The sequence below is a fragment of the Nothobranchius furzeri genome, chromosome 11, assembly GCF_043380555.1.
Source record: "Nothobranchius furzeri strain GRZ-AD chromosome 11, NfurGRZ-RIMD1, whole genome shotgun sequence".
Lineage (NCBI taxonomy): Eukaryota > Metazoa > Chordata > Actinopteri > Cyprinodontiformes > Nothobranchiidae > Nothobranchius > Nothobranchius furzeri.
Genome location: NC_091751.1, coordinates 6,432,742 through 6,504,830, shown reverse-complemented (window position 1 = coordinate 6,504,830; position 72,089 = coordinate 6,432,742).

The window sequence follows — 72,089 nt, the reverse complement described above, 5'->3', positions numbered from 1 at the left end:
CCCTACATCCACAAAAAGGAATGGAGTCATTAGCACTTATGGTTTGTAAATGGCACCCAGAATTATGTTGCACGAAGCACAATTTCACATCATTCTGGGTTCATTTGTGTGAAAACAAGGTCCAATCAGGCTGAAACTTTACAAGAAGGTAGAATCTATTGAGTTGTAAGTGATCTGAACGTTTCATGATGATCGCACATTCCTATAGGGGGTCAAACCATGTCCCAAAGGTCACCGGGCCTGGTGTCACTTTAAAGAAGTAGTCCAGTTACACATTTGTGGGCTTATAACTTGGCTTCTGAATGTCCTAGAGAGATCAGGTTTGTTTTAGTGTACTCCAATCAACAGCCCCTACAACCACAAAAAGGAATGGAGTCATTAGCACCTATGGTTTGTAAATGGCACCCAGAATTATGTTGCACGAAGCACAATTTCACATCATTCTGGGTCCATTTGTGTGAAAACAAGGTCCAATCAGGCTGAAACGTTACAGGAAGGTAGAATCTATTGAGTTGTAAGTGATCTGAACCTTTCATGATGATCGCACATTCCTATAGGGGGTCAAACCATGTCCCAAAGGTCACCGGGCCTGGTGTCACTTTAAAGAAGTAGTCCAGTTACACATTTGTGGGCTTATAACTTGGCTTCTGAATGTCCTAGAGAGATCAGGTTTGTTTTAGTGTACTCATATCAACAGCCCCTACAACCACAAAAAGGAATGGAGTCATTAGCACTTATGGTTTGTAAATGGCACCCAGAATTATGTTGCACGAAGCACAATTTCACATCATTCTGGGTCCATTTGTGTGAAAACAAGGTCCAATCAGGCTGAAACGTTACAGGAAGGTAGAATCTATTGAGTTGTAAGTGATCTGAACGTTTCATGATGATAGCACTTTCCTAAGGGGGCCAAACCATGTCCCAAAGTTCACCGGATCTGGTGTCAATTTAAAGAAGTAGTTCAGTTACACATTTGTGGGCTTATAACTTGGCTTCTGAATGTCCTAGAGAGATCAGGTTTGTTTTAATGTACTCCAATCAACATCCCCTACAACCACAAAAAGGAATGGAGTCATTAGCACTTAAGGTTTGTAAATGGCACCCAGAATTATGTTGCACGAAGCACAATTTCACATCATTCTGGGTTCATTTGTGTGAAAACAAGGTCCAATCAGGCTGAAACGCTACAAGAAGGTAGAATCTATTGAGTTGTAAGTGATCTGAACGTTTCAAGATGATCGCACATTCCTATAGGGGGTCAAACCATGTCCCAAAGGTCACCGGGCCTGGTGTCACTTTAAAGAAGTAGTCCAGTTACACCTTTGTGGGCTTATAACTTGGCTTCTGAATGTCCTAGAGCAATTAGGTTTGTTTTAGTGTACTCCAATCAACAGCCCCTACAACCACAAAAAGGAATGGAGTCATTAGCACTTATGGTTTGTAAATGGTACCCAGAATTATGTTGCACGAAGCACAATTTCACATCATTCTGGGTTCATTTGTGTGAAAACAAGGTCCAATCAGGCTGAAACGTTACAGGAAGGTAGAATCTATTGAGTTGTAAGTGATCTGAACGTTTCATGATGATAGCACTTTCCTAAGGGGGTCAAACCATGTCCTAAATTTCAACGGGCCTGGTGTCACTTTAAAGAAGTAGTCCAGTTAAACCTTTGTGGGCTTTTAACTTGGCTTCTGAATGTCCTAGAGCAATTAGGTTTGTTTTGGTGTACTCCAATCAACAGCCCCTACAACCACAAAAAGGAATGGAGTCATTAGCACTTATGGTTTGTAAATGGTACCCAGAATTATGTTGCATGAAGCACAATTTCACATCATTCTGGGTTCATTTGTGTGAAAACAAGGTCCAATCAGGCTGAAACGTTACAGGAAGGTAGAATCTATTGAGTTGTAAGTGATCTGAACGTTTCAAGATGATCGCACATTCCTATAGGGGGTCAAACCATGTCCCAAAGGTCACCGGGCCTGGTGTCACTTTAAAGAAGCAGTCCAGTTACACCTTTGTGGGCTTATAACTTGGCTTCTGAATGTCCTAGAGAGGTTAGGTTTGTTTTAGTGTTCTCCAATCAACAGCCCCTACATCCACAAAAAGGAATGGAGTCATTAGCACTTATGGTTTGTAAATGGCACCCAGAATTATGTTGCACGAAGCACAATTTCACATCATTCTGGGTTCATTTGTGTGAAAACAAGGTCCAATCAGGCTGAAACTTTACAAGAAGGTAGAATCTATTGAGTTGTAAGTGATCTGAACGTTTCATGATGATCGCACATTCCTATAGGGGGTCAAACCATGTCCCAAAGGTCACCGGGCCTGGTGTCACTTTAAAGAAGTAGTCCAGTTACACATTTGTGGGCTTATAACTTGGCTTCTGAATGTCCTAGAGAGATCAGGTTTGTTTTAGTGTACTCCAATCAACAGCCCCTACAACCAAAAAAAGGAATGGAGTCATTAGCACCTATGGTTTGTAAATGGCACCCAGAATTATGTTGCACGAAGCACAATTTCACATCATTCTGGGTCCATTTGTGTGAAAACAAGGTCCAATCAGGCTGAAACGTTACAGGAAGGTAGAATCTATTGAGTTGTAAGTGATCTGAACGTTTCATGATGATCGCACATTCCTATAGGGGGTCAAACCATGTCCCAAAGGTCACCGGGCCTGGTGTCACTTTAAAGAAGTAGTCCAGTTACACATTTGTGGGCTTATAACTTGGCTTCTGAATGTCCTAGAGAGATCAGGTTTGTTTTAGTGTACTCATATCAACAGCCCCTACAACCACAAAAAGGAATGGAGTCATTAGCACTTATGGTTTGTAAATGGCACCCAGAATTATGTTGCACGAAGCACAATTTCACATCATTCTGGGTCCATTTGTGTGAAAACAAGGTCCAATCAGGCTGAAACGTTACAGGAAGGTAGAATCTATTGAGTTGTAAGTGATCTGAACGTTTCATGATGATAGCACTTTCCTAAGGGGGCCAAACCATGTCCCAAAGTTCACCGGATCTGGTGTCAATTTAAAGAAGTAGTTCAGTTACACATTTGTGGGCTTATAACTTGGCTTCTGAATGTCCTAGAGAGATCAGGTTTGTTTCAATGTACTCCAATCAACATCCCCTACAACCACAAAAAGGAATGGAGTCATTAGCACTTAAGGTTTGTAAATGGCACCCAGAATTATGTTGCACGAAGCACAATTTCACATCATTCTGGGTTCATTTGTGTGAAAACAAGGTCCAATCAGGCTGAAACGCTACAAGAAGGTAGAATCTATTGAGTTGTAAGTGATCTGAACGTTTCAAGATGATCGCACATTCCTATAGGGGGTCAAACCATGTCCCAAAGGTCACCGGGCCTGGTGTCACTTTAAAGAAGTAGTCCAGTTACACCTTTGTGGGCTTATAACTTGGCTTCTGAATGTCCTAGAGCAATTAGGTTTGTTTTAGTGTACTCCAATCAACAGCCCCTACAACCACAAAAAGGAATGGAGTCATTAGCACTTATGGTTTGTAAATGGTACCCAGAATTATGTTGCACGAAGCACAATTTCACATCATTCTGGGTTCATTTGTGTGAAAACAAGGTCCAATCAGGCTGAAACGTTACAGGAAGGTAGAATCTATTGAGTTGTAAGTGATCTGAACGTTTCATGATGATAGCACTTTCCTAAGGGGGTCAAACCATGTCCTAAAGGTCAACGGGCCTGGTGTCACTTTAAAGAAGTAGTCCAGTTAAACCTTTGTGGGCTTTTAACTTGGCTTCTGAATGTCCTAGAGCAATTAGGTTTGTTTTGGTGTACTCCAATCAACAGCCCCTACAACCACAAAAAGGAATGGAGTCATTAGCACTTATGGTTTGTAAATGGTACCCAGAATTATGTTGCACGAAGCACAATTTCACATCATTCTGGGTTCATTTGTGTGAAAACAAGGTCCAATCAGGCTGAAACGTTACAGGAAGGTAGAATCTATTGAGTTGTAAGTGATCTGAACGTTTCAAGATGATCGCACATTCCTATAGGGGGTCAAACCATGTCCCAAAGGTCACCGGGCCTGTTGTCACTTTAAAGAAGCAGTCCAGTTACACCTTTGTGGGCTTATAACTTGGCTTCTGAATGTCCTAGAGAGGTTAGGTTTGTTTTAGTGTTCTCCAATCAACAGCCCCTACATCCACAAAAAGGAATGGAGTCATTAGCACTTATGGTTTGTAAATGGCACCCAGAATTATGTTGCACGAAGCACAATTTCACATCATTCTGGGTTCATTTGTGTGAAAACAAGGTCCAATCAGGCTGAAACTTTACAAGAAGGTAGAATCTATTGAGTTGTAAGTGATCTGAACGTTTCATGATGATCGCACATTCCTATAGGGGGTCAAACCATGTCCCAAAGGTCACCGGGCCTGGTGTCACTTTAAAGAAGTAGTCCAGTTACACATTTGTGGGCTTATAACTTGGCTTCTGAATGTCCTAGAGAGATCAGGTTTGTTTTAGTGTACTCCAATCAACAGCCCCTACAACCAAAAAAAGGAATGGAGTCATTAGCACCTATGGTTTGTAAATGGCACCCAGAATTATGTTGCACGAAGCACAATTTCACATCATTCTGGGTCCATTTGTGTGAAAACAAGGTCCAATCAGGCTGAAACGTTACAGGAAGGTAGAATCTATTGAGTTGTAAGTGATCTGAACGTTTCATGATGATCGCACATTCCTATAGGGGGTCAAACCATGTCCCAAAGGTCACCGGGCCTGGTGTCACTTTAAAGAAGTAGTCCAGTTACACATTTGTGGGCTTATAACTTGGCTTCTGAATGTCCTAGAGAGATCAGGTTTGTTTTAGTGTACTCATATCAACAGCCCCTACAACCACAAAAAGGAATGGAGTCATTAGCACTTATGGTTTGTAAATGGCACCCAGAATTATGTTGCACGAAGCACAATTTCACATCATTCTGGGTCCATTTGTGTGAAAACAAGGTCCAATCAGGCTGAAACGTTACAGGAAGGTAGAATCTATTGAGTTGTAAGTGATCTGAACGTTTCATGATGATAGCACTTTCCTAAGGGGGCCAAACCATGTCCCAAAGTTCACCGGATCTGGTGTCAATTTAAAGAAGTAGTTCAGTTACACATTTGTGGGCTTATAACTTGGCTTCTGAATGTCCTAGAGAGATCAGGTTTGTTTTAATGTACTCCAATCAACATCCCCTACAACCACAAAAAGGAATGGAGTCATTAGCACTTAAGGTTTGTAAATGGCACCCAGAATTATGTTGCACGAAGCACAATTTCACATCATTCTGGGTTCATTTGTGTGAAAACAAGGTCCAATCAGGCTGAAACGCTACAAGAAGGTAGAATCTATTGAGTTGTAAGTGATCTGAACGTTTCAAGATGATCGCACATTCCTATAGGGGGTCAAACCATGTCCCAAAGGTCACCGGGCCTGGTGTCACTTTAAAGAAGTAGTCCAGTTACACCTTTGTGGGCTTATAACTTGGCTTCTGAATGTCCTAGAGCAATTAGGTTTGTTTTAGTGTACTCCAATCAACAGCCCCTACAACCACAAAAAGGAATGGAGTCATTAGCACTTATGGTTTGTAAATGGTACCCAGAATTATGTTGCACGAAGCACAATTTCACATCATTCTGGGTTCATTTGTGTGAAAACAAGGTCCAATCAGGCTGAAACGTTACAGGAAGGTAGAATCTATTGAGTTGTAAGTGATCTGAACGTTTCAAGATGATCGCACATTCCTATAGGGGGTCAAACCATGTCCCAAAGGTCACCGGGCCTGGTGTCACTTTAAAGAAGCAGTCCAGTTACACCTTTGTGGGCTTATAACTTGGCTTCTGAATGTCCTAGAGAGGTTAGGTTTGTTTTAGTGTTCTCCAATCAACAGCCCCTACATCCACAAAAAGGAATGGAGTCATTAGCACTTATGGTTTGTAAATGGCACCCAGAATTATGTTGCACGAAGCACAATTTCACATCATTCTGGGTTCATTTGTGTGAAAACAAGGTCCAATCAGGCTGAAACTTTACAAGAAGGTAGAATCTATTGAGTTGTAAGTGATCTGAACGTTTCATGATGATCGCACATTCCTATAGGGGGTCAAACCATGTCCCAAAGGTCACCGGGCCTGGTGTCACTTTAAAGAAGTAGTCCAGTTACACATTTGTGGGCTTATAACTTGGCTTCTGAATGTCCTAGAGAGATCAGGTTTGTTTTAGTGTACTCCAATCAACAGCCCCTACAACCACAAAAAGGAATGGAGTCATTAGCACCTATGGTTTGTAAATGGCACCCAGAATTATGTTGCACGAAGCACAATTTCACATCATTCTGGGTCCATTTGTGTGAAAACAAGGTCCAATCAGGCTGAAACGTTACAGGAAGGTAGAATCTATTGAGTTGTAAGTGATCTGAACGTTTCATGATGATCGCACATTCCTATAGGGGGTCAAACCATGTCCCAAAGGTCACCGGGCCTGGTGTCACTTTAAAGAAGTAGTCCAGTTACACATTTGTGGGCTTATAACTTGGCTTCTGAATGTCCTAGAGAGATCAGGTTTGTTTTAGTGTACTCATATCAACAGCCCCTACAACCACAAAAAGGAATGGAGTCATTAGCACTTATGGTTTGTAAATGGCACCCAGAATTATGTTGCACGAAGCACAATTTCACATCATTCTGGGTCCATTTGTGTGAAAACAAGGTCCAATCAGGCTGAAACGTTACAGGAAGGTAGAATCTAATGAGTTGTAAGTGATCTGAACGTTTCATGATGATAGCACTTTCCTAAGGGGGCCAAACCATGTCCCAAAGTTCACCGGATCTGGTGTCAATTTAAAGAAGTAGTTCAGTTACACATTTGTGGGCTTATAACTTGGCTTCTGAATGTCCTAGAGAGATCAGGTTTGTTTCAATGTACTCCAATCAACATCCCCTACAACCACAAAAAGGAATGGAGTCATTAGCACTTAAGGTTTGTAAATGGCACCCAGAATTATGTTGCACGAAGCACAATTTCACATCATTCTGGGTTCATTTGTGTGAAAACAAGGTCCAATCAGGCTGAAACGCTACAAGAAGGTAGAATCTATTGAGTTGTAAGTGATCTGAACGTTTCAAGATGATCGCACATTCCTATAGGGGGTCAAACCATGTCCCAAAGGTCACCGGGCCTGGTGTCACTTTAAAGAAGTAGTCCAGTTACACCTTTGTGGGCTTATAACTTGGCTTCTGAATGTCCTAGAGCAATTAGGTTTGTTTTAGTGTACTCCAATCAACAGCCCCTACAACCACAAAAAGGAATGGAGTCATTAGCACTTATGGTTTGTAAATGGTACCCAGAATTATGTTGCACGAAGCACAATTTCACATCATTCTGGGTTCATTTGTGTGAAAACAAGGTCCAATCAGGCTGAAACGTTACAGGAAGGTAGAATCTATTGAGTTGTAAGTGATCTGAACGTTTCATGATGATAGCACTTTCCTAAGGGGGTCAAACCATGTCCTAAAGGTCAACGGGCCTGGTGTCACTTTAAAGAAGTAGTCCAGTTAAACCTTTGTGGGCTTTTAACTTGGCTTCTGAATGTCCTAGAGCAATTAGATTTGTTTTGGTGTACTCCAATCAACAGCCCCTACAACCACAAAAAGGAATGGAGTCATTAGCACTTATGGTTTGTAAATGGTACCCAGAATTATGTTGCACGAAGCACAATTTCACATCATTCTGGGTTCATTTGTGTGAAAACAAGGTCCAATCAGGCTGAAACGTTACAGGAAGGTAGAATCTATTGAGTTGTAAGTGATCTGAACGTTTCAAGATGATCGCACATTCCTATAGGGGGTCAAACCATGTCCCAAAGGTCACCGGGCCTGGTGTCACTTTAAAGAAGCAGTCCAGTTACACCTTTGTGGGCTTATAACTTGGCTTCTGAATGTCCTAGAGAGGTTAGGTTTGTTTTAGTGTTCTCCAATCAACAGCCCCTACATCCACAAAAAGGAATGGAGTCATTAGCACTTATGGTTTGTAAATGGCACCCAGAATTATGTTGCACGAAGCACAATTTCACATCATTCTGGGTTCATTTGTGTGAAAACAAGGTCCAATCAGGCTGAAACTTTACAAGAAGGTAGAATCTATTGAGTTGTAAGTGATCTGAACGTTTCATGATGATCGCACATTCCTATAGGGGGTCAAACCATGTCCCAAAGGTCACCGGGCCTGGTGTCACTTTAAAGAAGTAGTCCAGTTACACATTTGTGGGCTTATAACTTGGCTTCTGAATGTCCTAGAGAGATCAGGTTTGTTTTAGTGTACTCCAATCAACAGCCCCTACAACCAAAAAAAGGAATGGAGTCATTAGCACCTATGGTTTGTAAATGGCACCCAGAATTATGTTGCACGAAGCACAATTTCACATCATTCTGGGTCCATTTGTGTGAAAACAAGGTCCAATCAGGCTGAAACGTTACAGGAAGGTAGAATCTATTGAGTTGTAAGTGATCTGAACGTTTCATGATGATCGCACATTCCTATAGGGGGTCAAACCATGTCCCAAAGGTCACCGGGCCTGGTGTCACTTTAAAGAAGTAGTCCAGTTACACATTTGTGGGCTTATAACTTGGCTTCTGAATGTCCTAGAGAGATCAGGTTTGTTTTAGTGTACTCATATCAACAGCCCCTACAACCACAAAAAGGAATGGAGTCATTAGCACTTATGGTTTGTAAATGGCACCCAGAATTATGTTGCACGAAGCACAATTTCACATCATTCTGGGTCCATTTGTGTGAAAACAAGGTCCAATCAGGCTGAAACGTTACAGGAAGGTAGAATCTATTGAGTTGTAAGTGATCTGAACGTTTCATGATGATAGCACTTTCCTAAGGGGGCCAAACCATGTCCCAAAGTTCACCGGATCTGGTGTCAATTTAAAGAAGTAGTTCAGTTACACATTTGTGGGCTTATAACTTGGCTTCTGAATGTCCTAGAGAGATCAGGTTTGTTTTAATGTACTCCAATCAACATCCCCTACAACCACAAAAAGGAATGGATTCATTAGCACTTAAGGTTTGTAAATGGCACCCAGAATTATGTTGCACGAAGCACAATTTCACATCATTCTGGGTTCATTTGTGTGAAAACAAGGTCCAATCAGGCTGAAACGCTACAAGAAGGTAGAATCTATTGAGTTGTAAGTGATCTGAACGTTTCAAGATGATCGCACATTCCTATAGGGGGTCAAACCATGTCCCAAAGGTCACCGGGCCTGGTGTCACTTTAAAGAAGTAGTCCAGTTACACCTTTGTGGGCTTATAACTTGGCTTCTGAATGTCCTAGAGAGGTTAGGTTTGTTTTAGTGTTCTCCAATCAACAGCCCCTACAACCACAAAAAGGAATGGAGTCATTAGTGTTAGGTAATTTAATTTATCGTTGTATTTTAATGTAGCATATTGTTCTCATATTATGTTGAGTATATTAATTTATTCTATTGTTCTCATTATCTTAAACTTAAATTACCTTAAAGTCAGAACACACACAGAGGGATTAGATTCTTAATTTAGTAATTTGTAATAAACCTTAAACAGTCAACAACTCTGCAAAGTGTAACACTCTGCAAAGGGTGAGAATCAAACACCAGACAAGATGGTCATTTGTTCTCACAACGAGTTGGAAACTGCAGCCAGTATTTATTGGCACAAACACCCAACCACACATCACAGAATGCACACCCACAAATTCTATAACCAGAAGAGAAGTTTCTAGATTAGAGCTACTTTTCCTACCTGACCAGTTTGCCCTTACCTAATGGAAAACACCTTGGTCTTAGAATGCACAGGACAAAGGAAAACTTCAGATACTGGATCAAAATGCCTAAAGCAGAAAGGAGTTTCCTAAAACACCCAAACGTAAAAACAAGTAAGGTCAGGTTTTTTCCCCAACACATTTAACAAAAGATTTCACAACAAAGATGAATAAATAAAAATACCTAACATTCCCTCCTGATGTTCATTTTTTTTGTTATAACAAATCAGAGTAAGATGTCAATAACCCAATAGTCAATGAGCACGAATTATGAATCAATACGATGATTTTAGCTTAACAATAACCCAAACACCAAAATCTACTTTATCCTGTGTGCCTAGCTTTATTAAGATAACCATAACAGATGCAAGAAACTTTAACACGAGTTGATATGAATTATCAGATACCAGCAAACTCAGTGATTCGTTGGAATTGCTAGAGGGGGAAAGTTGATGTTAAAACAATGTTTTCCATAGAATGGTGTTGCCCTTTCGTCGATATGAGACAGACGAGTCATCACAGACCCAGACTCTCCTTCTTCAGCTCAAATGTCCTCGTAAGGACGCCCATCTTCACGCAACATGAAGTGGGGGCAGGGAGCCAACCTGCGGTGTGACAGGAGAGAGAGAGACATTCTGAGAGATGGTGAGGGGATGTCTTTTGGACAGGGAGCCATGAAACCAGACGGGAGATTTGGGGTACTGGATACGTCGTTGGAGGCAGGTCATAGTGTCGTGTGGACGGACCCAGGAGGGGTCTCAAACACCAGATGTTGATTCCGTTGTTCCTCCCAACTGCTGCTATTTCCTCTCGTTCCATCAGATGCTGAGGGGCAGTTTCAGACCAAAGTGCGATCTCCCATCATCAGCAGCGACATGGTGGATTTGTCCTGCAAGCTGAAGGCAGATCGTTTACTTATCTGCCGTCCTGGCGAGCCTGCATGCATCCCATCCGATGATGATCAGTTGTAGTGGCCCTCTCAGCAGTATGCAGCAGTGGGAGGGATGAGAAGAGTGACCTTGACGCCTCATTTGTGGTGGTATCACATGCAACAGGACCCCAAACTCCTTGGTTCCATGGCCTGCGGTGAGAAAGTGCAAAAGAGTCATTGTGGCTTTTTGACATCTTCAACAACAACCATTCAGCTATCCAGTCCAGTTTGAATTTAATGGGGCTCAAAGTTCACCTGAAATTTACCAACATAGTCCATATCATCTTTAAGCTGGAATCAACTCATATAATCATCAGCAAAGTACTTTCATCAATTCATGTTCCATGCTGCATTAAACAACCCACACTATTAGTTTATCTAACCCAATAAGTGATTGATAAGACTCATTTAACAAGAAGTTTTTAGGTTTATGAAAAAGCCAAACACCTTTCTGTAAAAACAGTAAGTCAAACTATTATAGCCAGATATCTCCCCTTGGCAAAGATGCTGCTTATGACAAGAATCCAAGAAATAAAATAAAAATCTCACATCAGGCTGCTATTACTTGTTTACGGATCAGACAACTTAAAGGCAAAATAAAACATTTAAACAACAGTCATAGTAAAAGAAAAGATGTAAATATGTCAATCCAGGAGTTAGAAAATCAAATTGAATAAACTCAAACAACAGTATCTAATTATAAACATAAAATCATTAGATTTAAAAAGACTATTCAGCAAAAGAAAAGAACAGAGCTTTAACAATTAACCCTAAGAAATACCACTGCATTTTGCTTCAGGGTGAGTCAAAGGCCAAAATAATAAAGAATAAACCTAACTACTCAATAACCCTCGAAGTACCATATATCTGCCTGGCTTGTCAAACAAGCAAAAGGTTTAAACAGAAATGGCAACTCACCCTTACTATAGCAGTATTAAAACACAATTTACACCAAGCAAAACATCCTTACTCAGAAGTTAGTGACTGGGTCAGAACTCAGAACATCTGAGACAAACATTTGTTGCTCAGTGCCAGAAAACACTTATCTGATCACTCTGCTCAGCAAGACAGGTTTGACACCTGCCTTCAGAAATACCTCTTCCGACTAGGGGAACTGGTCAAACGTCTCCCAGCAACAGCAGATTTTGAAAAACAAATCAAATGCAGATTTAACAGAATATCAGGGAAAAATCACACTCCCAGAAAGTAAAAAGTAAAGATAAACCCAATATACAATTAAATGCAAATAAAAGAACATAGGATTGAGTCAGAGTACTTTAAACCCATTCTATCAGACTAGAAAATTTAAACAATAGGTCTCTTTGCATTAGAATGTTAAACTTAAATTTATTTAAACATTCTAGTATTTAGCTAATCACCACACCTCCTTCTCACTTCCTCAAACATTTCTTTAAACTTTCTATTGCCTTCTCTGTTTCTTCAACCATTTCTTTAATTCTCTCTTTTCTCCACCTGTCTGTTTTTTTCAACCATCTCTGCTAACCTCTCATGTCTTTCTTACCAATCCATCCCCCATCAATTAACTTTACTGTTTCTTCACTTCTTACACTTTGTTCTTCTAATCCCATAAACACACACACACATGAACACACCGTCATACATGCACATAACAGTACAACACAGAACAGAACAGATAGACAGACAGAACAGTACAACACAGAACCAGACAAACAGTCAAAATTGTAGCTACACAATCACACTTAGAAGAACCTGCAGGTTTCATACATTCAAAAACTCAGATATGCACACACACTGATGCTCAGAACTGCAGTTGTCTCACACACACACACACAACATTCCTTGAAGTTCTGAGTCACCATACCTACACGACAGCTTTCACACACACAGAAACACAATGAGTCAGCAGACGCACAGGATGACAAGGAGTGAATTTTAAAACGGTTTGGATTACTTTAGCCAATTTCAATGATGATTAACTCTCTGCACCATGGAAATATTTAACAATACCATCGTCAGTAAGTTTACATAGTGGTTTGCACATCCAACCTTATTACGACCCACCCATCTCTCAGTGCTGCACGCTAGTTGTCATCCTTCCTGTCGGCATCTGAGACCTCCATTCCCTGCGGGGTGCTATGCACGCAGACATAGACAGATTACAACCTCCCTGGCATTTTCCTCTTTTCACATTACTATCCGCTTTTACATGGCTCCACATCACATCACTTCTTATTGTAGTGCCGCAGGCATATCGCCAACATCTATCTAAGTCAGTGCACGTCTCACGTACCTATTTGATATAGCAAACAAACATATTGGGTCGCGATCCCAACATGTCCTGTTGTATAACTCAACGCACTTCAAAGTACACAGCGTTAAACAGAATCTGTCAAAACCTTTCTGTCAGCAGCTGCAAAAGGAAATGTGTGTCTATGCCCACAGCGGTTGGCCGCTTTAACGCAGCGCTGGTTTAACTGAGGCCAACGGAGTCCAGGATAAGATCCGGCAGCTCTCACACCTAGCTCTTAGCCGGCGCCCGAAACGTCTTTCGAGCGTGGATGGCAAAAAATCACTACAAGCGTAACCCACACTGACAATTAGTTATAAAAATAAAGGGTGCAACTTAATTTAGGTACTTACTAGCCCTCTGCGTGGCGTCCTGAGTCCGGTAAGCGAGAGCCGTAGGTGGAAGTTTGCCTGCGGAGCTAAACAGCTGGTTGGTGACATGGTGAGTGTTATCACAAATCCTCAAAAACCCAATAAAATCTACTTCTAACAGGAAAATAATAAATTGTTTAATGTGAGGGGCAATCGCGTGAGAAGTGACCTCGACCTTCACAGGTCCAGCAAATGGGTTGTTGTGATCGGGCATGTGAATTGCACCTCTGCCTCTGTTTAGAAATCTTCCTCCGATTTCCCTTCCTGGCTGGGGTGCTTTGTGGGCCTGATCTGTTATCTGGGCTATTTAGATTGGATGGACAGTCACATGAAAGATGACTTGACCTCCGCAGCTCCAACAAACAGGTGGTTGTGAGCGGCCCGATGAGGAACACTGTCTCTGGTTGCTGTCACGACCACCTCTCTGGGGTTTAAAACCACCCCTCTGGGGATTAAAATTTTTACTATAGCTGCCCTGCTGGTAATAGACCACTTCCTCCTCAATGTTATCAGTTACGTCTAGGACGAGTTGTGGGCCTGTTTTAGAAGCTTTTGGTTTATCTTTATTCTGACTGCTAGAACGGGTGTTAGATATAAAATTTCCCATTGTGCCCAAGTTATTTTGTTTACTGATCTAGTAAAGCAAACTGGAAGAGAGTGTTAATAATGTACAATTCAGCTGGCCGGCTCTCCGGAGGCAATCCCACCGAAAGGCTCTGCTATTGCCCGCATTCTCCACCACTTGTTAGGTAATTTAATTTATCGTTGTATTTTAATGTAGCATATTGTTCTCATATTATGTTGAGTATATTAATTTATTCTATTGTTCTCATTATCTTAAACTTAAATTACCTTAAAGTCAGAACACACACAGAGGGATTAGATTCTTAATTTAGTAATTTGTAATAAACCTTAAACAGTCAACAACTCTGCAAAGTGTAACACTCTGCAAAGGGTGAGAATCAAACACCAGACAAGACGGTCATTTGTTCTCACAACGAGTTGGAAACTGCAGCGAGTATTTATTGGCACAAACACCCAACCACACATCACAGAATGCACACCCACAAATTCTATAACCAGAAGAGAAGTTTCTAGATTAGAGCTACTTTTCCTACCTGACCAGTTTGCCCTTACCTAATGGAAAACACCTTGGTCTTAGAATGCACAGGACAAAGGAAAACTTCAGATACTGGATCAAAATGCCTAAAGCAGAAAGGAGTTTCCTAAAACACCCAAACGTAAAAACAAGTAAGGTCAGGTTTTTTCCCCAACACATTTAACAAAAGATTTCACAACAAAGATGAATAAATAAAAATACCTAACAATTAGCACTTATGGTTTGTAAATGGCACCCAGAATTATGTTGCACGAAGCACAATTTCACATCATTCTGGGTTCATTTGTGTGAAAACAAGGTCCAATCAGGCTGAAACATTACAGGAAGGTAGAATCTATTGAGTTGTAAGTGATCTGAACGTTTCATGATGATAGCACTTTCCTAAGGGGGTCAAACAATGTCCCAAAGGTCTCAGGATCTGGTGTCAATTTAAAGAAGTAGTCCAGTTACACCTTTGTGGGCTTATAACTTGGCTTCTGAATGTCCTAGAGAGATCAGGTTTGTTTTAGTATACTCCAATCAACAGCCCCTACAACCACAAAAAGGAATGGAGTCATTTGCGCTTATGGTTTTTCAATGGCACCCAGAATTATGTTGCACGAAGCACAATTTCACATCATTCTGGGTTCATTTGTGTGAAAACAAGGTCCAATCAGGCTGAAACGTTACAGGAAGGAAGAATCTATTGAGTTGTAAGTGATCTGAACGTTTCAAGATGATCACACATTCCTATAGGGGGTCAAACCATGTCCCAAAGGTCACCGGGCCTGGTGTCACTTTAAAGAAGCAGTCCAGTTACACCTTTGTGGGCTTATAACTTGGCTTCTGAATGTCCTAGAGAGGTTAGGTTTGTTTTAGTGTTCTCCAATCAACAGCCCCTACAACCACAAAAAGGAATGGAGTCATTAGCACTTATGGTTTGGAAATGGCACCCAGAATTATGTTGCACGAAGCACAATTTCACATCATTCTGGGTTCATTTGTGTGAAAACAAGGTCCACTCAGCCTGAAACGTTACAGGAAGGTAGAATCTATTGAGTTGTAAGTGATCTGAACGTTTCATGATGATAGCACTTTCCTAAGGGGGTAAAACCATGTCCCAAAGGTCACCGGATCTGGTGTCACTTTAAAGAAGTAGTCCAGTTACACATTTGTGGGCTTACTTTTCCTAGATATGGTGAACTTTGGGACATGGTTTGACCCCCTTAGGAAAGTGCTATCATCGTGAAACGTTCAGATCACTTACAACTCAATAGATTCTACCTTCCTGTAACGTTTCAGCCTGATTGGACCTTGTTTTCACACAAATTAACCCAGAATGATGTGAAATTGTGCTTCGTGCAACATAATTCTGGGTGCCATTTAAAAACCATAAGTGCTAATGACTCCATTCCTTTTTGTGGTTGTAGGGGCTGTTGATTGGAGCACACTAAAACAAACCTGATCACTCTAGGACATTCAGAAGCCAAGTTATAAGCCCACAAATGTGTAACTGGACTACTTCTTTAAATTGACAGGAGATCCGGTGACCTTTGGGACATGGTTTGACCCCCTTAGGAAAGTGCCATCATCATGAAACGTTCAGATCACTTACAACTCAATAGATTCTACCTTCTTGTAACGTTTCAGCCTGATTGGACCTTGTTTTCACACAAATGGACCCAGAATGATGTGAAATTGTGCTTCGTGCAACATAATTCCGGGTGCCATTTACAAACCATAAGTGCTAATGACTCCATTCCTTTTAGTGGTAATGGGGGCTGTTGATTGGAGTACACTAAAGCAAACCTGACCTCTCTAGGACATTCAGAAGCCAAGTTATGAGCCCACAAATGTGTAACTGGACTACTTCTTTAAAGTGACACCAGATCCGGTGACCTTTGGGACATGGTTTGACCCCCTTAGGAAAGTGCTATCATCATGAAACGTTCAGATCACTTACAACTCAATAGATTCTACCTTCCTGTAACGTTTCAGCCTGATTGGACCTTGTTTTCACACAAATGAACCCAGAATGATGTGAAATTGTGCTTTGTGCAACATAATTCTGGGTGCCATTTACAAACAATAAGTGCTAATGACTCCATTCCTTTTTGTGGTTTTAGGGGCTGTTGATTGGAGTACACTAAAACAAACCTAACCTCTGTAGGACATTCAGAAGCCAAGTTATAAGCCCAAAAATGTGTAACTGGACTACTTCTTTAAAGTGACACCAGGCCCGGTGACCTTTGGGACATGGTTTTACCCCCTATAGGAATGTGCAATCATCTTGAAACGTTCAGATCACTTACAACTCAATAGATTCTACCTTCTTGTAGCGTTTCAGCCTGACTGGACCTTGTTTTCACACAAATGGACCCAGAATGATGTGAAATTGTGCTTTGTGCAACATAATTCTGGGTGCCATTTACAAACCATAAGTGCTAATGACTCCATTCCTTTTTGTGGTTGTAGGGGCTGTTGATTGGAGTACACTAAAACAAATCTAACCTCTCTAGGACATTCAGAAGCCAAGTTATAAGCCCACAAAGGTGTAACTGGACTACTTCTTTAAAGTGACACCAGGCCCGGTGACCTTTGGGACATGGTTTTACCCCCTATAGGAATGTGCGATCATCTTGAAACGTTCAGATCACTTACAACTCAATAGATTCTACCTTCTTGTAGCGTTTCAGCCTGATTGGACCTTGTTTTCACACAAATGGACCCAGAATGATGTGAAATTGTGCTTCGTGCAACATAATTCTGGGTGCCATTTACAAACCATAAGTGCTCATGACTCCATTCCTTTTTGTGGTTGTAGGGGCTGTTGGTTGGAGTACATTAAAACAAACCTGATCTCTCTAGGACATTCAGGAGCCAAGTTATAAGCCCACAAATGTGTAACTGGACTACTTCTTTAAATTGACACCAGATCCGGTGACCTTTGGGACATGGTTTGACCCCCTTAGGAAAGTGCTATCATCATGAAATGTTCAGATCAATTACAACTCAATAGATTCTACCTTCCTGTAACGTTTCAGCCTGATTGGACCTTGTTTTCACACAAATGAACCCAGAATGATGTGAAATGGTGCTTTGTGCAGCATAATTCTGGGTGCCATTTAAAAACCATGAGTGCTAATGACTCCATTCCTTTTTGAGGTTGTAGGGGATGTTGATTGGAGTACACTAAAACAAACCTGACCTCTCTAGGACATTCAGAAGCCAAGTTAGAAGCCCACAGAAGTGTAACTGGACTACTTCTTTAAATTGACACCAGATCCGGTGACCTTTGGGACATGGTTTGACCCCCTTAGGAAAGTGCTATCATCATGAAACATTCAGATCACTTACAACTCAATAGATTCTACCTTCCTGTAACGTTTCAGCCTGATTGGACCTTGTTTTCACACAAATGAACCCAGAATGATGTGAAATTGTGCTTCGTCTAACATAATTCTGGGTGCCATTTAAAAACCATAAGTGCTAATGACTCCATTCCTTTTTGGGTTGTAGGGGCTGTTGATTGGAGTATACTAAAACAAACCTGATCTCTCTAGGGCATTCAGAAGCCAAGTTATAAGCCCACAAAGGTGTAACTGGACTACTTCTTTAAATTGACACAAGATCCGGTGACCTTTGGGACATGGTTTGACCCCCTTAGGAAAGTGCTATCATCATGAAACGTTCAGATCACTTACAACTCAATAGAGTCCACCTTCCTGTAACATTTCAGCCTGATTGGACCTTGTTTTCACACAAATGAACCCAGAATGATGTGAAATTGTGCTTCGTGCAACATAATTCTGGGTGCCATTTAAAAACCATAAGTGCTAATGACTCCATTCCTTTTTGAGGTTGTAGGGGCTGTTGATTGGAGTACACTAAAACAAACCTGATCTCTCTATGACATTCAGAAGCCAAGTTATAAGCCCTCAAAGGTGTAAATGGACTACTTCTTTAAAGTGACACCAGGCCCGGTGACCTTTGGGACATGGTTTGACCCCCTATAGGAATGTGCGATCATCATGAAACGTTCAGATCACGTACAACTCAATAGATTCTACATTCCTGTAACGTTTCAGCCTGATTGGACCTTGTTTTCACACAAATGAACCCAGAATGATGTGAAATTGTGCTTCGTGCAACATAATTCTGGGTGCCATTTACAAACCATAAGTGCTAATGACTCCATTCCTTTTTGTGGTTGTAGGGGCTGTTGATTGGAGTACACTAAAACAAACCTAACCTCTCTAGGACATTCAGAAGCCAAGTTATAAGCCCACAAATGTGTAACTGGACTACTTCTTTAAAGTGACACCAGGAACGGTGACTTTTGGGACATGGTTTTACCACCTATAGGAATGTGCGATCATCTTGAAACGTTCAGATCACTTACAACTCAATAGATTCTACCTTCTTGTAGCGTTTCAGCCTGATTGGTCCTTGTTTTCACACAAATGGACCCAGAATGATGTGAAATTGTGCTTCGTGCAACATAATTCTGGGTGCCATTTACAAACCATAAGTGCTAATGACTCCATTCCTTTTTGTGGTTGTAGGGGCTGTTGATTGGAGTACATCAAAACAAACCTGATCTCTCTAGGACATTCAGAAGCCAAGTTATAAGCCCACAAAGGTGTAACTGGACTACTTCTTTAAAGTGACTATGTTGCACGAAGCACAATTTCACATCATTCTGGGTTCATTTGTGTGAAAACAAGGTCCAATCAGGCTGAAACGTTACAGGAAGGTAGAATCTATTGAGTTGTAAGTGATCTGAACGTTTCAAGATGATCGCACATTCCTATAGGGGGTCAAACCATGTCCCAAAGGTCACCGGGCCTGGTGTCACCTTAAAGAAGTGTTATGGGTTACTCCTCCTGATTGTTTTAATGCATGTTTTTTCTTTCTCTGTGTAGGTTGGCTGTGGCTCTTCCTGCTGTTCCTGCCCCTCTTTGGAGCATCGGGGAATGCCGCAGCTGACTGCAATTTCCTGATTGCCACACCATGTATTTAAGCAGCTGCTTCCTGTGCATGGTGTGGCGTTGTTGTGAAGAGTTTCTGGTGTTTAGAGCATAGCTTTGTTTCGAGTCTGTGGTAGTTTTGTTTTGTATTACCCGTGAAGTCCTTTTCCCACTTATGTGGTGATTTTTTGTTATTAAAAGTAATCAGTATAGGATCTGGTCATCCTGTCTCCTGCATTTGGGTTTATTCCTGTGTACCCTCGCGTGACATTACAACGCCACCATGACCAACCCAGCAGGAGGAATACCAGCTGCCAACGTTCCCTTACCTGGGTCAGATGAGGACGCGGCAAGTGGAGGTGAACTTGCTGTATTGGCTCGGGAGTTACGCGGCTGCCTGTCCGGAATGCAACAACTCCATGGACGCCTCTCTAGGCTGGAGCAGGCTCCCACTCCGCAGGCTCCCACTCCGCCTCGTCAGGTCCGCCTGGGTTCCCCCGAGCTCTTCAATGGCACGGCTGTGGACTGCCGGCCGTTCCTCGCCTCCTGCAGGCTGCATTTTGACTTTAACCCCGGTGAGTTCCCCTCTGAAGAAAGCAAAGTAGCCTTCGCCATGAGCTTTTTAACTGGACAAGCTAAGAGGTGGGGCCTGGCGGAGTGGGACCGAGGCTCGGACCTCCGCCGCTCTTTTCGGGAATTCTCTCGCCAGCTGCTCATGGTGTTCGATCCATCCACTCCTCACCGAACTGCTGCTGCTGACTTACTCTGCCTTAGGCAGGGCGGACGTAGCGTCTCTGCCTATGCAGTGGAGTTCCGTACCTTGGCAGCTAACACTCGCTGGCCGGAAGAGGCGCAGATCGACGTCTTCCTTCGAGGTCTCTCCAGCTCTCTGAAGGACGAGCTGGCTGCACGGGAGGTTCCGGAGGATCTGGAGGAGCTAATCGAACTGGCTACACGCATCGATCGTCGGAGGATGGAGCGAAGCAGAGAGGAACGCCGTCTACCGGATTTTAACCACGCACCCCTCAGGGCCTTGTCACAGCCTCCCGTCGCTCGTGAGGCTCAGTCTCCTGTGGAACCCATGCAGCTGGGAGTGGGACGGCTCCCCGCATCTGAACGACGGAGACGGATGAGGGAGGGGCTGTGTCTGTACTGTGCTCGTCCCGGTCACCAGGTGCGTCAATGTCCGGGAAACGGGGGGGCTCACTAGCGGGGGGGCACCTAGTGAGTCGATTTTCATCTTCCTCCCCACCCTCTCGACCCCCCGTCAATGTGCTGGTGACCTATGGCCAGATGCAGAATGCTTATGAGACTTTGATTGACTCTGGTTCGGATGGTGATCTGATATCCCAGGAAGTGGTAAGCGCACTTTGTATTCCAGTAATACCCTTATCCCCTGCCTTGCTCATCCGTGCCATAAACGGTTCCATCATCCACAGAGTAACAGCACGCACGGTTCCTATTAAGGTAACTGTTTCTGGAAACCATTCTGAACTTATGGATTTTTATGTAGTGGATTCCATGAGGCCTCCGGTTATTTTAGGTTTTCCTTGGTTGTGTAAACACTCTCCTCACATTGACTGGTGTTCAGGCCGTGTGCTCTCCTGGAGCTCTTTCTGTTTGCTGAACTGTTTAACGGCTGCTGCTACACGCTCCTCTGTCTCTAACCCTCCTGTTGAACCTCCAGACTTAAGTTCGGTGCCCCCCGAGTATGCAGACTTGGCCGCTGTGTTTTGCAAGGTGCGAGCCAAGGCCCTGCCCCCTCATCGTCCTTATGACTGCGCCATTGACCTCCTACCTGGAACGCAGCCTCCTAAGGGCCACATCTACCCCCTCGCCATCCCTGAGCGCGCGGCCATGGAGGAGTACCTACAGGAGAGCCTGCAGGCTGGGATCATTCGCCCATCCTCATCGCCAGCTGGGGCGGGATTCTTCTTTGTGGGCAAGCGGGATGGGGGCTTACGGCCCTGCATTGACTACAGAGGGCTGAATGCTATTACAGTCCGGAACACTTACCCTTTGCCTCTGTTACAGTCTGCTTTTGATCTTCTCAGGGGGGCTCAGATCTTCACAAAGCTGGACCTGCGGAGCGCTTACCATTTGGTTCGTATTCGTGAGGGAGATGAGTGGAAGACTGCTTTCAATACTCCCAATGGCCATTTTGAGTATTTGGTCATGCCGTTTGGTCTCACCAATGCGCCCGCAGTTTTCCAATGCCTCATAAATGACGTTCTCAAGGACATGATCAACAAATTTGTGTTTGTTTATTTGGATGATATCTTGATATTTTCCCCAGACCGAGACACTCATGTGCAGCACGTCAGAGCCGTATTGCAGCGTCTTCTCGAGAACCAGCTGTTCTGCAAGGCGGAGAAATGTGAGTTCCACACAACACAAACCAAGTTCCTTGGGCATGTGGTTTCTCCTGGTTCAGTGCAGATGGACGAGGCTAAGGTACAAGCTGTTCTCGATTGGCCTGTCCCCGCGGATCGTAAGCAACTCCAGCGCTTCTTGGGGTTTGCTAACTTCTACAGACGTTTCATCAAAGGGTTCAGTGGCGTGGCTGCACCTCTCCATAAACTCACCTCAGCTCAGGTACGTTTTGTCTGGGACGTTGGAGCCAATAGGGCTTTTACTGAGCTTAAAAGACGTTTCTCTACGGCTCCTATCCTGACACAGCCTGACCCCTCCAAACAGTTTATTGTGGAGGTCGATGCGTCTGAGTCTGGGGTGGGGGCCGTGTTGTCACAGAGAGCGTCTGATAACAAAGTTCATCCCTGCGCGTATTTCTCCTGCAAGCTCAATCCTGCAGAGAGAAACTACGACATAGGGAACAGAGAGTTGCTAGCTGTTAAGCTAGCCCTTGATGAATGGCGCCACTGGCTGGAGGGTGCAAGACAGCCTTTTCTGGTGTGGACAGACCACAAGAACCTTGAGTACATTCGCACGGCTAAGCGACTTAATCCACGCCAAGCCCGGTGGGCTCTGTTTTTTGACCGTTTCAACTTCACCCTCTCTTATCGCCCTGGCAGCAAAAACATCAAACCTGACGCCTTGTCCCGACAATATCAGCAGGACTGCAGGTCGACAGAGGTCCCGGGTACCACCACCATCGTTCCTCCTGTCCTGGTACTTGGGGCTAACCGCTGGGCCTTGGAACGTAGGGTCAAGTCTGCAGTTTCAGGCACGATCCCAATCCCTGATGGATGCCCCCCTAACTGCTTGTTTGTGCCTTCGAGTCTACGCCCCGCGGTGCTGAAGTGGGGGCACTCGTCACGCCTGGCTTGCCATCCCGGGATGACAAGGACCGCCTTCCTGGTGGCTCAGCGTTTCTGGTGGCCCACCATGTCCTCTGACATACGAGCTTTCGTCTCCTCGTGCCCTGTGTGTGCCAGTGCAAAAGTGCCCAGAACCCCTGCTGCAGGTCTCCTACAGCCTTTACCTATCCCCTCAAGACCATGGTCCCACATAGCCATGGACTTCATCACGGGTCTGCCCCGTTCAAGAGGTAACACTGTCATTCTGACTATCGTGGACAGATTTTCGAAGTTGGTTCATGCTGTGCCCCTACAGAAGCTGCCTTCGGCAAAACAACTGGCCGAGATAGTGGCACGACATGTGTTTCGACTGCACGGGCTTCCTGAGAACATTACCTCGGATCGGGGTCCACAGTTCGTGGCAGCATTCTGGAGAGAATTCTGCAAGCTCCTCGGGATAACGGTCAGTTTAAGTTCTGGTTTCCATCCTCAGACCAACGGGCAAGTGGAGCGGTTTAATCAGGACTTGGAGACCACTCTACGAGCTATGTGCTCTAAGAACCACTCGACCTGGTCCTCACAGCTCCCTTGGGCAGAATATTCCCATAATTCTCTTGTGAACTCTACCGGTTTCTCCCCTTTTCAGGCTGCCTATGGTTATCAGCCCCCACTTTTCCCCCATCAGGAGAGGTCTGCATCGGCCTCCGGCCCTGCCGCGTTTGTACGACGCTGTCGGCGCACTTGGGTGGACTACCGCTCTCGTCTGGTCCAGAATCAGGAACGGTTCACCGCAGTGGCGAACCGTCGGAGATCAGCCGCACCCGACTACAAGGTGGGAGACAAGGTTTGGCTTGCCTCGACAGATGTGCCATTGAAAGGGGGTTTGAGAAAGCTCCTTCCTCGGTACATCGGCCCCTATTCAGTGTCCAGGGTCATCAACCCGGTGGCGGTCAGGTTGGACCTTCCTCGCTCCCTGCGGATCCACCCTGTTTTCCACGTGAGCAAGCTTAAGCCCTTTGTGACTAGCCCCTTGCATCCGCCCCCTGCGGCTCCGCCTGCTCCTCGCCTTGTGGACGGTGGCCCGGTCTTCAAGGTGAACAAGCTCCTGGCCTCTCGGAGGGTGGGTCGGGGCATCCAGTACCTGGTGGATTGGGAGGGTTACGGCCCGGCGGACCGCCAGTGGGTCCCCGAACGCCACGTCCTGTGCCGTGACCTGATCGCCCGTTTTCACCGGGACAACCCTGATCAGCCTCGTCGTCCGTCTGGAAGCCGGACCTTGTGAGGGGGGTTATGTTATGGGTTACTCCTCCTGATTGTTTTAATGCATGTTTTTTCTTTCTCTGTGTAGGTTGGCTGTGGCTCTTCCTGCTGTTCCTGCCCCTCTTTGGAGCATCGGGGAATGCCGCAGCTGACTGCAATTTCCTGATTGCCACACCATGTATTTAAGCAGCTGCTTCCTGTGCATGGTGTGGCGTTGTTGTGAAGAGTTTCTGGTGTTTAGAGCATAGCTTTGTTTCGAGTCTGTGGTAGTTTTGTTTTGTATTACCCGTGAAGTCCTTTTCCCACTTATGTGGTGATTTTTTGTTATTAAAAGTAATCAGTATAGGATCTGGTCATCCTGTCTCCTGCATTTGGGTTTATTCCTGTGTACCCTCGCGTGACAAGAAGCAGTCCAGTTACACCTTTGTGGGCTTATAACTTGGCTTCTGAATGTCCTAGAGAGGTTAGGTTTGTTTTAGTGTTCTCCAATCAACAGCCCCTACAACCACAAAAAGGAATGGAGTCATTAGCACTTATGGTTTGAAAATGGCACCCAGAATTATGTTGCACGAATCACAATTTCACATCATTCTGGGTCCATTTGTGTGAAAACAAGGTCCAATCAGGCTGAAACGCTACAAGAAGGTAGAATCTATTGAGTTGTAAGTGATCTGAACGTTTCAAGATGATCGCACATTCCTATAGGGGGTAAAACCATGTCCCAAATGACTCCATTCCTTTTTGTGGTTGTAGGGGCTGTTGATTGGAGTACACTAAAACAAACCTGATCTCGCTAGGACATTCAGAAGCCAAGTTAGAAGCCCACAAAAGTGTAACTGGACTACTTCTTTAAATTGACACCAGATCCGGTGACCTTTGGGACATGGTTTGACCCCCTTAGGAAAGTGCTATCATCATGAAACATTCAGATCACTTACAACTCAATAGATTCTACCTTCCTGTAACGTTTCAGCCTGATTGGACCTTGTTTTCACACAAATGAACCCAGAATGATGTGAAATTGTGCTTCGTCTAACATAATTCTGGGTGCCATTTAAAAACCATAAGTGCTAATGACTCCATTCCTTTTTGGGTTGTAGGGGCTGTTGATTGGAGTATACTAAAACAAACCTGATCTCTCTAGGGCATTCAGAAGCCAAGTTATAAGCCCACAAAGGTGTAACTGGACTACTTCTTTAAATTGACACAAGATCCGGTGACCTTTGGGACATGGTTTGACCCCCTTAGGAAAGTGCTATCATCATGAAACGTTCAGATCACTTACAACTCAATAGAGTCCACCTTCCTGTAACATTTCAGCCTGATTGGACCTTGTTTTCACACAAATGAACCCAGAATGATGTGAAATTGTGCTTCGTGCAACATAATTCTGGGTGCCATTTAAAAACCATAAGTGCTAATGACTCCATTCCTTTTTGAGGTTGTAGGGGCTGTTGATTGGAGTACACTAAAACAAACCTGATCTCTCTATGACATTCAGAAGCCAAGTTATAAGCCCTCAAAGGTGTAAATGGACTACTTCTTTAAAGTGACACCAGGCCCGGTGACCTTTGGGACATGGTTTGACCCCCTATAGGAATGTGCGATCATCATGAAACGTTCAGATCACGTACAACTCAATAGATTCTACATTCCTGTAACGTTTCAGCCTGATTGGACCTTGTTTTCACACAAATGAACCCAGAATGATGTGAAATTGTGCTTCGTGCAACATAATTCTGGGTGCCATTTACAAACCATAAGTGCTAATGACTCCATTCCTTTTTGTGGTTGTAGGGGCTGTTGATTGGAGTACACTAAAACAAACCTAACCTCTCTAGGACATTCAGAAGCCAAGTTATAAGCCCACAAATGTGTAACTGGACTACTTCTTTAAAGTGACACCAGGAACGGTGACCTTTGGGACATGGTTTTACCACCTATAGGAATGTGCGATCATCTTGAAACGTTCAGATCACTTACAACTCAATAGATTCTACCTTCTTGTAGCGTTTCAGCCTGATTGGTCCTTGTTTTCACACAAATGGACCCAGAATGATGTGAAATTGTGCTTCGTGCAACATAATTCTGGGTGCCATTTACAAACCATAAGTGCTAATGACTCCATTCCTTTTTGTGGTTGTAGGGGCTGTTGATTGGAGTACATCAAAACAAACCTGATCTCTCTAGGACATTCAGAAGCCAAGTTATAAGCCCACAAAGGTGTAACTGGACTACTTCTTTAAAGTGACTATGTTGCACGAAGCACAATTTCACATCATTCTGGGTTCATTTGTGTGAAAACAAGGTCCAATCAGGCTGAAACGTTACAGGAAGGTAGAATCTATTGAGTTGTAAGTGATCTGAACGTTTCAAGATGATCGCACATTCCTATAGGGGGTCAAACCATGTCCCAAAGGTCACCGGGCCTGGTGTCACCTTAAAGAAGCAGTCCAGTTACACCTTTGTGGGCTTATAACTTGGCTTCTGAATGTCCTAGAGAGGTTAGGTTTGTTTTAGTGTTCTCCAATCAACAGCCCCTACAACCACAAAAAGGAATGGAGTCATTAGCACTTATGTTTTATAAAGGGCATACAGAATTGCTGATTGGACCTTGTTTTCACACAAATGAACCCAGAATGATGTGAAATTGTGCTTCGTGCAACATAATTCTGGGTGCCATTTACAAACCATAAGTGCTAATGACTCCATTCCTTTTTGTGGTTGTAGGGGCTGTTGATTGGAGTACATTAAAACAAACCTGATCTCTCTAGGACATTCAGAAGACAAGTTATAAGCCCACAAATGTGTAACTGGACTACTTCTTTAAATTGACACCAGATCCGGTGACCTTTGGGACATGGTTTGACCCCCTTAGGAAAGTGCTATCATCATGAACCGTTCAGATCACTTACAACTCAATATATTCTACCTTCCTGTAACGTTTCAGCCTAATTGGACCTTGTTTTCACACAAATGAACCCAGAATGATGTGAAATTGTGCTTCGTGCAACATAATTCTGGGTGCCATTTATAAACCATAAGTGCTAATGACTCCATTCCTTTTTGTGGTTGTAGGGGCTGTTGATTGGAGTACACTAAAACAAACCTGATCTCTCTAGGACATTCAGAAGCCAAGTTATAAGGCCACAAATGTGTAACTGGACTACTTCTTTAAATTGACACCAGATCCGGTGACCTTTGGGACATGGTTTGACACCCTATAGGAATGTGCGATCATCTTGAAACGTTCAGATCACTTACAACTCAATAGATTCTAGCTTCTTGTAGCGTTTCAGCCTGATTGGACCTTGTTTTCACACAAATGGACCCAGAATGATGTGAAATTGTGCTTCGTGCAACATAATTCTGGGTGCCATTTACAAACCATAAGTGCTAATGACTCAATTCCTTTTTGTGGTTGTAGGGGCTGTTGATTGGAGTACTCTAAAACAACCCTGACCTCTCTAGGACATTCAGAAGCCAAGTTATAAGCCCACAAAGGTGTAACTGGACTACTTCTTTAAAGTGACACCAGGCCCGGTGACCTTTGGGACATGGTTTGACCCCCTATAGGAATGTGCGATCATCATGAAATGTTCAGATCACTTACAACTCAATAGATTCTACCTTCTTGTAACGTTTCAGCCTGATTGGACCTTATTTTCACACAAATGGACCCAGAATGATGTGAAATTGTGCTTCGTGCAACATAATTCTGGGTGCCATTTACAAACCATAAGTGCTAATGACTCCATTCCTTTTTGTGGTAGTAGGGGCTGTTGATTGGAGTACACTAAACAAACCTGATCTCTCTAGGACATTCAGAAGCCAAGTTATAAGCCCACAAAGGTGTAACTGGACTACTTCTTTAAATTGACACCAGATCCGGTGACCTTTGGGACATGGTTTGACCCCCTTAAGAAAGTGCTATCATCATGAAACGTTCAGATCACTTAAAACTCAATAGATTCTACCTTCCTGTAACGTTTCAGCCTGATTGGACCTTGGTTTCACACAAATGAACCCAGAATGATGTGAAATTGTGCTTCGTGCAACATAATTATGGGTGCCATTTAAAAACCATAAGTGCTAATGACTCCATTCCTTTTTGTGGTTGTAGGGGCTGTTGATTGGAGTACACTAAACAAACCTGATCTCTCTAGGACATTCAGAAGCCAAGTTATAAGCCCACAAATGTGTAACTGGACTACTTCTTTAAATTGACACCAGATCCGGTGACCTTTGGGACATGGTTTGACCCCCTTAAGAAAGTGCTATCATCATGAAACGTTCAGATCACTTAAAACTCAATAGATTCTACCTTCCTGTAACGTTTCAGCCTGATTGGACCTTATTTTCACACAAATGAACCCAGAATGATGTGAAATTGTGCTTCGTGCAACATAATTCTGGGTGCCATTTAAAAACCATAAGTGCTAATGACTCCATTCCTTTTTGTCGTTGTAGGGGCTGTTTATTGGAGTACACTAAAAAAACCTGACCTCTCTAGGACATTCAGAAGCCAAGTTATAAGCCCACAAATGTGTAACTGGACTACTTCTTTAAAGTGACACCAGATCCGGTGACCTTTGGGACATGGTTTGACCCCCTTAGGAAAGTGCTATCATCATGAAACGTTCAGATCACTTACAACTCAATAGATTCTACCTTCCTGTAACGTTTCAGCCTGATTGGACCTTGTTTTCACACAAATGAACCCAGAATGATGTGAAATTGTGCTTCGTGCAACATAATTCTGGGTGCCATTTACAAACCATAAGTGCTAATGACTCCATTCCTTTTTGTGGTTGTAGGGGCTGTTGATTGGAGTACACTAAAAGAAACCTAACCTCTCTAGGACACTCAGAAGCCAAGTTATAAGCCCACAAAGGTGTAACTGGACTACTTCTTTAAAGTGACACCAGGCCCGGTGACCTTTGGGACATGGTTTTACCCCCTATAGGAATGTGCGATCATCTTGAAACGTTCAGATCACTTACAACTCAATAGATTCTACCTTCTTGTACCGTTTCAGCCTGATTGGACCTTGTTTTCACACAAATGGACCCAGAAGGATGTGAAATTGTGCTTCGTGCAACATAATTCTGGGTGCCATTTACAAGCCATAAGTGCTAATGACTCCATTCCTTTTTGTGGTTGTAGGGGCTGTTGATTGGAGTACACTGAAACAAACCTGATCTCTCTAGGACATTCAAAAGCCAAGTTATAAGCCCACAAATGTGTAACTGGACTACTTCTTTAAATTGACACCAGATCCGGTGACCTTTGGGACATGGTTTGACCCCCTTAGGAAAGTGCTATCATCATGAAACGTTCAGATCACTTACAACTCAGTAGATTCTACCTTCCTGTAATGTTTCAGCCTGATTGGACCTTGTTTTCACACAAATGAACCCAGAATGATGTGAAATTGTGCTTCGTGCAACAAAATTCTGGGTGCCATTTACAAACCATAAGTGCTAATGACTCCATTCCTTTTTGTGGTTGTAGGGGCTGTTGATTGGAGTACATTAAAACAAACCTGATCTCTCTAGGACATTCAGAAGCCAAGTTATAAGCCCACAAATGTGTAACTGGACTACTTCTTTAAATTGACACCAGATCCGGTGACCTTTGGGACATGGTTTGACCCCCTTAGGAAAGTGCTATCATCATGAAACGTTCAGATCACTTACAACTCAATAGATTCTACCTTCCTGTAACGTTTCAGCCTGATTGGACCTTGTTTTCACACAAATGAACCCAGAATGATGTGAAATTGTGCTTCGTGCAACATAATTCTGGGTGCCATTTACAAACCATAAATGCTAATGACTCCATTCCTTTTTGTGGTTGTAGGGGCTGTTGATTGGAGTACACTAAAACAAACCTGATCTCTCTAGGACATTCAGAAGCCAAGTTATAAGCCCACAAATGTGTAACTGGACTACTTCTTTAAATTGACACCAGATCCGGTGACCTTTGGGACATGGTTTGACCCCCTATAGGAATGTGCGATCATCATGAAACGTTCAGATCACTTACAACTCAATAGATTCTACCTTCTTGTAACGTTTCAGCCTGATTGGACCTTGTTTTCACACAAATGGACCCAGAATGATGTGAAATTGTGCTTCGTGCAACATAATTCTGGGTGCCATTTACAAACCATAAGTGCTAATGACTCCATTCCTTTTTGTGGTTGTAGGGGCTGTTTATTGGAGTACACTAAAACAAACCTGACCTCTCTAGGACATTCAGAAGCCAAGTTATAAGCCCACAAATGTGTAACTGGACTACTTCTTTAAAGTGACACCAGATCCGGTGACCTTTGGGACATGGTTTGACCCCCTTAGGAAAGTGCTATCATCATGAAACGTTCAGATCACTTACAACTCAATAGATTCTACCTTCCTGTAACGTTTCAGCCTGATTGGACCTTGTTTTCACACAAATGAACCCAGAATGATGTGAAATTGTGCTTCGTGCAACATAATTCTGGGTGCCATTTACAACCTATAAGTGCTAATGACTCCATTCCTTTTTGTGGTTGTAGGGGCTGTTGATTGGAGTACACTAAAACAAACCTAACCTCTCTAGGACATTCAGAAGCCAAGTTATAAGCCCACAAATGTGTAACTGGACTACTTCTTTAAAGTGACACCAGGAACGGTGACCTTTGGGACATGGTTTTACCACCTATAGGAATGTGCGATCATCTTGAAACGTTCAGATCACTTACAACTCAATAGATTCTACCTTCTTGTAGCGTTTCAGCCTGATTGGTCCTTGTTTTCACACAAATGGACCCAGAATGATGTGAAATTGTGCTTCGTGCAACATAATTCTGGGTGTCATTTACAAACCATAAGTGCTAATGACTCCATTCCTTTTTGTGGTTGTAGGGGCTGTTGATTGGAGTACATTAAAACAAACCTTATCTCTCTAGGACATTCAGAAGCCAAGTTATAAGCCCACAAAGGTGTAATTGGACTACTTCTTTAAAGTGACTATGTTGCACGAAGCACAATTTCACATCATTCTGGGTTCATTTGTGTGAAAACAAGGTCCAATCAGGCTGAAACGTTACAGCAAGGTAGAATCTATTGAGTTGTAAGTGATCTGAACGTTTCAAGATGATCGCACATTCCTATAGGGGGTCAAACCATGTCCCAAAGGTCACCGGGCCTGGTGTCACCTTAAAGAAGCAGTCCAGTTACACCTTTGTGGGCTTATAACTTGGCTTCTGAATGTCCTAGAGAGGTTAGGTTTGTTTTAGTGTTCTCCAATCAACAGCCCCTACAACCACAAAAAGGAATGGAGTCATTAGCACTTATGGTTTATAAAAGGCATACAGAATTGCTGATTGGACCTTGTTTTCACACAAATAAACCCAGAATGATGTGAAATTGTGCTTCGTGCAACATAATTCTGGGTGCCATTTACAAACCATAAGTGCTAATGACTCCATTCCTTTTTGTGGTTGTAGGGGCTGTTGATTGGAGTACATTAAAACTAACCTGATCTCTCTAGGACATTCAGAAGCCAAGTTATAAGCCCACAAATGTGTAACTGGACTACTTCTTTAAATTGACACCAGATCCGGTGACCTTTGGGACATGGTTTGACCCCCTTAGGAAAGTGCTATCATCATGAACCGTTCAGATCACTTACAACTCAATAGATTCTACCTTCCTGTAACGTTTCAGCCTAATTGGACCTTGTTTTCACACAAATGAACCCAGAATGATGTGAAATTGTGCTTCGTGCAACATAATTCTGGGTGCCATTTATAAACCATAAGTGCTAATGACTCCATTCCTTTTTGTGGTTGTAGGGGCTGTTGATTGGAGTACACTAAAACAAACCTGATCTCTCTAGGACATTCAGAAGCCAAGTTATAAGGCCACAAATGTGTAACTGGACTACTTCTTTAAATTGACACCAGATCCGGTGACCTTTGGGACATGGTTTGACACCCTATAGGAATGTGCGATCATCTTGAAACGTTCAGATCACTTACAACTCAATAGATTCTAGCTTCTTGTAGCGTTTCAGCCTGATTGGACCTTGTTTTCACACAAATGGACCCAGAATGATGTGAAATTGTGCTTCGTGCAACATAATTCTGGGTGCCATTTACAAACCATAAGTGCTAATGACTCAATTCCTTTTTGTGGTTGTAGGGGCTGTTGATTGGAGTACTCTAAAACAACCCTGACCTCTCTAGGACATTCAGAAGCCAAGTTATAAGCCCACAAAGGTGTAACTGGACTACTTCTTTAAAGTGACACCAGGCCCGGTGACCTTTGGGACATGGTTTGACCCCCTATAGGAATGTGCGATCATCATGAAATGTTCAGATCACTTACAACTCAATAGATTCTACCTTCTTGTAACGTTTCAGCCTGATTGGACCTTATTTTCACACAAATGGACCCAGAATGATGTGAAATTGTGCTTCGTGCAACATAATTCTGGGTGCCATTTACAAACCATAAGTGCTAATGACTCCATTCCTTTTTGTGGTAGTAGGGGCTGTTGATTGGAGTACACTAAACAAACCTGATCTCTCTAGGACATTCAGAAGCCAAGTTATAAGCCCACAAAGGTGTAACTGGACTACTTCTTTAAATTGACACCAGATCCGGTGACCTTTGGGACATGGTTTGACCCCCTTAAGAAAGTGCTATCATCATGAAACGTTCAGATCACTTAAAACTCAATAGATTCTACCTTCCTGTAACGTTTCAGCCTGATTGGACCTTGGTTTCACACAAATGAACCCAGAATGATGTGAAATTGTGCTTCGTGCAACATAATTATGGGTGCCATTTAAAAACCATAAGTGCTAATGACTCCATTCCTTTTTGTGGTTGTAGGGGCTGTTGATTGGAGTACACTAAACAAACCTGATCTCTCTAGGACATTCAGAAGCCAAGTTATAAGCCCACAAATGTGTAACTGGACTACTTCTTTAAATTGACACCAGATCCGGTGACCTTTGGGACATGGTTTGACCCCCTTAAGAAAGTGCTATCATCATGAAACGTTCAGATCACTTAAAACTCAATAGATTCTACCTTCCTGTAACGTTTCAGCCTGATTGGACCTTATTTTCACACAAATGAACCCAGAATGATGTGAAATTGTGCTTCGTGCAACATAATTCTGGGTGCCATTTAAAAACCATAAGTGCTAATGACTCCATTCCTTTTTGTCGTTGTAGGGGCTGTTTATTGGAGTACACTAAAAAAACCTGACCTCTCTAGGACATTCAGAAGCCAAGTTATAAGCCCACAAATGTGTAACTGGACTACTTCTTTAAAGTGACACCAGATCCGGTGACCTTTGGGACATGGTTTGACCCCCTTAGGAAAGTGCTATCATCATGAAACGTTCAGATCACTTACAACTCAATAGATTCTACCTTCCTGTAACGTTTCAGCCTGATTGGACCTTGTTTTCACACAAATGAACCCAGAATGATGTGAAATTGTGCTTCGTGCAACATAATTCTGGGTGCCATTTACAAACCATAAGTGCTAATGACTCCATTCCTTTTTGTGGTTGTAGGGGCTGTTGATTGGAGTACACTAAAAGAAACCTAACCTCTCTAGGACACTCAGAAGCCAAGTTATAAGCCCACAAAGGTGTAACTGGACTACTTCTTTAAAGTGACACCAGGCCCGGTGACCTTTGGGACATGGTTTTACCCCCTATAGGAATGTGCGATCATCTTGAAACGTTCAGATCACTTACAACTCAATAGATTCTACCTTCTTGTACCGTTTCAGCCTGATTGGACCTTGTTTTCACACAAATGGACCCAGAAGGATGTGAAATTGTGCTTCGTGCAACATAATTCTGGGTGCCATTTACAAGCCATAAGTGCTAATGACTCCATTCCTTTTTGTGGTTGTAGGGGCTGTTGATTGGAGTACACTGAAACAAACCTGATCTCTCTAGGACATTCAAAAGCCAAGTTATAAGCCCACAAATGTGTAACTGGACTACTTCTTTAAATTGACACCAGATCCGGTGACCTTTGGGACATGGTTTGACCCCCTTAGGAAAGTGCTATCATCATGAAACGTTCAGATCACTTACAACTCAGTAGATTCTACCTTCCTGTAATGTTTCAGCCTGATTGGACCTTGTTTTCACACAAATGAACCCAGAATGATGTGAAATTGTGCTTCGTGCAACAAAATTCTGGGTGCCATTTACAAACCATAAGTGCTAATGACTCCATTCCTTTTTGTGGTTGTAGGGGCTGTTGATTGGAGTACATTAAAACAAACCTGATCTCTCTAGGACATTCAGAAGCCAAGTTATAAGCCCACAAATGTGTAACTGGACTACTTCTTTAAATTGACACCAGATCCGGTGACCTTTGGGACATGGTTTGACCCCCTTAGGAAAGTGCTATCATCATGAAACGTTCAGATCACTTACAACTCAATAGATTCTACCTTCCTGTAACGTTTCAGCCTGATTGGACCTTGTTTTCACACAAATGAACCCAGAATGATGTGAAATTGTGCTTCGTGCAACATAATTCTGGGTGCCATTTACAAACCATAAATGCTAATGACTCCATTCCTTTTTGTGGTTGTAGGGGCTGTTGATTGGAGTACACTAAAACAAACCTGATCTCTCTAGGACATTCAGAAGCCAAGTTATAAGCCCACAAATGTGTAACTGGACTACTTCTTTAAATTGACACCAGATCCGGTGACCTTTGGGACATGGTTTGACCCCCTATAGGAATGTGCGATCATCATGAAACGTTCAGATCACTTACAACTCAATAGATTCTACCTTCTTGTAACGTTTCAGCCTGATTGGACCTTGTTTTCACACAAATGGACCCAGAATGATGTGAAATTGTGCTTCGTGCAACATAATTCTGGGTGCCATTTACAAACCATAAGTGCTAATGACTCCATTCCTTTTTGTGGTTGTAGGGGCTGTTTATTGGAGTACACTAAAACAAACCTGACCTCTCTAGGACATTCAGAAGCCAAGTTATAAGCCCACAAATGTGTAACTGGACTACTTCTTTAAAGTGACACCAGATCCGGTGACCTTTGGGACATGGTTTGACCCCCTTAGGAAAGTGCTATCATCATGAAACGTTCAGATCACTTACAACTCAATAGATTCTACCTTCCTGTAACGTTTCAGCCTGATTGGACCTTGTTTTCACACAAATGAACCCAGAATGATGTGAAATTGTGCTTCGTGCAACATAATTCTGGGTGCCATTTACAACCTATAAGTGCTAATGACTCCATTCCTTTTTGTGGTTGTAGGGGCTGTTGATTGGAGTACACTAAAACAAACCTAACCTCTCTAGGACATTCAGAAGCCAAGTTATAAGCCCACAAATGTGTAACTGGACTACTTCTTTAAAGTGACACCAGGAACGGTGACCTTTGGGACATGGTTTTACCACCTATAGGAATGTGCGATCATCTTGAAACGTTCAGATCACTTACAACTCAATAGATTCTACCTTCTTGTAGCGTTTCAGCCTGATTGGTCCTTGTTTTCACACAAATGGACCCAGAATGATGTGAAATTGTGCTTCGTGCAACATAATTCTGGGTGTCATTTACAAACCATAAGTGCTAATGACTCCATTCCTTTTTGTGGTTGTAGGGGCTGTTGATTGGAGTACATTAAAACAAACCTTATCTCTCTAGGACATTCAGAAGCCAAGTTATAAGCCCACAAAGGTGTAATTGGACTACTTCTTTAAAGTGACTATGTTGCACGAAGCACAATTTCACATCATTCTGGGTTCATTTGTGTGAAAACAAGGTCCAATCAGGCTGAAACGTTACAGGAAGGTAGAATCTATTGAGTTGTAAGTGATCTGAACGTTTCAAGATGATCGCACATTCCTATAGGGGGTCAAACCATGTCCCAAAGGTCACCGGGCCTGGTGTCACCTTAAAGAAGCAGTCCAGTTACACCTTTGTGGGCTTATAACTTGGCTTCTGAATGTCCTAGAGAGGTTAGGTTTGTTTTAGTGTTCTCCAATCAACAGCCCCTACAACCACAAAAAGGAATGGAGTCATTAGCACTTATGGTTTATAAAAGGCATACAGAATTGCTGATTGGACCTTGTTTTCACACAAATAAACCCAGAATGATGTGAAATTGTGCTTCGTGCAACATAATTCTGGGTGCCATTTACAAACCATAAGTGCTAATGACTCCATTCCTTTTTGTGGTTGTAGGGGCTGTTGATTGGAGTACATTAAAACTAACCTGATCTCTCTAGGACATTCAGAAGCCAAGTTATAAGCCCACAAATGTGTAACTGGACTACTTCTTTAAATTGACACCAGATCCGGTGACCTTTGGGACATGGTTTGACCCCCTTAGGAAAGTGCTATCATCATGAACCGTTCAGATCACTTACAACTCAATAGATTCTACCTTCCTGTAACGTTTCAGCCTAATTGGACCTTGTTTTCACACAAATGAACCCAGAATGATGTGAAATTGTGCTTCGTGCAACATAATTCTGGGTGCCATTTATAAACCATAAGTGCTAATGACTCCATTCCTTTTTGTGGTTGTAGGGGCTGTTGATTGGAGTACACTAAAACAAACCTGATCTCTCTAGGACATTCAGAAGCCAAGTTATAAGCCCACAAATGTGTAACTGGACTACTTCTTTAAATTGACACCAGATCCGGTGACCTTTGGGACATGGTTTGACACCCTATAGGAATGTGCGATCATCTTGAAACGTTCAGATCACTTACAACTCAATAGATTCTAGCTTCTTGTAGCGTTTCAGCCTGATTGGACCTTGTTTTCACACAAATGGACCCAGAATGATGTGAAATTGTGCTTCGTGCAACATAATTCTGGGTGCCATTTACAAACCATAAGTGCTAATGACTCAATTCCTTTTTGTGGTTGTAGGGGCTGTTGATTGGAGTACTCTAAAACAACCCTGACCTCTCTAGGACATTCAGAAGCCAAGTTATAAGCCCACAAAGGTGTAACTGGACTACTTCTTTAAAGTGACACCAGGCCCGGTGACCTTTGGGACATGGTTTGACCCCCTATAGGAATGTGCGATCATCATGAAATGTTCAGATCACTTACAACTCAATAGATTCTACCTTCTTGTAACGTTTCAGCCTGATTGGACCTTATTTTCACACAAATGGACCCAGAATGATGTGAAAGTGTGCTTCGTGCAACATAATTCTGGGTGCCATTTACAAACCATAAGTGCTAATGACTCCATTCCTTTTTGTGGTAGTAGGGGCTGTTGATTGGAGTACACTAAACAAACCTGATCTCTCTAGGACATTCAGAAGCCAAGTTATAAGCCCACAAAGGTGTAACTGGACTACTTCTTTAAATTAACACCAGATCCGGTGACCTTTGGGACATGGTTTGACCCCCTTAAGAAAGTGCTATCATCATGAAACGTTCAGATCACTTAAAACTCAATAGATTCTACCTTCCTGTAACGTTTCAGCCTGATTGGACCTTGGTTTCACACAAATGAACCCAGAATGATGTGAAATTGTGCTTCGTGCAACATAATTATGGGTGCCATTTAAAAACCATAAGTGCTAATGACTCCATTCCTTTTTGTCGTTGTAGGGGCTGTTTATTGGAGTACACTAAAAAAACCTGACCTCTCTAGGACATTCAGAAGCCAAGTTATAAGCCCACAAATGTGTAACTGGACTACTTCTTTAAAGTGACACCAGATCCGGTGACCTTTGGGACATGGTTTGACCCCCTTAGGAAAGTGCTATCATCATGAAACGTTCAGATCACTTACAACTCAATAGATTCTACCTTCCTGTAACGTTTCAGCCTGATTGGACCTTGTTTTCACACAAATGAACCCAGAATGATGTGAAATTGTGCTTCGTGCAACATAATTCTGGGTGCCATTTACAAACCATAAGTGCTAATGACTCCATTCCTTTTTGTGGTTGTAGGGGCTGTTGATTGGAGTACACTAAAAAATACCTAACCTCTCTAGGACATTCAGAAGCCAAGTTATAAGCCCACAAAGGTGTAACTGGACTACTTCTTTAAAGTGACACCAGGCCCGGTGACCTTTGGGACATGGTTTTACCCCCTATAGGAATGTGCGATCATCTTGAAACGTTCAGATCACTTACAACTCAATAGATTCTACCTTCTTGTACCGTTTCAGCCTGATTGGACCTTGTTTTCACACAAATGGACCCAGAAGGATGTGAAATTGTGCTTCGTGCAACATAATTCTGGGTGCCATTTACAAGCCATAAGTGCTAATGACTCCATTCCTTTTTGTGGTTGTAGGGGCTGTTGATTGGAGTACACTGAAACAAACCTGATCTCTCTAGGACATTCAAAAGCCAAGTTATAAGCCCACAAATGTGTAACTGGACTACTTCTTTAAATTGACACCAGATCCGGTGACCTTTGGGACATGGTTTGACCCCCTTAGGAAAGTGCTATCATCATGAAACGTTCAGATCACTTACAACTCAGTAGATTCTACCTTCCTGTAATGTTTCAGCCTGATTGGACCTTGTTTTCACACAAATGAACCCAGAATGATGTGAAATTGTGCTTCGTGCAACATAATTCTGGGTGCCATTTAAAAACCATAAGTGCTAATGACTCCATTCCTTTTTGTGGTTGTAGGGGCTGTTGATTGGACCATACTAAAACAAACCTGATCTCTCTAGGACATTCAGAAGCCAAGTTATAAGCCCACAAATGTGTAACTGGACTAATTCTTTAAATTGACACCAGATCCGGTGACCTTTGGGACATGGTTTGACCCCCTTAGGAAAGTGCTATAATCTTGAAACGTTCAGATCACTTACAACTCAATAGATTCTACCTTCCTGTAACGTTTCAGCCTGACTGGATTTTGTTTTCACACAAATGGACCCATAATGATGTGAAATTGTGCTTCGTGCAACATAATTCTGGGTGCCATTTACAAACCATAAGTGCTAATGACTCCATTCCTTTTTATGGTTGTAGGTGCTGTTGATTGGAGTACACTAAAACAAACCTGACCTCTCTAGGTCATTCAGAAGCCAAGTTATAAGCCCACAAAGGTGTAACTGGACTACTTCTTTAAAGTGACACCAGGCCCGGTGAACTTTGGGACATGGTTTGACCCCCTATAGGAATGTGCGATCATCATGAAACGTTCAGATCACTTACAACTCAATAGATTCTACCTTCTTGTAACGTTTCAGCCTGATTGGACCTTGTTTTCACACAAATGGACACAGAATAATGTGAAATTGTGCTTGGTGCAACATAATTCTGGGTGCCATTTACAAACCATAAGTGCTAATGACTCCATTCCTTTTTGTGGTTGTAGGGGCTGTTTATTGGAGTACACTAAAACAAACCTGACCTCTCTAGGACATTCAGAAGCCAAGTTATAAGCCCACAAATGTGTAACTGGACTACTTCTTTAAATTGACACCAGATCCGGTGACCTTTGGGACATGGTTTGACCCCCTTAGGAAAGGGCTATCATCATGAAACGTTCAGATCACTTACAACTCAATAGATTCTACCTTCTTGTAACGTTTCAGCCTGATTGGACCTTGTTTTCACACAAATGAACCCAGAATGATGTGAAATTGTGCTTCGTGCAACAAAATTCTGGGTGCCATTTACAAACCATAAGTGCTAATGACTCCATTCCTTTTTGTGGTTGTAGGGGCTGTTGATTGGAGTACATTAAAACAAACCTGATCTCTCTAGGACATTCAGAAGCCAAGTTATAAGCCCACAAATGTGTAACTGGACTACTTCTTTAAATTGACACCAGATCCGGTGACCTTTGGGACATGGTTTGACCCCCTTAGGAAAGTGCTATCATCATGAAACGTTCAGATCACTTACAACTCAATAGATTCTACCTTCCTGTAACGTTTCAGCCTGATTGGACCTTGTTTTCACACAAATGAACCCAGAATGATGTGAAATTGTGCTTCGTGCAACATAATTCTGGGTGCCATTTACAAACCATAAATGCTAATGACTCCATTCCTTTTTGTGGTTGTAGGGGCTGTTGATTGGAGTACACTAAAACAAACCTGATCTCTCTAGGACATTCAGAAGCCAAGTTATAAGCCCACAAATGTGTAACTGGACTACTTTAAATTGACACCAGATCCGGTGACCTTTGGGACATGGTTTGACCCCCTATAGGAATGTGCGATCATCATGAAACTTTCAGATCACTTACAACTCAATAGATTCTACCTTCTTGTAACGTTTCAGCCTGATTGGACCTTGTTTTCACACAAATGGACCCAGAATGATGTGAAATTGTGCTTCGTGCAACATAATTCTGGGTGCCATTTACAAACCATAAGTGCTAATGACTCCATTCCTTTTTGTGGTTGTAGGGGCTGTTTATTGGAGTACACTAAAACAAACCTGACCTCTCTAGGACATTCAGAAGCCAAGTTATAAGCCCACAAATGTGTAACTGGACTACTTCTTTAAAGTGACACCAGATCCGGTGACCTTTGGGACATGGTTTGACCCCCTTAGGAAAGTGCTATCATCATGAAACGTTCAGATCACATACAACTCAAAAGATTCTACCTTCCTGTAACGTTTCAGCCTGATTGGACCTTGTTTTCACACAAATGAACCCAGAATGATGTGAAATTGTGCTTCGTGCAACATAATTCTGGGTGCCATTTACAACCCATAAGTGCTAATGACTCCATTCCTTTTTGTGGTTGTAGGGGCAGTTGATTGGAGTACACTAAAACAAACCTAACCTCTCTAGGACATTCAGAAGCCAAGTTATAAGCCCACAAAGGTGTAACTGGACTACTTCTTTAAAGTGACACCAGGCCCGGTGACCTTTGGGACATGGTTTTACCCCCTATAGGAATGTGCGATCATCTTGAAACGTTCAGATCACTTACAACTCAATAGATTCTACCTTCTTGTAGCGTTTCAGCCTGATTGGACCTTGTTTTCACAAAAATGGACCCAGAATGATGTGAAATTGTGCTTCGTGCAACATAATTCTGGGTGCCATTTACAAGCCATAAGTGTTAATGACTCCATTCCTTTTTGTGGTTGTAGGGGCTGTTGATTGGAGTATACTAAAACAAACCTGATCTCTCTAGGACATTAAGAAGCCAAGTTATAAGCCCACAAATGTGTAACTGGACTACTTCTTTAAATTGACACCAGATCCGGTGACCTTTGGGACATGGTTTGACCCCCTTAGGAAAGTGCTATCATCATGAAACGGTCAGATCACTCACAACTCAATAGATTCTACCTTCCTGTAACGTTTCAGCCTGACTGGATCTTGTTTTCACACAAATGGACCCATAATGATGTGAAATTGTGCTTCGTGCAACAGAATTCTGGGTGCCATTTACAAACCATAAGTGCTAATGACTCCATTCCTTTTTGTGGTTGTAGGGGCTGTTGATTGGAGTACACTAAAACAAACCTGACCTCTCTAGGACATTCAGAAGCCAAGTTATAAGCCCACAAAGGTGTAACTGGACTACTTCTTTAAAGTGACACCAGGCCCGGTGAACTTTGGGACATGGTTTGACCCCCTATAGGAATGTGCGATCATCATGAAACGTTCAGATCACTTACAACTCAATAGATTCTACCTTCTTGTAACGTTTCAGCCTGATTGGACCTTGTTTTCACACAAATGGACACAGAATGATGTGAAATTGTGCTTGGTGCAACATAATTCTGGGTGCCATTTACAAACCATAAGTGCTAATGACTCCATTCCTTTTTGTGGTTGTAGGGGCTGTTGATTGGAGTACATTAAAACAAACCTGATCTCTCTAGGACATTCAGAAGCCAAGTTATAAGCCCACAAATGTGTAACTGGACTACTTCTTTAAATTGACACCAGATCCGGTGACCTTTGGGACATGGTTTGACCCCCTTAGGAAAGTGCTATCATCATGAAACGTTCAGATCACTTACAACTCAATAGATTCTACCTTCCTGTAACGTTTCAGCCTGATTGGACCTTGTTTTCACACAAATGAACCCAGAATGATGTGAAATTGTGCTTCGTGCAACATAATTCTGGGTGCCATTTACAAACCATAAATGCTAATGACTCCATTCCTTTTTGTGGTTGTAGGGGCTGTTGATTGGAGTACACTAAAACAAACCTGATCTCTCTAGGACATTCAGAAGCCAAGTTATAAGCCCACAAATGTGTAACTGGACTACTTCTTTAAATTGACACCAGATCCGGTGACCTTTGGGACATGGTTTGACCCCCTTAGGAAAGTGCTATCATCATGAAACGTTCAGATCACTTACAACTCAATAGATTCTACCTTCCTGTAACGTTTCAGCCTGATTGGACCTTGTTTTCACACAAATGAACCCAGAATGATGTGAAATTGTGCTTCGTGCAACATAATTCTGGGTGCCATTTACAACCCATAAGTGCTAATGACTCCATTCCTTTTTGTGGTTGTAGGGGCTGTTGATTGGAGTACACTAAAACAAACCTAACCTCTCTAGGACATTCAGAAGCCAAGTTATAAGCCCACAAATGTGTAACTGGACTACTTCTTTAAAGTGACACCAGGAACGGTGACCTTTGGGACATGGTTTTACCACCTATAGGAATGTGCGATCATCTTGAAACGTTCAGATCACTTACAACTCAATAGATTCTACCTTCTTGTAGCGTTTCAGCCTGATTGGTCCTTGTTTTCACACAAATGGACCCAGAATGATGTGAAATTGTGCTTCGTGCAACATAATTGTAACGTGAGGAAATATGGGTTTTCTGTCACAATGGTGGTGTTGGACTCAGCTGTGTCAAAGCTGGGTCGCTGAGAACTTTCACCCACAGATTAAGACCTGAACGCCAGCGAGTCTGGGAGGAAACCATAACATCTGCCACCTGCAGTCTACCAGAAGATGTGTTTACATGAGTTGTACCCAGACCAAGTCAAAACATAAAGTTTAAACTTCTTTTTCTTGATTTTAATGTTAAAATAACCATTATCATTTTGCTCATTATAAATGTGTTTAATCAAATGAATGACTAGTATGCTTTGGGGTAATTATAATGGATTAAAGAATCCACACTTAAGTAGATAATGTTAAATGTGTGGTACTGACCTTCACACTCAAGCACACAAACATTCACACACACCCACACACATCTTGCCCACAGTAAACTCCAGACACATTTGATGACGCACATGTTTTGCTTTGAGAAGAGAAAGGTTTTTGGTAAGTTTTCAGTCTTTTTTTGATTCAGTTCGTGTTGGACAACGAGAGAGAACAGACCTGAAAACCAAAGGGGGGGCAGAGCCTGTTGGCTCGTTCTTCCCCCCTTTCACGCTGTTTCTGCCAAGCCAGGCAGAATAGCTGAATCGCGACTTCTAACGAAGACTCATTACCGAGTCTTTTGATTTCTGAGTGAATTAACTTAAGAAAGCGCATCGATAAAACGCTCTACCATCCACGTGTACCGAGGGCAACTCTGGACCGGTTCCGTTCGACACCTATGTCTCCTGTCAGCCGCCGGTGTCATCTGGATGAACCACAACATCCTCCACGGCCCGGATCCGAAAGAGGGTCCACAAGAGTTCGGTGAGACAGAGCACGGTTTTAGCGTTTGATGCAGTTCTCTGATAAGACCTAAGTTTATCCAAACCATCACTTCACTCAGACACCTGTTTCTTCTTGAAGCAAAATCAGACTCACACACGCATTCATGTCACAACATTCTCAATCTTCATAAATTCACCAGAAGGTCTATTTGAGCAAGAACAGCATATAAACTGTTAAAAGATTGTCCCACAAAGTTGCCAATGTGATTGTTATTTCCTGTTTGTCAATTTTCAAAATCATTAGTTTAATTTGAAGAATTAAAACTTTTAATCCTTCAAACTTGTTTCCTCATTGAACTGAAACACAGACACTCAGATATTATCGGCAGTTTATGGATGAAAACAACCTTTGAGTCTTCTGAACAATATAAAATTTGGTTATTGATTTTTTAAAATTAATATTCCGAATTAATACGTAGCATGGTTTCTCTTTCATAAAAGAGCATAAATCCATAACGCTACATAATTCTGGGTGCCATTTACAAACCATAAGTGCTAATGACTCCATTCCTTTTTGTGGTTGTAGGGGCTGTTGATTGGAGTACATTAAAACAAACCTTATCTCTCTAGGACATTCAGAAGCCAAGTTATAAGCCCACAAAGGTGTAATTGGACTACTTCTTTAAAGTGACTATGTTGCACGAAGCACAATTTCACATCATTCTGGGTTCATTTGTGTGAAAACAAGGTCCAATCAGGCTGAAACGTTACAGGAAGGTAGAATCTATTGAGTTGTAAGTGATCTGAACGTTTCAAGATGATCGCACATTCCTATAGGGGGTCAAACCATGTCCCAAAGGTCACCGGGCCTGGTGTCACCTTAAAGAAGCAGTCCAGTTACACCTTTGTGGGCTTATAACTTGGCTTCTGAATGTCCTAGAGAGGTTAGGTTTGTTTTAGTGTTCTCCAATCAACAGCCCCTACAACCACAAAAAGGAATGGAGTCATTAGCACTTATGGTTTATAAAAGGCATACAGAATTGCTGATTGGACCTTGTTTTCACACAAATAAACCCAGAATGATGTGAAATTGTGCTTCGTGCAACATAATTCTGGGTGCCATTTACAAACCATAAGTGCTAATGACTCCATTCCTTTTTGTGGTTGTAGGGGCTGTTGATTGGAGTACATTAAAACTAACCTGATCTCTCTAGGACATTCAGAAGCCAAGTTATAAGCCCACAAATGTGTAACTGGACTACTTCTTTAAATTGACACCAGATCCGGTGACCTTTGGGACATGGTTTGACCCCCTTAGGAAAGTGCTATCATCATGAACCGTTCAGATCACTTACAACTCAATAGATTCTACCTTCCTGTAACGTTTCAGCCTAATTGGACCTTGTTTTCACACAAATGAACCCAGAATGATGTGAAATTGTGCTTCGTGCAACATAATTCTGGGTGCCATTTATAAACCATAAGTGCTAATGACTCCATTCCTTTTTGTGGTTGTAGGGGCTGTTGATTGGAGTACACTAAAACAAACCTGATCTCTCTAGGACATTCAGAAGCCAAGTTATAAGCCCACAAATGTGTAACTGGACTACTTCTTTAAATTGACACCAGATCCGGTGACCTTTGGGACATGGTTTGACACCCTATAGGAATGTGCGATCATCTTGAAACGTTCAGATCACTTACAACTCAATAGATTCTAGCTTCTTGTAGCGTTTCAGCCTGATTGGACCTTGTTTTCACACAAATGGACCCAGAATGATGTGAAATTGTGCTTCGTGCAACATAATTCTGGGTGCCATTTACAAACCATAAGTGCTAATGACTCAATTCCTTTTTGTGGTTGTAGGGGCTGTTGATTGGAGTACTCTAAAACAACCCTGACCTCTCTAGGACATTCAGAAGCCAAGTTATAAGCCCACAAAGGTGTAACTGGACTACTTCTTTAAAGTGACACCAGGCCCGGTGACCTTTGGGACATGGTTTGACCCCCTATAGGAATGTGCGATCATCATGAAATGTTCAGATCACTTACAACTCAATAGATTCTACCTTCTTGTAACGTTTCAGCCTGATTGGACCTTATTTTCACACAAATGGACCCAGAATGATGTGAAATTGTGCTTCGTGCAACATAATTCTGGGTGCCATTTACAAACCATAAGTGCTAATGACTCCATTCCTTTTTGTGGTAGTAGGGGCTGTTGATTGGAGTACACTAAACAAACCTGATCTCTCTAGGACATTCAGAAGCCAAGTTATAAGCCCACAAAGGTGTAACTGGACTACTTCTTTAAATTGACACCAGATCCGGTGACCTTTGGGACATGGTTTGACCCCCTTAAGAAAGTGCTATCATCATGAAACGTTCAGATCACTTAAAACTCAATAGATTCTACCTTCCTGTAACGTTTCAGCCTGATTGGACCTTGGTTTCACACAAATGAACCCAGAATGATGTGAAATTGTGCTTCGTGCAACATAATTATGGGTGCCATTTAAAAACCATAAGTGCTAATGACTCCATTCCTTTTTGTCGTTGTAGGGGCTGTTTATTGGAGTACACTAAAAAAACCTGACCTCTCTAGGACATTCAGAAGCCAAGTTATAAGCCCACAAATGTGTAACTGGACTACTTCTTTAAAGTGACACCAGATCCGGTGACCTTTGGGACATGGTTTGACCCCCTTAGGAAAGTGCTATCATCATGAAACGTTCAGATAACTTACAACTCAATAGATTCTACCTTCCTGTAACGTTTCAGCCTGATTGGACCTTGTTTTCACACAAATGAACCCAGAATGATGTGAAATTGTGCTTCGTGCAACATAATTCTGGGTGCCATTTACAAACCATAAGTGCTAATGACTCCATTCCTTTTTGTGGTTGTAGGGGCTGTTGATTGGAGTACACTAAAAAATACCTAACCTCTCTAGGACATTCAGAAGCCAAGTTATAAGCCCACAAAGGTGTAACTGGACTACTTCTTTAAAGTGACACCAGGCCCGGTGACCTTTGGGACATGGTTTTACCCCCTATAGGAATGTGCGATCATCTTGAAACGTTCAGATCACTTACAACTCAATAGATTCTACCTTCTTGTACCGTTTCAGCCTGATTGGACCTTGTTTTCACACAAATGGACCCAGAAGGATGTGAAATTGTGCTTCGTGCAACATAATTCTGGGTGCCATTTACAAGCCATAAGTGCTAATGACTCCATTCCTTTTTGTGGTTGTAGGGGCTGTTGATTGGAGTACACTGAAACAAACCTGATCTCTCTAGGACATTCAAAAGCCAAGTTATAAGCCCACAAATGTGTAACTGGACTACTTCTTTAAATTGACACCAGATCCGGTGACCTTTGGGACATGGTTTGACCCCCTTAGGAAAGTGCTATCATCATGAAACGTTCAGATCACTTACAACTCAGTAGATTCTACCTTCCTGTAATGTTTCAGCCTGATTGGACCTTGTTTTCACACAAATGAACCCAGAATGATGTGAAATTGTGCTTCGTGCAACATAATTCTGGGTGCCATTTAAAAACCATAAGTGCTAATGACTCCATTCCTTTTTGTGGTTGTAGGGGCTGTTGATTGGACCATACTAAAACAAACCTGATCTCTCTAGGACATTCAGAAGCCAAGTTATAAGCCCACAAATGTGTAACTGGACTAATTCTTTAAATTGACACCAGATCCGGTGACCTTTGGGACATGGTTTGACCCCCTTAGGAAAGTGCTATAATCTTGAAACGTTCAGATCACTTACAACTCAATAGATTCTACCTTCCTGTAACGTTTCAGCCTGACTGGATTTTGTTTTCACACAAATTGACCCATAATGATGTGAAATTGTGCTTCGTGCAACATAATTCTGGGTGCCATTTACAAACCATAAGTGCTAATGACTCCATTCCTTTTTATGGTTGTAGGTGCTGTTGATTGGAGTACACTAAAACAAACCTGACCTCTCTAGGTCATTCAGAAGCCAAGTTATAAGCCCACAAAGGTGTAACTGGACTACTTCTTTAAAGTGACACCAGGCCCGGTGAACTTTGGGACATGGTTTGACCCCCTATAGGAATGTGCGATCATCATGAAACGTTCAGATCACTTACAACTCAATAGATTCTACCTTCTTGTAACGTTTCAGCCTGACTGGACCTTGTTTTCACACAAATGGACACAGAATAATGTGAAATTGTGCTTGGTGCAACATAATTCTGGGTGCCATTTACAAACCATAAGTGCTAATGACTCCATTCCTTTTTGTGGTTGTAGGGGCTGTTTATTGGAGTACACTAAAACAAACCTGACCTCTCTAGGACATTCAGAAGCCAAGTTATAAGCCCACAAATGTGTAACTGGACTACTTCTTTAAATTGACACCAGATCCGGTGACCTTTGGGACATGGTTTGACCCCCTTAGGAAAGGGCTATCATCATGAAACGTTCAGATCACTTACAACTCAATAGATTCTACCTTCTTGTAACGTTTCAGCCTGATTGGACCTTGTTTTCACACAAATGAACCCAGAATGATGTGAAATTGTGCTTCGTGCAACAAAATTCTGGGTGCCATTTACAAACCATAAGTGCTAATGACTCCATTCCTTTTTGTGGTTGTAGGGGCTGTTGATTGGAGTACATTAAAACAAACCTGATCTCTCTAGGACATTCAGAAGCCAAGTTATAAGCCCACAAATGTGTAACTGGACTACTTCTTTAAATTGACACCAGATCCGGTGACCTTTGGGACATGGTTTGACCCCCTTAGGAAAGTGCTATCATCATGAAACGTTCAGATCACTTACAACTCAATAGATTCTACCTTCCTGTAACGTTTCAGCCTGATTGGACCTTGTTTTCACACAAATGAACCCAGAATGATGTGAAATTGTGCTTCGTGCAACATAATTCTGGGTGCCATTTACAAACCATAAATGCTAATGACTCCATTCCTTTTTGTGGTTGTAGGGGCTGTTGATTGGAGTACACTAAAACAAACCTGATCTCTCTAGGACATTCAGAAGCCAAGTTATAAGCCCACAAATGTGTAACTGGACTACTTTAAATTGACACCAGATCCGGTGACCTTTGGGACATGGTTTGACCCCCTATAGGAATGTGCGATCATCATGAAACTTTCAGATCACTTACAACTCAATAGATTCTACCTTCTTGTAACGTTTCAGCCTGATTGGACCTTGTTTTCACACAAATGGACCCAGAATGATGTGAAATTGTGCTTCGTGCAACATAATTCTGGGTGCCATTTACAAACCATAAGTGCTAATGACTCCATTCCTTTTTGTGGTTGTAGGGGCTGTTTATTGGAGTACACTAAAACAAACCTGACCTCTCTAGGACATTCAGAAGCCAAGTTATAAGCCCACAAATGTGTAACTGGACTACTTCTTTAAAGTGACACCAGATCCGGTGACCTTTGGGACATGGTTTGACCCCCTTAGGAAAGTGCTATCATCATGAAACGTTCAGATCACTTACAACTCAAAAGATTCTACCTTCCTGTAACGTTTCAGCCTGATTGGACCTTGTTTTCACACAAATGAACCCAGAATGATGTGAAATTGTGCTTCGTGCAACATAATTCTGGGTGCCATTTACAACCCATAAGTGCTAATGACTCCATTCCTTTTTGTGGTTGTAGGGGCTGTTGATTGGAGTACACTAAAACAAACCTAACCTCTCTAGGACATTCAGAAGCCAAGTTATAAGCCCACAAAGGTGTAACTGGACTACTTCTTTAAAGTGACACCAGGCCCGGTGACCTTTGGGACATGGTTTTACCCCCTATAGGAATGTGTGATCATCTTGAAACGTTCAGATCACTTACAACTCAATAGATTCTACCTTCTTGTAGCGTTTCAGCCTGATTGGACCTTGTTTTCACAAAAATGGACCCAGAATGATGTGAAATTGTGCTTCGTGCAACATAATTCTGGGTGCCATTTACAAGCCATAAGTGTTAATGACTCCATTCCTTTTTGTGGTTGTAGGGGCTGTTGATTGGAGTATACTAAAACAAACCTGATCTCTCTAGGACATTAAGAAGCCAAGTTATAAGCCCACAAATGTGTAACTGGACTACTTCTTTAAATTGACACCAGATCCGGTGACCTTTGGGACATGGTTTGACCCCCTTAGGAAAGTGCTATCATCATGAAACGGTCAGATCACTCACAACTCAATAGATTCTACCTTCCTGTAACGTTTCAGCCTGACTGGATCTTGTTTTCACACAAATGGACCCATAATGATGTGAAATTGTGCTTCGTGCAACATAATTCTGGGTGCCATTTACAAACCATAAGTGCTAATGACTCCATTCCTTTTTGTGGTTGTAGGGGCTGTTGATTGGAGTACACTAAAACAAACCTGACCTCTCTAGGACATTCAGAAGCCAAGTTATAAGCCCACAAAGGTGTAACTGGACTACTTCTTTAAAGTGACACCAGGCCCGGTGAACTTTGGGACATGGTTTGACCCCCTATAGGAATGTGCGATCATCATGAAACGTTCAGATCACTTACAGCTCAATAGATTCTACCTTCTTGTAACGTTTCAGCCTGATTGGACCTTGTTTTCACACAAATGGACACAGAATGATGTGAAATTGTGCTTGGTGCAACATAATTCTGGGTGCCATTTACAAACCATAAGTGCTAATGACTCCATTCCTTTTTGTGGTTGTAGGGGCTGTTGATTGGAGTACATTAAAACAAACCTGATCTCTCTAGGACATTCAGAAGCCAAGTTATAAGCCCACAAATGTGTAACTGGACTACTTCTTTAAATTGACACCAGATCCGGTGACCTTTGGGACATGGTTTGACCCCCTTAGGAAAGTGCTATCATCATGAAACGTTCAGATCACTTACAACTCAATAGATTCTACCTTCCTGTAACGTTTCAGCCTGATTGGACCTTGTTTTCACACAAATGAACCCAGAATGATGTGAAATTGTGCTTCGTGCAACATAATTCTGGGTGCCATTTACAAACCATAAATGCTAATGACTCCATTCCTTTTTGTGGTTGTAGGGGCTGTTGATTGGAGTACACTAAAACAAACCTGATCTCTCTAGGACATTCAGAAGCCAAGTTATAAGCCCACAAATGTGTAACTGGACTACTTCTTTAAATTGACACCAGATCCGGTGACCTTTGGGACATGGTTTGACCCCCTTAGGAAAGTGCTATCATCATGAAACGTTCAGATCACTTACAACTCAATAGATTCTACCTTCCTGTAACGTTTCAGCCTGATTGGACCTTGTTTTCACACAAATGAACCCAGAATGATGTGAAATTGTGCTTCGTGCAACATAATTCTGGGTGCCATTTACAACCCATAAGTGCTAATGACTCCATTCCTTTTTGTGGTTGTAGGGGCTGTTGATTGGAGTACACTAAAACAAACCTAACCTCTCTAGGACATTCAGAAGCCAAGTTATAAGCCCACAAATGTGTAACTGGACTACTTCTTTAAAGTGACACCAGGAACGGTGACCTTTGGGACATGGTTTTACCACCTATAGGAATGTGCGATCATCTTGAAACGTTCAGATCACTTACAACTCAATAGATTCTACCTTCTTGTAGCGTTTCAGCCTGATTGGTCCTTGTTTTCACACAAATGGACCCAGAATGATGTGAAATTGTGCTTCGTGCAACATAATTGTAACGTGAGGAAATATGGGTTTTCTTTCACAATGGTGGTGTTGGACTCAGCTGTGTCAAAGCTGGGTCGCTGAGAACTTTCACCCACAGATTAAGACCTGAACGCCAGCGAGTCTGGGAGGAAACCATAACATCTGCCACCTGCAGTCTACCAGAAGATGTGTTTACATGAGTTGTACCCAGACCAAGTCAAAACATAAAGTTTAAACTTCTTTTTCTTGATTTTAATGTTAAAATAACCATTATCATTTTGCTCATTATAAATGTGTTTAATCAAATGAATGACTAGTATGCTTTGGGGTAATTATAATGGATTAAAGAATCCACACTTAAGTAGATAATGTTAAATGTGTGGTACTGACCTTCACACTCAAGCACACAAACATTCACACACACCCACACACATCTTGCCCACAGTAAACTCCAGACACATTTGATGACGCACATGTTTTGCTTTGAGAAGAGAAAGGTTTTTGGTAAGTTTTCAGTCTTTTTTTGATTCAGTTCGTGTTGGACAACGAGAGAGAACAGACCTGAAAACCAAAGGGGGGGCAGAGCCTGTTGGCTCGTTCTTCCCCCCTTTCACGCTGTTTCTGCCAAGCCAGGCAGAATAGCTGAATCGCGACTTCTAACGAAGACTCATTACCGAGTCTTTTGATTTCTGAGTGAATTAACTTAAGAAAGCGCATCGATAAAACGCTCTACCATCCACGTGTACCGAGGGCAACTCTGGACCGGTTCCGTTCGACACCTATGTCTCCTGTCAGCCGCCGGTGTCATCTGGATGAACCACAACATCCTCCACGGCCCGGATCCGAAAGAGGGTCCACAAGAGTTCGGTGAGACAGAGCACGGTTTTAGCGTTTGATGCAGTTCTCTGATAAGACCTAAGTTTATCCAAACCATCACTTCACTCAGACACCTGTTTCTTCTTGAAGCAAAATCAGACTCACACACGCATTCATGTCACAACATTCTCAATCTTCATAAATTCACCAGAAGGTCTATTTGAGCAAGAACAGCATATAAACTGTTAAAAGATTGTCCCACAAAGTTGCCAATGTGATTGTTATTTCCTGTTTGTCAATTTTCAAAATCATTAGTTTAATTTGAAGAATTAAAACTTTTAATCCTTCAAACTTGTTTCCTCATTGAACTGAAACACAGACACTCAGATATTATCGGCAGTTTATGGATGAAAACAACCTTTGAGTCTTCTGAACAATATAAAATTTGGTTATTGATTTTTTAAAATTAATATTCCGAATTAATACGTAGCATGGTTTCTCTTTCATAAAAGAGCATAAATCCATAACGCTACATAATTCTGGGTGCCATTTACAAACCATAAGTGCTAATGACTCCATTCCTTTTTGTGGTTGTAGGGGCTGTTGATTGGAGTACATTAAAACAAACCTGATCTCTCTAGGACATTCAGAAGCCAAGTTATAAGCCCACAAAGGTGTAACTGGACTACTTCTTTAAAGTGACTATGTTGCACGAAGCACAATTTCACATCATTCTGGGTTCATTTGTGTGAAAACAAGGTCCAATCAGGCTGAAACGTTACAGGAAGGTAGAATCTTTTGAGTTGTAAGTGATCTGAACGTTTCAAGATGATCGCACATTCCTATAGGGGGTCAAACCATGTCCCAAAGGTCACCGGGCCTGGTGTCACCTTAAAGAAGCAGTCCAGTTACACCTTTGTGGGCTTATAACTTGGCTTCTGAATGTCCTAGAGAGGTTAGGTTTGTTTTAGTGTTCTCCAATCAACAGCCCCTACAACCACAAAAAGGAATGGAGTCATTAGCACTTATGGTTTATAAAAGGCATACAGAATTGCTGATTGGACCTTGTTTTCACACAAATGAACCCAGAATGATGTGAAATTGTGCTTCGTGCAACATAATTCTGGGTGCCATTTACAAACCATAAGTGCTAATGACTCCATTCCTTTTTGTGGTTGTAGGGGCTGTTGATTGGAGTACATTAAAACTAACCTGATCTCTCTAGGACATTCAGAAGCCAAGTAATAAGCCCACAAATGTGTAACTGGACTACTTCTTTAAATTGACACCAGGTCCGGTGACCTTTGGGACATGGTTTGACCCCCTTAGGAAAGTGCTATCATCATGAACCGTTCAGATCACTTAAAACTCAATAGATTCTACCTTCCTGTAACGTTTCAGCCTAATTGAACCTTGTTTTCACACAAATGAACCCAGAATGATGTGAAATTGTGCTTCGTGCAACATAATTCTGGGTGCCATTTATAAACCATAAGTGCTAATGACTCCATTCCTTTTTGTGGTTGTAGGGGCTGTTGATTGGAGTACACTAAAACAAACCTGATCTCTCTAGGACATTCAGAAGCCAAGTTATAAGCCCACAAATGTGTAACTGGACTACTTCTTTAAATTGACACCAGATCCGGTGACCTTTGGGACATGGTTTGACACCCTATAGGAATGTGCGATCATCTTGAAACGTTCAGATCACTTACAACTCAATAGATTCTAGCTTCTTGTAGCGTTTCAGCCTGATTGGACCTTGTTTTCACACAAATGGACCCAGAATGATGTGAAATTGTGCTTCGTGCAACATAATTCTGGGTGCCATTTACAAACCATAAGTGCTAATGACTCAATTCCTTTTTGTGGTTGTAGGGGCTGTTGATTGGAGTACTCTAAAACAACCCTGACCTCTCTAGGACATTCAGAAGCCAAGTTATAAGCCCACAAAGGTGTAACTGGACTACTTCTTTAAAGTGACACCAGGCCCGGTGACCTTTGGGACATGGTTTGACCCCCTATAGGAATGTGCGATCATCATGAAATGTTCAGATCACTTACAACTCAATAGATTCTACCTTCTTGTAACGTTTCAGCCTGATTGGACCTTATTTTCACACAAATGGACCCAGAATGATGTGAAATTGTGCTTCGTGCAACATAATTCTGGGTGCCATTTACAAACCATAAGTGCTAATGACTCCATTCCTTTTTGTGGTAGTAGGGGCTGTTGATTGGAGTACACTAAACAAACCTGATCTCTCTAGGACATTCAGAAGCCAAGTTATAAGCCCACAAAGGTGTAACTGGACTACTTCTTTAAATTGACACCAGATCCGGTGACCTTTGGGACATGGTTTGACCCCCTTAAGAAAGTGCTATCATCATGAAACGTTCAGATCACTTAAAACTCAATAGATTCTACCTTCCTGTAACGTTTCAGCCTGATTGGACCTTGGTTTCACACAAATGAACCCAGAATGATGTGAAATTGTGCTTCGTGCAACATAATTATGGGTGCCATTTAAAAACCATAAGTGCTAATGACTCCATTCCTTTTTGTGGTTTTAGAGGCTGGTGATTGGAGTACACTAAACAAACCTGATCTCTCTAGGACATTCAGAAGCCAAGTTATAAGCCCACAAATGTGTAACTGGACTACTTCTTTAAATTGACACCAGATCCGGTGACCTTTGGAACATGGTTTGACCCCCTTAGGAAAGTGCTATCATCATGAAACGTTCAGATCACTTACAACTCAATAGATTCTACCTTCCTGTAACGTTTCAGCCTGATTGGACCTTGTTTTCACACAAATGAACCCAGAATGATGTGAAATTGTGCTTCGTGCAACATAATTCTGGGTGCCATTTACAAACCATAAGTGCTAATGACTCCATTCCTTTTAGTGGTTGTAGGGGCTGTTGATTGGAGTACACTAAAACAAACCTAACCTCTCTAGGACATTCAGAAGCCAAGTTATAAGCCCACAAAGGTGTAACTGGACTACTTCTTTAAAGTGACACCAGGCCCGGTGACCTTTGGGACATGGTTTTACCCCCTATAGGAATGTGCGATCATCTTGAAACGTTCAGATCACTTACAACTCAATAGATTCTACCTTCTTGTACCGTTTCAGCCTGATTGGACCTTGTTTTCACACAAATGGACCCAGAAGGATGTGAAATTGTGCTTCGTGCAACATAATTTTGGGTGCCATTTACAAGCCATAAGTGCTAATGACTCCATTCCTTTTTGTGGTTGTAGGGGCTGTTGATTGGAGTACACTGAAACAAACCTGATTCCTCTAGGACATTCAAAAGCCAAGTTATAAGCCCACAAATGTGTAACTGGACTACTTCTTTAAATTGACACCAGATCCGGTGACCTTTGGGACATGGTTTGACCCCCTTAGGAAAGTGCTATCATCATGAAACGTTCAGATCACTTACAACTCAGTAGATTCTACCTTCCTGTAATGTTTCAGCCTGATTGGACCTTGTTTTCACACAAATGAACCCAGAATGATGTGAAATTGTGCTTCGTGCAACATAATTCTGGGTGCCATTTAAAAACCATAAGTGCTAATGACTCCATTCCTTTTTGTGGTTGTAGGGGCTGTTGATTGGACCATACTAAAACAAACCTGATCTCTCTAGGACATTCAGAAGCCAAGTTATAAGCCCACAAATGTGTAACTGGACTAATTCTTTAAATTGACACCAGATCCGGTGACCTTTGGGACATGGTTTGACCCCCTTAGGAAAGTGCTATAATCTTGAAACGTTCAGATCACTTACAACTCAATAGATTCTACCTTCCTGTAACGTTTCAGCCTGACTGGATCTTGTTTTCACACAAATGGACCCATAATGATGTGAAATTGTGCTTCGTGCAACATAATTCTGGGTGCCATTTACAAACCATAAGTGCTAATGACTCCATTCCTTTTTATGGTTGTAGGTGCTGTTGATTGGAGTACACTAAAACAAACCTTACCTCTCTAGGTCATTCAGAAGCCAAGTTATAAGCCCACAAAGGTGTAACTGGACTACTTCTTTAAAGTGACACCAGGCCCGGTGAACTTTGGGACATGGTTTGACCCCCTATAGGAATGTGCGATCATCATGAAACGTTCAGATCACTTACAACTCAATAGATTCTACCTTCTTGTAACGTTTCAGCCTGATTGGACCTTGTTTTCACACAAATGGACACAGAATGATGTGAAATTGTGCTTGGTGCAACATAATTCTGGGTGCCATTTACAAACCATAAGTGCTAATGACTCCATTCCTTTTTGTGGTTGTAGGGGCTGTTTATTGGAGTACACTAAAACAAACCTGACCTCTCTAGGACATTCAGAAGCCAAGTTATAAGCCCACAAATGTGTAACTGGACTACTTCTTTAAAGTGACACCAGATCCGGTGACCTTTGGGACATGGTTTGACCCCCTTAGGAAAGGGCTATCATCATGAAACGTTCAGATCACTTACAACTCAATAGATTCTACCTTCTTATAACGTTTCAGCCTGATTGGACCTTGTTTTCACACAAATGAACCCAGAATGATGTGAAATTGTGCTTCGTGCAACAAAATTCTGGGTGCCATTTACAAACCATAAGTGCTAATGACTCCATTCCTTTTTGTTGTTGTAGGGGCTGTTGATTGGAGTACATTAAAACAAACCTGATCTCTCTAGGACATTCAGAAGCCAAGTTATAAGCCCACAAATGTGTAACTGGACTACTTCTTTAAATTGACACCAGATCCGGTGACCTTTGGGACATGGTTTGACCCCCTTAGGAAAGTGCTATCATCATGAAACGTTCAGATCACTTACAACTCAATAGATTCTACCTTCCTGTAACGTTTCAGCCTGATTGGACCTTGTTTTCACACAAATGAACCCAGAATGATGTGAAATTGTGCTTCGTGCAACATAATTCTGGGTGCCATTTACAAACCATAAATGCTAATGACTCCATTCCTTTTTGTGGTTGTAGGGGCTGTTGATTGGAGTACACTAAAACAAACCTGATCTCTCTAGGACATTCAGAAGCCAAGTTATAAGCCCACAAATGTGTAACTGGACTACTTCTTTAAATTGACACCAGATCCGGTGACCTTTGGGACATGGTTTGACCCCCTATAGGAATGTGCGATCATCATGAAACGTTCAGATCACTTACAACTCAATAGATTCTACCTTCTTGTAACGTTTCAGCCTGATTGGACCTTGTTTTCACACAAATGGACCCAGAATGATGTGAAATTGTGCTTCGTGCAACATAATTCTGGGTGCCATTTACAAACCATAAGTGCTAATGACTCCATTCCTTTTTGTGGTTGTAGGGGCTGTTTATTGGAGTACACTAAAACAAACCTGACCTCTCTAGGACATTCAGAAGCCAAGTTATAAGCCCACAAATGTGTAACTGGACTACTTCTTTAAAGTGACACCAGATCCGGTGACCTTTGGGACATGGTTTGACCCCCTTAGGAAAGTGCTATCATCATGAAACGTTCAGATCACTTACAACTCAATAGATTCTACCTTCCTGTAACGTTTCAGCCTGATTGGACCTTGTTTTCACACAAATGAACCCAGAATGATGTGAAATTGTGCTTCGTGCAACATAATTCTGGGTGCCATTTACAACCCATAAGTGCTAATGACTCCATTCCTTTTTGTGGTTGTAGGGGCTGTTGATTGGAGTACACTAAAACAAACCTAACCTCTCTAGGACATTCAGAAGCCAAGTTATAAGCCCACAAAGGTGTAACTGGACTACTTCTTTAAAGTGACACCAGGCCCGGTGACCTTTGGGACATGGTTTTACCCCCTATAGGAATGTGCGATCATCTTGAAACGTTCAGATCACTTACAACTCAATAGATTCTACCTTCTTGTAGCGTTTCAGCCTGATTGGACCTTGTTTTCACACAAAAGGACCCAGAATGATGTGAAATTGTGCTTCGTGCAACATAATTCTGGGTGCCATTTACAAGCCATAAGTGTTAATGACTCCATTCCTTTTTGTGGTTGTAGGGGCTGTTGACTGGAGTATACTAAAACAAACCTGATCTCTCTAGGACATTCAGAAGCCAAGTTATAAGCCCACAAATGTGTAACTGGACTACTTCTTTAAATTGACACCAGATCCGGTGACCTTTGGGACATGGTTTGACCCCCTTAGGAAAGTGCTATCATCATGAAACGTTCAGATCACTTACAACTCAATAGATTCTACCTTCCTGTAACGTTTCAGCCTGACTGGATCTTGTTTTCACACAAATGGACCCATAATGATGTGAAATTGTGCTTCGTGCAACATAATTCTGGGTGCCATTTACAAACCATAAGTGCTAATGACTCCATTCCTTTTTATGGTTGTAGGGGCTGTTGATTGGAGTACACTAAAACAGACCTGACCTCTCTAGGTCATTCAGAAGCCAAGTTATAAGCCCACAAAGGTGTAACTGGACTACTTCTTTAAAGTGACACCAGGCCCGGTGAACTTTGGGACATGGTTTGACCCCCTATTGGAATGTGCGATCATCATGAAACGTTCAGATCACTTACAACTCAATAGATTCTACCTTCTTGTAACGTTTCAGCCTGATTGGACCTTGTTTTCACACAAATGGACACAGAATGATGTGAAATTGTGCTTGGTGCAACATAATTCTGGGTGCCATTTACAAACCATAAGTGCTAATGACTCCATTCCTTTTTGTGGTTGTAGGGGCTGTTTATTGGAGTACACTAAAACAAACCTGACCTCTCTAGGACATTCAGAAGCCAAGTTATAAGCCCACAAATGTGTAACTGGACTACTTCTTTAAAGTGACACCAGATCCGGTGACCTTTGGGACATGGTTTGACCCCCTTAGGAAAGGGCTATCATCATGAAACGTTCAGATCACTTACAACTCAATAGGTTCTACCTTCTTGTAACGTTTCAGCCTGATTGGACCTTGTTTTCACACAAATGAACCCAGAATGATGTGAAATTGTGCTTCGTGCAACAAAATTCTGGGTGCCATTTACAAACCATAAGTGCTAATGACTCCATTCCTTTTTGTTGTTGTAGGGGCTGTTGATTGGAGTACATTAAAACAAACCTGATCTCTCTAGGACATTCAGAAGCCAAGTTATAAGCCCACAAATGTGTAACTGGACTACTTCTTTAAATTGACACCAGATCCGGTGACCTTTGGGACATGGTTTGACCCCCTTAGGAAAGTGCTATCATCATGAAACGTTCAGATCACTTACAACTCAATAGATTCTACCTTCCTGTAACGTTTCAGCCTGATTGGACCTTGTTTTCACACAAATGAACCCAGAATGATGTGAAATTGTGCTTCGTGCAACATAATTCTGGGTGCCATTTACAAACCATAAATGCTAATGACTCCATTCCTTTTTGTGGTTGTAGGGGCTGTTGATTGGAGTACACTAAAACAAACCTGATCTCTCTAGGACATTCAGAAGCCAAGTTATAAGCCCACAAATGTGTAACTGGACTACTTCTTTAAATTGACACCAGATCCGGTGACCTTTGGGACATGGTTTGACCCCCTATAGGAATGTGCGATCATCATGAAACGTTCAGATCACTTACAACTCAATAGATTCTACCTTCTTGTAACGTTTCAGCCTGATTGGACCTTGTTTTCACACAAATGGACCCAGAATGATGTGAAATTGTGCTTCGTGCAACATAATTCTGGGTGCCATTTACAAACCATAAGTGCTAATGACTCCATTCCTTTTTGTGGTTGTAGGGGCTGTTGATTGGAGTACACTAAAACAAACCTAACCTCTCTAGGACATTCAGAAGCCAAGTTATAAGCCCACAAAGGTGTAACTGGACTACTTCTTTAAAGTGACACCAGGCCCGGTGACCTTTGGGACATGGTTTTACCCCCTATAGGAATGTGCGATCATCTTGAAACGTTCAGATCACTTACAACTCAATAGATTCTACCTTCTTGTAGCGTTTCAGCCTGATTGGACCTTGTTTTCACAAAAATGGACCCAGAATGATGTGAAATTGTGCTTCGTGCAACATAATTCTGGGTGCCATTTACAAGCCATAAGTGTTAATGACTCCATTCCTTTTTGTGGTTGTAGGGGCTGTTGACTGGAGTATACTAAAACAAACCTGATCTCTCTAGGACATTCAGAAGCCAAGTTATAAGCCCACAAATGTGTAACTGGACTACTTCTTTAAATTGACACCAGATCCGGTGACCTTTGGGACATGGTTTGACCCCCTTAGGAAAGTGCTATCATCATGAAACGGTCAGATCACTCACAACTCAATAGATTCTACCTTCCTGTAACGTTTCAGCCTGACTGGATCTTGTTTTCACACAAATGGACCCATAATGATGTGAAATTGTGCTTCGTGCAACATAATTCTGGGTGCCATTTACAAACCATAAGTGCTAATGACTCCATTCCTTTTTGTGGTTGTAGGGGCTGTTGATTGGAGTACACTAAAACAAACCTGACCTCTCTAGGACATTCAGAAGCCAAGTTATAAGCCCACTAAGGTGTAACTGGACTACTTCTTTAAAGTGACACCAGGCCCGGTGAACTTTGGGACTTGGTTTGACCCCCTATAGGAATGTGCGATCATCATGAAACGTTCAGATCACTTACAACTCATTAGATTCTACCTTCTTGTAACGTTTCAGCCTGATTGGACCTTGTTTTCACACAAATGGACACAGAATGATGTGAAATTGTGCTTGGTGCAACATAATTCTGGGTGCCATTTACAAACCATAAGTGCTAATGACTCCATTCCTTTTTGTGGTTGTAGGGGCTGTTGATTGGAGTACATTAAAACAAACCTGATCTCTCTAGGACATTCAGAAGCCAAGTTATAAGCCCACAAATGTGTAACTGGACTACTTCTTTAAATTGACACCAGATCCGGTGACCTTTGGGACATGGTTTGACCCCCTTAGGAAAGTGCTATCATCATGAAACGTTCAGATCACTTACAACTCAATAGATTCTACCTTCCTGTAACGTTTCAGCCTGATTGGACCTTGTTTTCACACAAATGAACCCAGAATGATGTGAAATTGTGCTTCGTGCAACATAATTCTGGGTGCCATTTACAAACCATAAATGCTAATGACTCCATTCCTTTTTGTGGTTGTAGGGGCTGTTGATTGGAGTACACTAAAACAAACCTGATCTCTCTAGGACATTCAGAAGCCAAGTTATAAGCCCACAAATGTGTAACTGGACTACTTCTTTAAATTGACACCAGATCCGGTGACCTTTGGGACATGGTTTGACCCCCTATAGCAGCCTTTCTCAAATGGGGGTACACGTACCCCTGGGGGTACGTAAAGAAACTCCAGGGGGTACATCAGAGAAGCAGACTGTGTCTAAAAAAGAGCTTGATCACAGCAGTTGCCTCCCTGCCACCAAGGATGAAAAAGATCCTCAGTGAAGCACAAGCCCAAGTGTCTCACTAAAAAGTCTGTAAAAACACTCCGATCAGTGCAGTAATGATAAGATTTCAGTCTTCTTTTTGATTTTTAAAAATATATTTTGAGATTAACATTTGTTTTTAGCAATTGTTATTTAAAATGACGTTGATGATTTCTTTTAGAGAACAGATATACTATGATCCCAAAAGAGAACACTTTATGTTGATATGCTTTTTATGTGCACAAATCTTTAATTATAATTAGCTTAATCATTTCTTTGGCCTGTATTTGATATATTTTTTAAACATTTCTAGTTATATATATATATATTTTTTCCAAAGAGTTCAAGACATACTACAAAAAATGTGCAGTGTTTTGCACATTTATGGATTTTTCAATGGGTAATCTAATGGTTTTAAATGGTTTTATGGTGACTGTTTTCAATTAATTAATTAGAATCACATTTTAGTGATGAAAAATATTTCCAATACATTTAGTTATGGAGTATTAACAATGAAAATATTCGAAATAGTTATTTTTTTCAAATGGTTGAATTTTGTACTTGTTTATCAGTTTCAAAGTTTAATAAATCAGTCACTGAATGCACGTATTTAAGGTCTTGTTTTTTTACAACCAAAAATGTTTTTGCGCTGATTAGGGGCACTTGGCTGAAAAAAATATTTCACGGGGGTACATCAGTGAAAAAAGGTTGAGTACCACTGCCCTATAGGAATGTGCGATCATCATGAAACGTTCAGATCACTTACAACTCAATAGATTCTACCTTCTTGTAACGTTTCAGCCTGATTGGACCTTATTTTCACACAAATGGACCCAGAATGATGTGAAATTGTGCTTCGTGCAACATAATTCTGGGTGCCATTTAAAAACCATAAGTGCTAATGACTCCATTCCTTTTTGTGGTTGTAGGGGCTGTTTATTGGAGTACACTAAAACAAACCTGATCTCTCTAGGACATTCAGAAGCCAAGTTATAAGCCCACAAATGTGTAACTGGACTACTTCTTTAAATTGACACCAGATCCGGTGACCTTTGGGACATGGTTTGACCCCCTTAGGAAAGTGCTATCATCATGAAACGTTCAGATCACTTACAACTCAATAGATTCTACCTTCCTGTAACGTTTCAGCCTGATTGGACCTTGTTTTCACACAAATGGACCCAGAATGATGTGAAATTGTGCTTCGTGCAACATATTTCTGGGTGCCATTTACAAGCCATAAGTGTTAATGACTCCATTCCTTTTTGTGGTTGTAGGGGCTGTTGATTGGAGTACATTAAAACAAACCTGATCTCTCTAGGACATTCAGAAGCCAAGTTATAAGCCCACAAAGGTGTGACTGGACTACTTCTTTCAAGTGACACCAGGCCCGGTGACCTTTGGGACATGGTTTGACCCCCTTAGGAAAGTGCTATCATCATGAAATGTTCAGATCACTTACAACTCAATAGATTCTACCTTCTTGTAGCGTTTCAGCCTGATTGGACCTTGTTTTCACACAAATGAACCCAGATTGATGTGAAATTGTGCTTCGTGCAACATAATTCTGGGTGCCATTTACAAACCATAAGTGCTAATGACTCCATTCCTTTTTGAGATTGTAGGGGCTGTTGATTGGAGTACACTAAAACAAACCTGATCTCTCTAGGACATTCAGAAGCCAAATAATAAGCCCTCAAAGGTGTAACTGGACTACTTCCTTAAAGTGACACCAGGCCCGGTGACCTTTGGGACATGGTTTTACCCCCTGTAGGAATGTGCGATCATCTTGAAACGTTCAGATCACTTACAACTCAATAGATTCTACCTTCTTGTAACGTTTCAGCCTGAATGGACCTTGTTTTCACACAAATGGACCCAGAATGATGTGAAATTGTGCTTCGTGCAACATAATTCTGGGTGCCATTTACAAACCATAAGTGCTAATGACTCCATTCCTTTTTGTGGTTGTAGGGGCTGTTGATTGGAGTACACTAAAACAAACCTGATCTCTCTAGGACATTCAGAAGCCAAGTTATAAGCCCACAAATGTGTAACTGGACTACTTCTTTACATTGACACCAGATCCGGTGACCTTTGGGACATGGTTTGACCCCTTTAGGAAAGTGCTATCATCATGAAACGTTCATATCACTTACAACTCAATAGATTCTACCTTCCTGTAACGTTTCAGCCTGATTGGACCTTGTTTTCACACAAATGAACCCAGAATGATGTGAAATTGTGCTTCGTGCAACATAATTCTGGGTGCCATTTACAAACCATAAGTGCTAATGACTCCATTCCTTTTTGTGGTTGTAGGGGCTGTTGATTGGAGTACACTAAAACAAACCTAACCTCTCTAGGACATTCAGAAGCCAAGTTATAAGCCCACAAATGTGTAACTGGACTACTTCTTTAAAGTGACACCAGGCCCGGTGACCTTTGGGACATGGTTTTACCCCCTATAGGAATGTGCGATCATCTTGAAACGTTCAGATCACTTACAACTCAATAGATTCTACCTTCTTGTAGCGTTTCAGCCTGATAGGACCTTGTTTTCACACAAATGGACCCAGAATGATGTGAAATTGTGCTTCGTGCAACATAATTCTGGGTGCCATTTACAAACCATAAGTGCTAATGACTCCATTCCTTTTTGTGGTTGTAGGGGCTGTTGATTGGAGTACATTAAAACAAACCTGATCTCTCTAGGACATTCAGAAGCCAAGTTATAAGCCCACAAAGGTGTAACTGGACTACTTCTTTAAAGTGACACCAGGCCCGGTGACCTTTGGGGCATGGTTTTACCCCCTATAGGAATGTGCGATCATCTTGAAACGTTCAGATCACTTACAACTCAATAGATTCTACCTTCTTGTAGCGTTTCAGCCTGATTGGACCTTGTTTTCACACAAATGGACCCAGAATGATGTGAAATTGTGCTTCGTGCAACATAATTCTGGGTGCCATTTACAGACCTTAAGTGCTAATGACTCCATTCCTTTTCGTGGTTGTAGGGGCTGTTGAATGGAGTACACTAAAACAAACCTAACCTCTCTAGGACATTCAGAAGCCAAGTTATAAGCCCAAAAAGGTGTAACTGGACTACTTCTTCAAAGTGACACCAGGCCCGGTGACCTTTGGGACATGGTTTGACCCCCTTAGGAAAGTGCTATCATCATGAAACGTTCAGATCACTTACAACTCAATAGATTCTACCTTCCTGTAACGTTTCAGCCTGATTGGACCTTGATTTCACACAAATGAACCCAGAATGATGTGAAATTGTGCTTCGTGCAACATAATTCTGGGTGCCATTTACAAACCATAAGTGCTAATGACTTGATTCCTTTTTGTGGTTGTAGGGGCTGTTGATTGGAGTACAATAAAACAAACCTAACCTCTCTAGGACATTCAGAAGCCAAGTTATAAGCCCACAAAGGTGTAACTGGACTACTTCTTTAAAGTGACACCAGGCCCGGTGAAAATTGGGACATGGTTTTACCCCCTATAGGAATGTGCGATCATCGTGAAATGTTCAGATCACTTACAACTCAATAGAATCTACCTTCTTGTAGCGTTTCAGCCTGATTGGACCTTGTTTTCACACAAATGAACCCAGAATGATGTGAAATTGTGCTTCGTGCAACATAATTCTGGGTGCCATTTACAAACCATAAGTGCTAATGACTCCATTCCTTTTTGTGGTTGTAGGGGCTGTTGATTGGAGAACACTAAAACAAACCTAACCTCTCTAGGACATTCAGAAGCCAAGTTATAAGCCCACAAAGGTTTAACTGGACTGCTTCTTTAAAGTGACACCAGGCCCGGTGACCTTTGGGACATGGTTTGACCCCCTTAGGAAAGTGCTATCATCATGAAACATTCAGATCACTTACAACTCAATAGATACTACCTTCTTGTAGCGTTTCAGCCTGATTGGACCTTTTTTTCACACAAATGAACCCAGAATGATGTGAAATTGTGCTTCGTGCAACATAATTCTGGGTGCCATTTACAAACTACAAGTGCTAATGACTCCATTCCTTTTTGTGGTTGTAGGGGCTGTTGATTGGAGTACATTAAAACAAACCTGATCTCTCTAGGACATTCAGAAGCCAAGTTATAAGCCCACAAATGTGTAACTGGACTACTTCTTTAAATTGACACCAGATCTGGTGACCTTTGGGACATGGTTTGACCCCCTTAGGAAAGTGCTATCATGATGAAACGTTCAGATCACTTACAACTGAATAGATTCTACCTTCCTGTAACGTTTCAGCCTGATTGGACATTGTTTTCACACAAATGAACCCAGAATGATGTGAAATTGTGCTTCGTGCAACATAATTCTGGGTGCCATTTACAAACCACAAGTGCTAATGACTCCATTCCTTTTTGTGGTTGTAGGGGCTGTTGATTGGAGTATACTAAAACAAACCTGATCTCTCTAGGACATTCAGAAGCCAAGTTATAACCCCACAAAGGTGTAACTGGACTACTTCTTTAAATTGACACCAGATCCGGTGACCTTTGGGACATGGTTTGACCCCCTTAGAAAAGTGCTATCATCATGAAACATTCAGATCACTTACAACTCAATAGATTCTACCTTCCTGAAACATTTCAGCCTGATTGGACCTTGTTTTCACACAAATGGACACAGAATGATGTGAAATTGTGCTTCGTGCAACATAATTCTGGGTGCCATTTACAAACCATAAGTGCTAATGACTCCATTCCTTTTTGTGGTTGTAGGGGCTGTTGATTGGAGTACATTAAAACAAACCTGATCTCTCTAGGACATTCAGAAGCCAAGTTATAAGCCCACAAATGTGTAACTGGACTACTTCTTTAAATTGACACCAGATCCGGTGACCTTTGGGACATGGTTTGACCCCCTTAGGAAAGTGCTATCATCATGAAACGTTCAGATCACTTACAACTCAATAGATTCTACCTTCCTGTAACGTTTCAGCCTGATTGGACCTTGTTTTCACACAAATGAACCCAGAATGATGTGAAATTGTGCTTCGTGCAACATAATTCTGGGTGCCATTTACAAACCATAAGTGCTAATGACTCCATTCCTTTTTGTGGTTGTAGGAGCTGTTGATTGGAGTACACTAAAACAAACCTAACCTCTCTAGGACATTCAGAAGCCAAGTTATAAGCCCACAAAGGTGTAACTGGACTACTTCTTTAAAGTGACACCAGGCCCGGTGACCTTTGGGACATGGTTTTACCCCCTATAGGAATGTGCGATCATCTTGAAACGTTCAGATCACTTACAACTCAATAGATTCTACCTTCTTGTAGCGTTTCACCCTGATTGGACCTTGTTTTCACACAAATGGACCCAGAATGATGTGAAATTGTGCTTCGTGCAACATAATTCTGGGTGCCATTTACAAGCCATAAGTGTTAATGACTCCATTCCTTTTTGTGGTTGTAGGGGCTGTTGATTGGAGTACCCTAAAACAAACCTGATCTCTCTAGGACATTCAGAAGCCAAGTTATAAGCCCACAAATGTGTAACTGGACTTCTTCTTTACATTGACACCAGATCCGGTGACCTTTGGGACATGGTTTGACCCCCTTAGGAAAGTGCTATCATCATGAAACGTTCAGATCACTTACAACTCAATAGATTCTACCTTCCTGTAACATTTCAGCCTGATTGGACCTTGTTTTCACACAAATGAACCCAGAATGATGTGAAATTGTGCTTCGTCTAACATTATTCTGGGTGCCATTTAAAAGCCATAAGTGCTAATGACTCCATTCCTTTTTGAGGTTGTAGGGGCTGTTGATTGGAGTACATTAAAACAAACCTGATCTCTCTAGGATATTCAGAAGCCAAGTTATAAGCCCTCAAAGGTGTAACTGGACTACTTCGTTAAAGTGACACCAGGCCCGGTGACCTTTGGGACATGGTCTGACCCCCTATAGGAATGTGCGATCATCATGAAACGTTCAGATCACTTACAACTCAATATATTCTACCTTCTTGTAGCGTTTCAGCCTGATAGGACCTTGTTTTCACACAAATGGACCCAGAATTATGTGAAATTGTGCTTCGTGCAACATAATTCTGGGTGCCATTTACAAACCATAAGTGCTAATGACTCCATTCCTTTTTTTGGTTGTAGGGGCTGTTGATTGGAGTACATTAAAACAAACCTGATCTCTCTAGGACATTCAGAAGCCAAGTTATAAGCCCACAAAGGTGTAACTGGACTACTTCTTTCAAGTGACACCAGGCCCGGTGACCTTTGGGACATGGTTTGACCCCCTTAGGAAAGTGCTATCATCATGAAATGTTCAGATCACTTACAACTCAATAGATTCTACCTTCTTGTAGCGTTTCAGCCTGATTGGACCTTGTTTTCACACAAATGAACCCAGAATGATGTGAAATTGTGCTTCGTGCAACATAATTCTGGGTGCCATTTACAAACCATAAGTGCTAATGACTCCATTCCTTTTTGAGATTGTAGGGGCTGTTGATTGGAGTACACTAAAACAAACCTGATCTCTCTAGGACATTCAAAAGCCAAATAATAAGCCCTCAAAGGTGTAACTGGACTACTTCCTTAAAGTGACACCAGGCCCGGTGACCTTTGGAACATGGTTTTACCCCCTATAGGAATGTGCGATCATCTTGAAACGTTCAGATCACTTACAACTCAATAGATTCTACCTTCTTGTAACGTTTCAGCCTGAATGGACCTTGTTTTCACACAAATGGACCCAGAATGATGTGAAATTGTGCTTCGTGCAACATAATTCTGGGTGCCATTTACAAACCATAAGTGCTAATGACTCCATTCCTTTTTGTGGTTGTAGGGGCTGTTGATTGGAGTACACTAAAAAAACCTGATCTCTCTAGGACATTCAGAAGCCAAGTTATAAGCCCACAAATGCTTAACTGGACTACTTCTTTACATTGACACCAGATCCGGTGACCTTTGGGACATGGTTTGACCCCCTTAGGAAAGTGCTATCATCATGAAACGTTCAGATCACTTACAACTCAATAGATTAGACCTTCCTGTAACGTTTCAGCCTGATTGGACCGTGTTTTCACACAAATGAACCCAGAATGATGTGAAATTGTGCTTCGTGCAACATAATTCTGGGTGCCATTTACAAACCATAAGTGCTAATGACTCCATTCCTTTTTGTGGTTGTAGGGGCTGTTGATTGGAGTACACTAAAACAAACCTAACCTCTCTAGGACATTCAGAAGCCAATTTATAAGCCCACAAATGTGTAGCTGGACTACTTCTTTAAAGTGACACCAGGCCCGGTGACCTTTGGGACATGGCTTTACCCCCTATAGGAATGTGCGATCATCTTGAAACGTTCAGATCACTTACAACTCAATAGATTCTACCTTCTTGTAGCGTTTCAGCCTGATAGGACCTTGTTTTCACACAAATGGACCCAGAATGATGTGAAATTGTGCTTCGTGCAACATAATTCTGGGTGCCATTTACAAACCATAAGTGCTAATGACTCCATTCCTTTTTGAGATTGTAGGGGCTGTTGATTGGAGTACATTAAAACAAACCTGATCTCTCTAGGACATTCAGAAGCCAAGTTATAAGCCCTCAAAGGTGTAACTGGATTACTTCTTTAAAGTGACACCAGGCCCGGTGACCTTTGGGACATGGTTTGACCCCCTATAGGAATGTGCGATCATCATGAAACGTTCAGATCACTTACAACTCAATATATTCTACCTTCTTGTAGCGTTTCAGCCTGATAGGACCTTGTTTTCACACAAATGGACCCAGAATGATGTGAAATTGTGCTTCGTGCAACATAATTCTGGGTGCCATTTACAAACCATAAGTGCTAATGACTCCATTCCTTTTTTTGGTTGTAGGGGCTGTTGATTGGAGTACATTAAAACAAACCTGATCTCTCTAGGACATTCAGAAGCCAAGTTATAAGCCCACAAAGGTGTAACTGGACTACTTCTTTCAAGTGACACCAGGCCCGGTGACCTTTGGGACATGGTTTGACCCCCTTAGGAAAGTGCTATCATCATGAAATGTTCAGATCACTTACAACTCAATAGATTCTACCTTCTTGTAGCGTTTCAGCCTGATTGGACCTTGTTTTCACACACATGAACCCAGAATGATGTGAAATTGTGCTTCGTGCAACATAATTCTGGGTGCCATTTACAAACCATAAGTGCTAATGACTCCATTCCTTTTTGAGATTGTAGGGGCTGTTGATTGGAGTACACTAAAACAAACCTGATCTCTCTAGGACATTCAGAAGCCAAATAATAAGCCCTCAAAGGTGTAACTGGACTACTTCCTTAAAGTGACACCAGGCCCGGTGACCTTTGGGACATGGTTTTACCCCCTATAGGAATGTGCGATCATCTTGAAACGTTCAGATCACTTACAACTCAATAGATTCTACCTTCTTGTAACGTTTCAGCCTGAATGGACCTTGTTTTCACACAAATGGACCCAGAATGATGTGAAATTGTGCTTCGTGCAACATAATTCTGGGTGCCATTTACAAACCATAAGTGCTAATGACTCCATTCCTTTTTGTGGTTGTAGGGGCTGTTGATTGGAGTACACTAAAACAAACCTAACCTCTCTAGGACATTCAGAAGCCAATTTATAAGCCCACAAATGTGTAGCTGGACTACTTCTTTAAAGTGACACCAGGCCCGGTGACCTTTGGGACATGGCTTTACCCCCTATAGGAATGTGCGATCATCTTGAAACGTTCAGATCACTTACAACTCAATAGATTCTACCTTCTTGTAGCGTTTCAGCCTGATAGGACCTTGTTTTCACACAAATGGACCCAGAATGATGTGAAATTGTGCTTCGTGCAACATAATTCTGGGTGCCATTTACAAACCATAAGTGCTAATGACTCCATTCCTTTTTGAGATTGTAGGGGCTGTTGATTGGAGTACATTAAAACAAACCTGATCTCTCTAGGACATTCAGAAGCCAAGTTATAAGCCCTCAAAGGTGTAACTGGACTACTTCTTTAAAGTGACACCAGGCCCGGTGACCTTTGGGACATGGTTTGACCCCCTATAGGAATGTGCGATCATCATGAAACGTTCAGATCACTTACAACTCAATATATTCTACCTTCTTGTAGCGTTTCAGCCTGATAGGACCTTGTTTTCACACAAATGGACCCAGAATGATGTGAAATTGTGCTTCGTGCAACATAATTCTGGGTGCCATTTACAAACCATAAGTGCTAATGACTCCATTCCTTTTTTTGGTTGTAGGGGCTGTTGATTGGAGTACATTAAAACAAACCTGATCTCTCTAGGACATTCAGAAGCCAAGTTATAAGCCCACAAAGGTGTAACTGGACTACTTCTTTCAAGTGACACCAGGCCCGGTGACCTTTGGGACATGGTTTGACCCCCTTAGGAAAGTGCTATCATCATGAAATGTTCAGATCACTTACAACTCAATAGATTCTACCTTCTTGTAGCGTTTCAGCCTGATTGGACCTTGTTTTCACACACATGAACCCAGAATGATGTGAAATTGTGCTTCGTGCAACATAATTCTGGGTGCCATTTACAAACCATAAGTGCTAATGACTCCATTCCTTTTTGAGATTGTAGGGGCTGTTGATTGGAGTACACTAAAACAAACCTGATCTCTCTAGGACATTCAGAAGCCAAATAATAAGCCCTCAAAGGTGTAATGGACTACTTCCTTAAAGTGACACCAGGCCCGGTGACCTTTGGGACATGGTTTTACCCCCTATAGGAATGTGCGATCATCTTGAAACGTTCAGATCACTTACAACTCAATAGATTCTACCTTCTTGTAACGTTTCAGCCTGAATGGACCTTGTTTTCACACAAATGGACCCAGAATGATGTGAAATTGTGCTTCGTGCAACATAATTCTGGGTGCCATTTACAAACCATAAGTGCTAATGACTCCATTCCTTTTTGTGGTTGTAGGGGCTGTTGATTGGAGTACACTAAAAAAACCTGATCTCTCTAGGACATTCAGAAGCCAAGTTATAAGCCCACAAATGTGTAACTGGACTACTTCTTTACATTGACACCAGATCCGGTGACCTTTGGGACATGGTTTGACCCCCTTAGGAAAGTGCTATCATCATGAAACGTTCAGATCACTTACAACTCAATAGATTCGACCTTCCTGTAACGTTTCAGCCTGATTGGACCGTGTTTTCACACAAATGAACCCAGAATGATGTGAAATTGTGCTTCGTGCAACATAATTCTGGGTGCCATTTACAAACCATAAGTGCTAATGACTCCATTCCTTTTTGTGGTTGTAGGGGCTGTTGATTGGAGTACACTAAAACAAACCTAACCTCTCTAGGACATTCAGAAGCCAATTTATAAGCCCACAAATGTGTAGCTGGACTACTTCTTTAAAGTGACACCAGGCCCGGTGACCTTTGGGACATGGCTTTACCCCCTATAGGAATGTGCGA